We start from the raw sequence: 70,768 nt of genomic DNA, 5'->3' as shown, positions 1-70,768 counted from the left end.
CGGGCTAGCACCGAAGCCCGAGCCTCAGCTCCCAGCCCCCACCCGCCCCGGCAGCTGAGCAGACAAGCCTCTCGGGCTGGTGAGTGCTACTCAGCACCGATCCTCCGTGCGGGAATCTCTCCGCTTTGCCCTCCGCACCCCTGTGGCTGCGCTCTCCTCCGTGGCTCCGAATCTTCCCCCCTCTGCCACCCGCAGTCTCTGCCCACGAAGGGGCTCCTAGTGTGTGGACACCTTTCCTCCTTCACGGCTCCCTCCCACTGGTGCAGGTCCCGTCCCTATTCTTTTGTCTCTGTTATTTCTTTTTTCTTTTATCCTACCCAAGTACGTGGGGATTTTCTTGCCTTTTGGGAGGTCTGACGTCTTCTGCCAGCGTTCAGTGGGTGTTCTGTAGGAGCAGTTCCACGTGTAGATGTATTTCTACTGTATCTGTGGGAAGGAAGGTGATCTCCGCGTCTTACTCTTCCACCATCTTGCCCCTCTCTGCTCTGATCTTTATAATTTCTTTCCTTCTACTAACTGGGTTCTGTTTGTTCTTCTTTCTCTAGTTCCTTTAGGTGTAAGGTTAGATTGTTTATTTGAGATTTTTCTTGTTTCTTGAGGTAGGATTGTATTGCTATAAACTTCCCTCTTAGAACTGCTTTTGCTGCATCCCATAGGTTTTGGATCGTCGTGTTTTCATTGTCATTTGTCTCTAGGTATTTTTTGATTTCCTCTTTGATTTCTTCAGTGATCTCTTGGTTATTTAGTAACGTATTGTTTAGCCTCCATGTGTTTGTGTTTTTTACGTTTTTTTCCCTGTAATTGATTCTAGTCTCATAGCGCTGTGGTCAGAAAAGATGCTTGATATGATTTCAATTTTCTTAAATTTACTGAGGCTTGATTTGTGACCCAAGATGTGATCTATCCTGGAGAATGTTCTGTGCGCACTTGAGAAGAAAGTGTAATCTGCTGTTTTTGGATGGAATATCCTATAAATATCAATTAAATCTATCTGGTCTATCATGTCATTTAAAGCTTGTGTTTCCTTAGTAATTTTCTGTTTAGATGATCTTTCCATTGGTGTAAGTGAGGTGTTAAAGTCCCCCACTATTATTGTGTTACTGCCGATTTCCTATTTTATAGCTGTTAGCAGTTGCCTTATGTATTGAGGTGCTCCTATGTTGGGAGCATATATATTTATAATTGTTATATCTTCTTCTTGGATTGATCGTTTGATCATTATGTAGTGTCCTTCCTTGTCTCTTGTAACATTCTTTATTTTAAAGTCTATTTTATCTGATATGAGTACTGCTACTCCAGCTTTCTTTTGATTTCCATTTGCATGGAATATCTTTTTCCATCCCCTCACTTTCAGTCTGTATGTGTCCCTAGGTCTGAAGTGTGTCTCTTGTAGACAGCATATATATGGGTCTTGTTTTTGTATCCATTCAGCCAGCCTGTGTCTTTTGGTTGGAGCATTTAATCCATTCACGTTTAAGGTAATTATCCATATGTATGTTCCTGTTACCATTTTCTTAATTGTTTTGGGTTTGTTTTTGTAGGTCCTTTTCTTCTCTTCTGTTTCCCACTTAGAGAAGTTCCTTTAGCATTTGTTGTACAGCTGGTTTGGTGGCGCTGAATTTTCTTAGCTTTTGCTTGTCTGTAAAGCTTTTGATTTCTCCATCGAATCTGAATGAGATCCTTGCTGGGTAGAGTAATCTTGGTTGTAGGTTCTTCCCTTTCATCACTTTAAATATGTCATGCCACTCCCTTCTGGCTTGTAGAGTTTCTGCCGAGAAATCAGCTGTTAACCTTATGGGAGTTCCCTTGTATGTTATTTGTCATTTTTCCCTTGCTGCTTTCAATAATTTTTCTTTGCCTTTAATTTTTGCCAATTTAATTACTATGTGTCTTGGCATGTTTCTCCTTGGGTTTATCCTGTATGGGACTCTCTGCGCTTCCTGGAACTTGGGTGGCTATTTCCTTTCCCATATTAGGGAAGTTTTCGACTATAATCTCTCCAACTATTTTCTCGGGTCTTTCTCTCTCTCTTCTCCTTCTGGAACCCCTATAATGCAATTGTTGTTGCGTGTAATGTTGTCCCAGAGGTCTCTTAGGCTGTCGTCATTTCTTTTCATTCTTTTTTCTTTATTCTGTTCCACAGCAGTGAATTCCACCATTCTGTCTTCCAGGTCCCTTATCCATTCTTCTGCCTCAGTTATTCTGCTATTGATTCCTTCTAGTGTATTTTCCATTTCAGTTATTGTATTGTTTATCTCTGTTTGTTTGTTCTTTAATTCTCCTAGGTCTTCGTTAAACATTTCTTGCATCTTCTCGATCTTTGCCTCCATTCTTTTTCCGAGGTCCTGGATCATCTTCACTATCATTATTCTGGAATGTTGCCTATCTCCACCTCATTTAGTTGTTTTTCTGGGGTTTTATCTTGTTCCTTCATCTAGTACATAGCCCTCTGCCTTTTCATCTTGTCTATCTTTCTGTGAATGTGGTTTTTGTTCCACAGGCTGCAGGATTGTAGTTCTTCTTGCTTCTGCTGTCTGCCCTCTGGTGGATGAGGCTATCTAAGAGGCTTGAGCAAGTTTACTGATGGGCTCCTTGTTTTATTTTAATGTGCCTGACACAGGGTTTCATGTGTGGGTTAAACAGAGCCTGTCAGGTTAGTGGCCTGAGGTGGGAACCAGAGTTAGGAACCACGTACCATCCTCCCAGCATTGTGGGGTCTTGGGAAGGAACCTGTCCTGGTCCCAGCCCCAGTCCACCCTCACTGTGTCCCCCACCTCAGTGCCAGCCCGACCCCAGACTCGGATGCCACCTCAGCACAGCCTGTCACCCTAACATGCCCTCCTCAAGCTTACCCGGATCCGCAATGCCATTCGCAGGAGCCTGGCTTCTCGGGTCACCTGGTGACATCTGAGGATCTGCTGAGGGTGGGGTGTGGCGGGGCAGTAGATCCATCAGCACTTGGACCGTGACTATCTATCTGTCCAGTAGTTTTTCTGCTTTGGTTTTTGCCGCCTCTCACCAAAGCCACTAGAGGACCACAGTGCTCCATCTTCTAGAAAGAAACAGCCGATCTCTCCCAAGGAGGAGCCCAGAAGGCTACCTTCTCTGGACCTCAGGACTTCTAGGGTCACTGCCTCATGCTGGGAATGGGGAAAATGTGGTCCCAAGGGGATGGAGCCCTCACCCAGCATCACCTGGCTATCCTCTCTCCTGACCCCCTGCCCAGGCTACTCCACTGCCCTTGGCCCATTCTTCTGTCCCTTCTGGAGACTGGCCTGTGGGAGGAAGCCTGTCCAGGAGCCACCAGCCAGGGGAGCCGTGGGAACCTCTGGAGGAAGAGAGGCTGGTTGTAGCAGAAGGAAGATGTCTCTGGGGACCTTTGCCCCACCCATCATGCTGCCCACAGCCTCTGTGCTCACGCCGCACTCTGCTGCAGACCATGCTTGGGCTGATCCCCTCTGCCGGCCAACCGCTGTCCACCCTCCGAGGCCCAGCTCTTGGGTGACCTCCCCAGGGAAGCCTCCCCCAGGACTGGCGCCCCCGAGAACAACTCCGGTTGAAACAACCCCGGGGGCGGGGAGGGGGTTAGACAGCAAGGCCGGGCTGGGAGGGACGGCTCTAGACAGCCTTGGGACCACATGTTGGGGGACAGGGGCTTGAGGGAGACCTGAATTGCTCAGAATAATGGAGAAGATTCCTTTTTTTGTGGGGATGGGGATAACACTGGAAAAGGCAAATCAGCTAGCACTGGAAGCTGGGGTGTGGATGGGAAAAGCCAGAGACATCTCCCTGGGCACCTCCCTGCATTTCTTTCCTGTGGTGGCATTGGGCATCTTCTCCCAGACCCCCGTCCCTATCCCTCCCTGGTGGGGCAGGTTCCCCTAGGGGACGCCAAGGTGGGCGTGGTCCAGCGCCGAGGCTGCTGCGGGGATGAGCAGGCTGCAGGCAGCTCTCCGCTCAGCTCAGCCGGGGGAAGCCTGGCCCTTCCCACGCCCCTCCTGGAATGCAGGGCTGCTCCGGGAGTTGATCGAAAGTGTGACTTTCCCTCCGGAGTCTGAGGTCAGTCAGCCTCCCAGGCCCGGGCCAGCATTCTTGACAGGGAGCCAAGACAAGCAAGGGGCGAGGGGCCGGGGCCAGCTCAGAGGCCTGGGAGCCCCTGCCATCTGATTGCCCCTCGCTTTCATTCCTTGTGGGTAGGAGGTGTGCTAATGCCAGATATTCCACACTTGGGGAAGGGAGATGTTGAAATCAAGGTTCTACTATTTGGGAGACCTGTGCTGATCACCTGTAGATGCTGCTAGCCGTGTCACAGGCCCACTGCTTGAGGCAGTACAGGGCCTGGAGGGAGGCCCAGGGGACTGTGGGGCGACAGAGGTGGCCCCTGGCCCAGCTGGGACAGGGAGGAGTGGGATGAATGGGGGAGGTGGTGTAGCAGGCCTGCAGTACTGGTAAAAACCGTAACCACCTACTGAGCACTTCCTAAGCGCCAGCCATTTCCTGACACGGAGCGTCCTGAGCAGTCCACCATGGGGCTGACACCCTCTCGCCTCAAAGATACAGAAACCGAGGCTCAGAGCGGGTCAGTAACTTGCCCCACAGCAGAGGCAGGCCTGGATCCCAGGCTTGTCTGTCTCCTGAGCCCGTGCTCTCATCCCCCTATGCTAGACTCCATCACAGTGGATACCCTGCTGGGAACTGACAAGCCGGAATGCATCCTCCTCAGGACCTGGGGAGTGAGTGGTTCTACAGCCCCACCTAGAGGCAGGGAAGTGAGGTGCATCCACACAGACTTCTAGATGAACAGCACCCCCAGAAGGCACTTTGGGCAGACCAAGTGCCCCAGTTTGTTGGGGTTTGAGTGTGGATGTGAACTCTGGCCTGTCCGGCTGGCTCCTGAGCAGTTCCTCCAGAGTCCTCAGAGGATGGCTGAAGCCTTTCCCTGGCATCGGGGAGAGGCAGGAGGGGAGTCTGAGGCTCTCAATTGAGAGAGAAAGGTTTAGACCTGGGCAGGTCAGAGCCAGGAGGGGAGGGGGCTGAGGAAAGGGGACCAGCCTGCCCAAAGCACTCTGATGCAGCTGCCCCAGGGACTTCTGGAAGCTTCCCCTGGGTACATTTAACAGCCAAGTTTGGGGCTCTGTTCCCATAGCTGGATGCCTGGAAAGTTCGTGTTTTCCACATCCCTGTGTGGGAGCCAAAACCAGCTTGCAAGAGCCAGGAGACTTGAGCCTGAAGGGAGAAGCAAAGACTCTCTGTCCCTGGAATTGGGCTAATAGACGTTATATAAGTTGAGGACCTGGCTTGACAGCTTTTCTCTCCTTGCCCTTCTAGGTGCTGAGTCTGGTTCTCTCCCTTCCGCTTCTCTCCCCTTCCCTCCTCTCCCACCCTTCCTTTTCTTTCTTCTCTTTCCTCTTTCCCCTCCTCCTCCTCCTCCTCTTCCCCCTCCTCCTCCTCCTCCCCCTCCCTACAGTTTACTCACAGAGAAGCCACGATGCCATGGAAGGAGCCAGGCATGGTTCACAACCTGGGCTCCACAGCTCACAAGCTGTGTGATTCAGGCAGGTCATTGCCCTCTCTGAGCCTCTCTTCCCTTACCTGTAAAATGGGACAATAATACCTACCTGAATGGCTGTTTGTAGGGCCAATGAAAACACAAGTGAATATGTTCCATATTCAAGGGCCCATTTGCCCTTGAAAAATCACTGGGTTTAGATTCTGGGAAATAATTACAAAAAGAAAGAGAAGAAATCCTTTTGTATTTGAGAGGCCATGCACAGTGGGATAAAGTTACTTAATTTCTCTGAGTCTTGGTTTTCTCTCCATAAATGGGAGTAATGATGGGATCTACCTCAAAGAGCTGTCATGAGGATTCAGTGGATGTCCTTAGCACATAGTAAGTGGTCATTAAATGATTTGTTTATTATTATTATTACTATTAAGGATAGTTTGTCCTGCGGGAACCCAGGAAATGAGGGAAAGAGAAGTCTTTATATATATTTTTTGGCAAAACTCCTCTGAGGCTAGCTGCATCAGGGATGCTGAGGGTCAGGGCATGGGCTTTGTACACTGAAGCTTTAGACAAGAATATTATGTGCCTGGGAGTATGGCCCAGGCATTGGTAAAAGCCTGAACATCCAGGAGAAAGAAGGATGCTTAAATTACATCACTAAATGATCCAGAGCTTTTATGCCTTGGATTTGATCTGTCCCAGCAGCCTCAGAACTACACTAGTCTGAACATGTCTGTTTTGGGGTCCGCCTTCCCTTTCCAGATTGGTTGATTCTTGAGGGTAAAGGCCATGTCATACCTGATTTTGTATCAGGTGTGGGTGTGTGACAGAGATTGGTTCAGGGATTAAGCTTTTAGATTAAGTTCTGGGCAGACTCTGCCTCTGAGACCTAAGGGAAAGGGTGAAAATGTGCCTCTGAAAGATTTTGCCTCTTTACTCTGGAACAGGCACACCTGGGGTCTAATACTACTTCTACCTTGGAGGGAGCCTGGTCTCCTCCCTGTAAAATGAGGAGACAAATATTGTGGTGAAGTTTCATTGAGAGAATGTGTGAAAATCACGGTTTCTTCTGCTTGATAAATGCTGGTTCATTTCTCTTACCCTGTTGTTTCCAAAATTCAATGTCACCTAGCTGGGCTGTTCTAACAAGCCAGGAGGAACAGCCCTGGGCAGCAACTTCTCTTCTCCCTTCCCCCCAGTCCTGATACCACTGCAAGGCTCCACCCCAGAAATCTGGGCTCTAAAGCCTGGCCTGGAGGAAGCCCAACCAAACTGGTTAGCCTGGCCTGGTCTCCACTAGAAACTCACAAGCCCTTATCTCCACCGTGACTAAATTTGGATCTCAAACGCAGACAATCAGCCTGGGAATTCCTGATGAATTCTAGCAAGGGCCAGCTGTTCCTGTTGGTTTTTGCAGAGTAGGGAGATAATTTTTCCAAATAAGTTTAAATTAAAAGTAATAACTGGTCATTATAGAAAAATTGGAAAACATGGCAGAAAAAAAGTTACCAATAATGCCATCACCCAGACACAACCCCCATGGACATTTTGCTTCTTTTCTGTTGGTCATTCCAATGCATGGTCAGGTTTTAGGGCTATTGGTTGTTGTTGGTGGTTTGTTTTGTTTGTTTGTTTGTTTTACATCCATCCAATCAAAGTGTATGTGCAGGGTTGTTTTTGAGTTGTTTTTTTGTTTGTTTTTAATTTTTATTGGGGTATAGTTGATTTACAATGTTGTGTTAGTTTCAGGTATACAGGAAAGTGAGTCAGTTATACATATACATATATCTACTTTTTTTTTTCTTAAGATTCTTTTCCTATGTAGGCCATTACAGAGTATTGAGTAGAGTTCCTTGTGCTATACAGCAGGTTATTATTAGTTATCTATTTTATATATAGTAGTGTGTATATATGTCAGTCCCAATCTCCCAGTTTATCCCTCCCCCCACTCCCTTATCCCCTGGTAACCATAAGCTTGTTTTCTACATCTGTGACTCCACTTCTGTTTTGTAAATAAGTTCATTTGTAGCCCCGTTTTTTTAGATTCCACATGTAAGTGATATCATATGATACTTGTCTTTCTGTGTCTGACTTACTTCACTCAGTATGACAATCTCTGGGTCCATCCATGTTGCTGCAAATGGCATTATTTTGTTCTTTTTTATTGTTGAGTAATATTTCATTGTATAGATGTACCACATCTTCTTTATCCAATTCTCTGTTGATGGACATTTAGGTTGCTTCCATGTCCTGGCTATTATAAATAGTGCTGCAATGAACATTGGGGTGCATGTACTTTTTTTTTTTTTTTTTTTTTTTTAATTTTTATTTATTTATTTATTTATGGCTGTGTTGGGTCTTAGTTCCTGTGCGAGGGCTTTCTCCAGTTGTGGCAAGTGGGGGCCACTCTTCATCGCAGCGCGCGGGCCTCTCGCTATCGCGGCCTCTCTTGTTGCCGAGCACAGGCTCCAGACACGCAGGCTCAGTAATTGTGGCTCACGGGCCCAGCCGCTCCGCGGCATGTGGGATCCCCGGGACCAGGGCTCGAACCCGTGTTCCCTGCATTGGCAGGCGGACTCTTAACCACTGCGCCACCAGGGAAGCCCTGCATGTACTTTTTGAATTATGGTTTTCTCTGGGTATATGCCCAGGAGTGGGATTGCTGGGTCACATGGTAGTTCTATTTTTAATTTTTTAAGGAACCTCCATATTGTTCTCCTTAGTGGCTGTACCAATTTACATTCCCACCAACAGTGTGGGAGGGTTCCCTTTTCTCAACACCCTCTCCAGCATTTATTGTTTGTAGATTTTTTGATGATGGCCACTCTGACCGGTGTGGGGTGATACCTCATTGTAGTTTTGATTTGCATTTCTCTAATAATTACTGACGTTGAGTATCTTTTCATGTGCTTTTTGGCCACCTGTATGTCTTCTTTGTAGAAATGTCTATTTAGATCTTCCCCCATTTTTTGATTGGGTTATTTGTTTTTGTATGATTGGGTTATTGGGTTTTTTGTATGTGCAGTTTTATATCTTGATTTTCCCAGTATATTTTAATGTAAACATGTTCCTGTGTTATAAACTCTTTGCTGAGTACCAGATGCTGTGCCTAGCACATCACCCACATGATCTCAATAATGCTCACATCCATCCTAAAACCAGGAGCTCCTATTATTCTTACTTTGCAGATGAGGAAACTGAGGCACAAAGAGTTTAAGTGTCTGGCCCAATGTGGAGGTGAGGACCAGGCTGTCTGGTTTCACAGCCCATACTGTTTCCCAGGGATATATCTGTATCATGTTTTATTCAACCTTTCTTAGACATCTGTTGTTCCTCCCTGCCCAGCTTTCCTTCTACATTGCTCCAATTTTCCCGTGGGGTCTCTGATTCCCACCCCCCAACCCTTAATTCAACAAGTGCGGTTACTGGGTGGAGGTGAGCACAGGTCCTGGGTCTGACCAATCAGAGCCCCGGATCTCCCCAGCTTCCATGATTGGCTAAGGAAGGGGCACGTGATCCAGTTTGGTCCACGCAGGGATTGCTCAAAGGCAGGATGTAGCCTGGACCTGCTGCCAGCTGTCTTGAGAACTTGGGTGGGAAGGGGGGACAAAAGAGGGCAGAAGCAGAGGGGGAAAGACCACATCCTCTTGCAGCTTTTCAGATTCCGGATCGAAATGCACCCGAAGTGAGTTCTTGGGTTTTGATACTGGACTTCTCAGTTACCTGAGCCTTTTAATTCCCCAAAGCCTGCTCCAGTTGGGTTTCTGTCACTTGTAACCAAGAGCTCTTGGCAAGTACAGTTGGCCCTCCATATCCGCAGGTTCCACATCTGTGGATTCAACCAGACTCAGATGGAAAGTATTTGAAAAAAAATTCCAGAAAGTTCCAAAAAGCAAAACTTGAATTTGCTGTGCTGGCAACTATTTACATAACATTTGCATTGCATTAGGTATTATAAGTATTCTAGAGATGATTTAAAGTATATGGGAGGATGTGCGTATGTTATATGCAAATACAACACCATCTTATATAAGGGATTTGGGCATCCGTGGATACTCCAAGGCAGGGTGGTCCTGGAACCAATCCCCTGATGATAGAATGGTGAGGGACAACTATAAACCCTGGTTGTTGGTCATCAGGCTTGCTTCTAGTTTTTTATCATTATAAATAATGCTGCAATGAACATCTTTACATATAGAGCTTATCCTCAACAAGAATTATTTCCTGGGGATATTTTCTCAGGAGTTACTTGGCAAAAGGTTTGAATATTCTCAGGCTTCTATAGACATTTTTCAAATTGTCTCCTCAAGGCTGTCAATGATTTGTATCCCTCACCTCCACTCCCCAACTGTGTAGGCAACTGTGATTTTTAAAACTGAGTCCTGAAGAGACTTTCTTAACAAGCCAAAGTTGTATTTGTTTTTTTAAACAGGAAAATTATGTTAATATAAAACAGATAAAAACAGACAAAAATCAAAACACACAACACGCAAGAGCACAACACACAGGACCAGTGCAAACCCTTCCCCACCCATTCCCCCAGGTTTTGAAACCTTTATTACAGATCCCCAAAGATTAGACTGTATTGGAGAGGTCACAGTATTGAATCAGAAAGAGAGACGTTTTTAAAAAGGTCTGTACACAGGTAGCGGGGTGGGGCGGGGGACGTACACTTCCTCACTCCAACATCAAATACACATTGCAGAAGGGTTTCAGTGATGAGCACAGATTTCTAGAACACTACCACGTATGCTAGTCCCCGGCCCACTTTTTAAAGTTGCTTTCAAAAAGGATTAAAAGTGCACAGACACTTTCATAAGGCACAGACAAATTGTTGCACAAGTCATCTCACTAGGGACTTGAGAAAGACGGTGAGAAAATTAAATACCGAGAGATGCCGGGAGGCCACGTGTTCCTGAGCTGGAGTCCTTCTGCCAGAACCGGGGCAGAGACAGGATTGAGAAGCGGAAGGTGATTGCCTCTCATTCGCCAAGAGTTTGCACAACCCTATTCTGGAACTGACTGGGGGTTCTCTGTCGACTTGGGGATTGATTTCCAGCCACCAGTCCCAAGGCCTGAAAGCAGCAGGTAGCTATCTCCCTGTGTCTCCCTGGCAAGACCTGAAGGCGATTATCGGTTGGTGGGGCTCTTGAGGGTTCTGCCCAAGGCCATTTCGGCAGCAACTCAGTGACTACAAGATGCCCGGCATTCCTAATGCAGAGAAGGCTTTCTGAAGTGTGCAGGGGGCTCTGGGTCTGGAAAGCAGTTGTGTACTCACTAAGATAGACCCCCGAGGCAACAGAATGGCCAGGAAAGCCCATGGACTCTGCCCCAAATGTCTCATAATGTCAATCCCTCTGACATCAGAGCTGGGGTCCTGTCCTCTCAGCTCCGTCCTCCCAGCACCCCACACCTTGTGGGCACTCAGCAAATGTTTGTTGAATGACTTTGTGTGCATGTATACATGGTGTTTTACCAAACCCCTGGAGACTCATAACCTGATTTCTGATTTACTCAGTAAACCTTTAATGAGTACCTACTAAGTGCTACCACAGGACCCAGCACTGGATGGGTCAAATACAAGTTTACAAATCTGCCCACCTCCTGCTCTGGACTGCAAGCTCCCTACAGGCCTTGTCTTTAGACCCGGTTCCCATCCCTTTGTCCAGAACACAGGCCACACTGACCAGTGGTTGTCGGATGACTGAAAAAGCATTGCTGTAGTTAGGGGAACAGCTGCCCTGGGTAGCTAAATCCCAGAAGACTCCCAGTTCTGCGAATGGGCTAGAAAAAGGAGTTTGTCTTGACTTGGAAACAGCTCAGTTTCTCTGGTGGTTCAGGATGAACAGGCACCAGACCACAACAAAGGCGGCATCCTCTGGTCTTCCTGTCCTCGCGCTGGGGGCCCTAGTTAGGGGGGTGGTGGTCATGAGGCCCAGGAAGGTGGTGGGACAAGTGTCTCCCCAAAGTTGCCCCTGATGGGCACCCCCATGTAACAGGAGGAGGCCCTGGGGTTGGACCCAAGCTCACACGTGGCTCAGCTCTGCCGGGAGAAGGTGGGCAGTAGGCAGATAAGCCTGAAAGGAAGGACACTTGTGCTCCCAGGGTTCCGGGCGGCACAGGGGCCACAGTCTGGGGCTGGAACCCTCACACAGGGGCGGGTGCCCAGCTCTCTCCAGGCGCTGCCCAGGTGAGCTTCAAGGACGAAAACTCAAGCAGTCTCGAGCTTTCTGGGCTCGGGGCCAGGCAGCAGAGAGCGTGGGTTTTGGCATCAGGCACTCCTGGGTTTGAAGCCCAGTGCTGTCACCTCCTGCTTCACTTCCAGCACCTTAGTTCTCTTACCTGCCAACTGGGGATAATATCGTATTTCATTGATTCTAGGAGCACAGCTTTTCCACTTAACATGTCGGAGTAAAATGAATCGAATAGCTGTGGCATCTTACAGTTGAAATTGGCAGTGTTTTTCCCTTAGTGGTACATAGAATGGTGTGTTTTGTCATCAGCAGTGTCTTTGATACGACTCAATATGGTACTAAGACCTACCTCACAGGATTGACATGGGGATGCACCTCCCCAGCCCACTGCCGGGCACACAGTGATGCCAAATAAAGAAGAGTGGTTCCCTTCCCTCTTCCTCCTGCCCCCTCTCCAGACAGAACCTAGAGGGCGGTGTGGGCAGCTCCTCTGCAGCGCTGAATAAATCAGTTTAGAGCATCAGGAAATGTCTGGTTTTTAGAAGATAAACACTCCCTTAATTCCTCTTGGAAACAGGGAGGCTATTTATAGCAGCTGCAGAGCATGTTAAACAGGCCACCAGCTCCTTTCTTCCCAGGTAATAGGTCACCAGGCGCATGGCCTGGTCCACCCTGGGTCCAGGCCCTCGATCCCTGGATTCCTGGCAGTGGTTGCACTGACCCTGGCTGGAACCCGAGGGGACAAGAGAGAGGAGCTGGCTCCCCCAGGCCGCCGAGACCACCGGGGCTTGTGACTATGGCTCAATCCAGTCAGGGGAGCTGCTGCCTGGAGAACCACCGTCCTGGGGGTGACTAGCCCTCTCACATGGGGCCTGTGCGTGGCCTTGCCCACACCCAGCACGTGGGGGAAATGGAAGGCTCCAGCAGACCAAATTCAGCTGGGTGCCGAGCGCTGCCTAGGTATGCAAACTCTTATCTTGGCAAATGCTGGGGTGCCAGTCACTCCCATAAAGATTCTGCTGCAAAATTAAAACCTGGGCATGTTTCCCAAGTTCATAAGGGAAAAAGAACCAATCAGGGATCCTTGCAGGGGCAAGAGTAGGGTTTCTGAAGTTGAGATCAGGTCGGAATACCAGGCAGAGGAGAAGCAGATGGTCCAAGACCTGGAGCATCACAAGGGCACGGATTGACTGGCCTTGTGGGCCTTGATCTGACGAGGGGGACCCCAGACAGGTAACAGTTGCTATATGAACGCGAAAACTGAATGTCCTCCCTTCCCTGCCTCCCTCAACAGAAGAACAGATTAAGAATTGGACTAAAAACGATACCTGCTCTTTGCAAGGTGTCTTGGGCCTTTTAAAATGTGCCAGTCCTGCCAAGAGCTCTGGAGTGGGCAGGTACCAGGCTTCCTCTTGGACAGATTGGGAACTGAGAAACAGAGAGGCCCAGGGACCTCCCTAAAGGTACAGCACAAGACAGGGCAGAGGTGGGGCCCAGAAGGGAATTGCAGGCCTGCCAGCCCATCAGCCTAGGAGTGGTCTGGGAGTCTGCAGAGATGGGCCCAAGCAGGGGGGAGGGGGGAGGGGTTTGGGGCAGGGCCAGGGTCCCAGGAAATGCCCAGCAAATAACCCTGGGGAGGGGGAAAGTCCCAGTGTCAGCATTTTCAGCCAGTGTCTCAGTCCCTAGTTAACATCATCCTAATGGTAAGTTAACATCTTAGTAATCACCAGGGGGAGATAAGCTGAGAATCAGAACAAAGACGGGTTGCAAAGCCCTGCTTCCTTCCCCTACTTGGCCAGCAGGTCATCCTGGTGATGCCCACAGCTGCTGGCAAATGCCAGGCCCCATGTTTCAGCAGGAAATGTGGAGAGTTGCGGAGTGACCCTTTCCAACCCCAGGTGGCTCACCTGCATCTAGGATTCTTTCCCTCCCCCAGGAAAAGGGAACCTGTTGCTTGTCTTCTCCTTGGAGACGGTGGGGATGCTACAGACTAAAAGCATATAGGGATGGAGTCAAGGGGTGGTGTGCTTGTAATTAGGCTGTCCGGGGCTGAAGGGGTGACAAGGCTTCTGGAGAAGACACCACCCAGAGCTCTGGCCCCAGCACCCAGTCAAAACTCCTCTCCAAGACTGAGTTAGAAACTGAAAAAGCAAATTGTTCTCTTACGTTCTCCGCCCAACTACTCCCCAAGGAGTTGCCGCTTCGGAGCTGTAAACAATGAGCTATTTTTTCGTCGCCTTAGAAAATCTGAGTGTCCCTTTTCTATACCATCTGAGGGAGTTCCGTTTAGGTGCAGGCTTTGTACATTCAAAACCAGCTGACGTCACAGCCCCGTAAAGTGAACAACTTCTAGTCACGCTACCGTCTGGGCTCCGGATTGCACGTTCCTTAGTGTTAAATAACCTCCTAGAGCCAGGATCCCTGGATAAATACCTACACGTTCTCTCTAGGTCATTCTCACACACTCGCCCTCTCTGGACTGTCTCCCTCCCTCCCCTCCCCCTCTCTCACACACACTCAACCCAACCCCAGCAAAAGGCATTGCACAGAGGACGCCATTTCTCAGCTGAGAGGTCACCGGGGGACAGGGCAGTCTGCCAGGCAGTTCCTGAGCTTGCTCTTAGGACGGCCTTTTGGGGGCAAAGCACTTTCGAGCCAGAAGCAACCCTCGCTTGGACTGAGACGCCCGGGGGCCTCGTGTCCACGACTGTCACGCCTTGCCCACCACTGGAGAGCGGCAGGCAAGACAGCTGCTGCCCTTGGACTCCCCGGCAGCCATGGTGGTCGCCCGGCCCGGGGTGGGGGTGGGCTTCAGAAAGGTGACCTTGCTCTGGTCAAGGCCGTCGGCGGGCCAGGCTACGGCCTGTAGATCTTAATGACGTCCTTGATGGGCCGCCGGCAGATGGGGCAGCAGGCCCGGGCCTGCCTCTTGAGCCGCAGGCCGCAGCCGTGGCACAGGCACATGTGTCCACACGTGTAGATGACTGTGTCCACTTCGCCATCGAAGCACACCGCGCACTCGCTGTTCTTGCTGCCCGCCAGCTCCGGTGGGGAGAACACGGGGGACACTGGTGGGCTCAGTGGGGAGCTGGGGGCCGTCACTGCAGAAAGGGAGAACAGGCAGACCTTAATCCGTGGCTCTCAGGTGGGCTCTGCTGGGGCAATCCCAAGAAGGCAGGGCTTCTATGGCAGAATCCGTGGGGGGACAACTTTGGGAGACACCAGTTTTGGTTATTCTCCTGGGTTTTGCCCCCTTTCCTATGCTCCTACCCCTAAGCATCAAGCACCATTTTCACCCTCTGGGATGCCATATCCAGATGTTTCTCCTCCCTACAGCTGAAGAAGGAAAGGATGCGGGGGAAAGGCGGCCACCTTATTTAGCCCCAGGAAGGGCTGGTACAGCCACCAGGGAGAGCCCCTGTCTCCCTGCACCCTCCACTCCCCCATCCCTGAAGGTGTGCCCTTCCTTACCCAGGGATGATTCAGATGCCGAGGAGGACTGGTTGACACTGAAGGCCATATCGGAATCGCTATCGTCCTGGGAGCCGCTGAGGGATCCTGATGGGGATGTGGTCGCAGGGCTGGACTGCAGGGTGCCTGAGACCAAAGAGACTCCATCAGGGGCAGTGGGAGGTGGGCTCTGCTCTGCTACTCCCTGGCTCTCCACTGCTTTGCACCTTCACTTCCTCATGTATCTAATGGGAGGACAAGAACTGCCTCACAGGGTTCTGCTAAGAACTGATGGAATCGTATAAGTGTGATAGACATTTGGTCTTTGCCACCTAGCCTCCATTCTTGTTTATTTCAGAAACAGCACTGGAATTTTGTTTGAGGCACTACTTCACCCTCACACACACGATCCAGGCCAGGCCAATAAGAACTTCCACCCTTGGTCTCAGTGGTGGTTCAAGCAAGGCCTGCAAGGCCAAATTCTGTGACTGTCACTAGAACTACTAGGAAAGAAGGCACCCATTCCATTGGGAGATGAGCCTGGTGCTGTAGGGCCTGCCTGAGAGTCAAGCCAACACAGAGCAAAGTACAGCTTTCAGATGGAATCCTGATGACATCCTTTCAACACCTAGATCCAGCTGTTCCTGAATCCATCCAATATACTCCCAGACTTCTGAGGCATGTGTGTACCCCCCAAATTCCCTTTTTGCTTAGGGCACTGTGAGTGGGGTTTCGTTACTTGCAACTACAAGACTCCCAACTAGTGTTCAACATGGATGGGTCTTCTTCCCTGAACTCACTGTTGGTTCAGATAATGATGGGTTATCTCTGATGTGAAGAGACAGGCCCCTTCCTTTACCCTACTTGAGGATGGATGGACAGATTACAGAACCAGGGCTGCTGTCAGACGGGGATCAGGAGGGCAAGTCCCTGGCCTCCAAAAGCAGTCACTTCCTTTCTACCTTCTCCTGCCTTCTCTTCCTGACCACTCAAAGGCTCATCCTGGTTCTTCTGGAGGTGCTGGGGAGGGGGAGAGAATGACTCTAGGCTTAGTTCTTGCAAAGCCCCAGTGGGAACTAGGGCAACTCATCTCAGGCTGAAATGATGACTATTGTCTGATGGTCCCTTAAAAAAAAAACAACAAACCCAAACCAACCAAATTACAACCACCACTACCCTGTTCCTCCTCTGTCCTCAGTCAAACAGCAACAGTCACTGTCGTTACTATTGCTACTTATTAAACATGCTGCATGTGGCAGACACCTGCTTAAAAACATTATATGCACCTTTTCATTTCATCCTCACAATAACCCCACGATGCAGGTCATCACTCCCTTTCTACACTGAAGGAAACTGAGGCTCAGGGATTCTCTGATTTACCCAGCATCTTCATGGCTGACCAGCCACGTGACTGGGACATTTATTTAATCTCCCTGTGCTTCAATTTTCAGGAGGATAAAACTGAATGAGGTGACATATGAAATGTTCATCGTTTCTGTTATCGTTCGGACTTTACTTCTTGAAACAGAAAATGGAGCTGTGCTCTCTGGGAACCTTCCCTGATCACCAGCCCCGCTCCACCAAGTTGGCGAGAAGAGAAGCCCCTCTGCTGTAGCGAACACCACACCGCGCAAATCTCCATTTGGGTGTCTGTGAGGACGTGAGGGCGCTCCACGGTCTGTGTCCTCTCCTCTGCCGTGCCCCATCCCACGAGCTCAGGGCCTGGCCCACAGCTGGAGGAGGGTGCTGCGTGTCTATTTGTGGCAGAATGAAGGCAAGAAGCAATCTCAAAACGGGATGGTTCAAGCCTGCGTTCCACTTTCTGTGGACGGTGTTATTCTCATTTTCCTCTTTTAAATGTAGTTGTATTTTCTTTTTCTCCTACACTTAATATACATTACATGTGTAAAAAATATTTATAATAAATCATAATAATGGAAATAAAAATTGCACCGACAATTTACCTGCCAGGCCCTGACACCAGCGGGTACTTGGGTTGGTGTGGACAAAGTGTGGTCCAGGGAGCTGCGACAAAGGCATCCCCGGGGCACTGGTTAGAAACGCATCTTCTCAGGACCCACCCCCACTGAATGGGAAACTCTAGGTGGAGGCCAGGTGGTTCTGATGCGCGCTCAAGTTTGGGGGACCACCGGCTGGGCTTCAGCAGCGGCTCCGGCTACCTATCCAGTGGCGCCAGGATTCCCGGGGCGAGCCCCGCATACGCGCCGTCGGGGGACTCACCGAGGAGGCGCAGCTGGCCTGCGGCGCCGCCGCTAACGGCGAAGAAAGCCCAGAGCGCCTGCGTGGTGTCCACGCACAGCAGGCGGTCGCGCGGGCGCCCGTTGACGCCCAGGAGCACGTCGCCGCCGGGCCGCAGAGTGAAGCTGAGCGCGTCGCCCCCGCTCGGCACGGGCCCGGCGCGCGCCACCACCCAGTACTCTTTGCGGTCGAGCAGCGCGTAGGGGTCGGTGGGCAGCTCAGCGGCGCGGAGCCCGCCCGGGTCGCATGACGTGATGCCGAAGGCCAGCGCGCTGGGCGCCGCCAGCCCCGGGCGGCCCACCTCCACGAAGAGGCTCTCACCGGGCCGCAGCGGGCGCTCGGAGAAGACAAGCGTGCGACCGCCGTCGGGCCGCGGCGCGCAGGCCACCTTGCGGTCGAGCGACAGGCTCACGTCGGGCCCGCGCGTCGCGTGGAAGCGCAGGTCGGCTTCTAGCAGCGCCGGCGACGACGAGGGCCGCGGGCGCTCGCGGGGCCCGCACGGGATGGCTGCGGCCGCGTGGTCGGCGAGCGGCGGGCCCGGGGCGCGGCCCAGCGCCAGGTGGCCCAGCTTGGCCACCACCTGGTTGTTTTCGAGCTCGTTGTTGTCGAAGTTAGCCGCGTCGTGGCTGCTGGGCGGCAGGCAGGCGCTGAAGCGGGCCTGGCCGAGGCGCGCGGGCGTCAGCGTGTCGGCGAACCCGCTCTCTGCGCGGGGAGGGCAGAAGAAGGGCAGTGAGGGCGCAGCCGGCCAGGAGCCCCCGCCTTGCCCTCCCCGCGCCCCCACCCCCACCTGGGCCCTCCCTTTCTTTTTCTGATTCCTTCGTGACGTTATTTAAGATCCCCAGGTGCACAGAATTGGATCAAACATCGTCCCGAGAGCACTTGACTATTCTTATCTTTGGGACGGGCAGATGAGGCCCTTCCTCCCTTTTTCCTCCCTCCTTCTCTTACTCCCATCCCACCATCCTTTCCTCTCCCTCTTTTCTGTCTTCTCGTCTTCCTTTTTTTTCTTTCCCCCTTCTTCCTTCCTCCCGCCCCCCTCAGAGGTTTTCATACTTTTGAAGATTTTTTTTTTTTCTTTTAATTGGTGTGTTCGTTTCTGCTTCATAACAAAGTGAATCAGCTACACATACACATATTTAAAGGGCATTTAAAAATCATTATTGTCTGCTTCCCCAACTAGAACATAAGCTCCAAGGGAAAGAGCAAACCCTTGGGTTTGTGGCCTTAATGTGTGCCAGGTTATTATTTTAAGCTCCTTTTCACAGGTTCTCATTTAGTCCTCATACAACCTGTGAGGTGTGTTATCACCTGTTATCACCCACCATTTGGTAAAGAAGGGAGCTGAGGCACAAAGGGGCTAGGGAGCACGACCAAGGTTGCACGGCAACTAAGTGGCAAAGTCAGGACTCGAACCCAGGGCTGTCTGGTTCCATGCTGCCTCTGAAAGAAGGCGGGGCATGGGCCTGTCCTCCTCACTGCTGTGTCTGCAGCAGGGAGCACCGTACCTGGGTGCTACTCCACCTTTGAATGTGTAAGGTTTCTGCAAGAAATGGCCTCATTGTATAGGACAGGAAACTAAGGGGGCATTTTTAAAAAGTCACAGTCATGAAAATATTTTTGAATAATTTTTAGTAACATGAAAAAATGCTCTTGATCTATATTAAGTAAAAAAGCAAATAAAAATAGTGTTTGTCATCCAGGTAATACAGGCCTTCATACTTTGGTATCAACAGATTACTTGTGGACCGTCCCTAACTAGAATGTGAGTCCCTGGAGGGCAGTGTCTGTGACAGTCTGTTCACCACCAAGTTTCAGGGCTTAGCAGAGTGCTTGGCAGATAGCCTTCATTATTATGTAGTTTACTGGATGAATAAATGAATGAGGTCTCTAGCAGAGACTGACTGCTTCTCTGAATAACAAAGATATCAGGGAAAGAAAGTATTTTGAAGTTGTTTTTGTGATCAAAATATTCTTGTTAACCAAAGCAAGTAAAGGAAGCAAGAAAAAGTGTTACTCAGACTTTTTAAACCAAACCACTCTAGCTAAGATTTTGTTACCATTCTGTAATTTATATCATGGGGGAAAAATATGTCTTCCTCTTCAGTTTTCCAAATATAAAATTAAATCATAAAAACAAACATGGTTTTGCAAAAAAAAAATGCCCTAACCCCTGGTGAGAGGCTCATATGTTACTCCCCACCCCCGCTCCATACAGGGCAGAGTTTGCAAACTGGCCATCCAAGTTCTGATGCTGGCTTACAGACTTGTCTGGTTGGCCTACTAGTGTTTGGGTTTTTTTTCCTTTTTTTAACTTTTTATTTAAAAATAACCAAACATATACAAATAGTATAATGAATGCTGTTTACCCAGATTCAACAATTAACATTCATGGCCAATCTTGTTTCACTGACGCCCCCATCAGTTCTCCCTCCTATATTATTTTGAAGCAAATCCTAGACATGCCATTTTATCTCAAAAAATTTCAGTATGTCTCTCTAAAATTTAAAGACTTCTTGTCATATTGTGTGTGAGAATATGCTTTTTTCCCAGTTTGTTTGAATGAAGATCCAAATAAAGCCCACTCATTGTCATTGGCCTCTTTTAAGCTATGGTTGTCTCTTCTTTTTTCCCCTTCCATTGGTTTGTTGAATAAATCACCCCTTGGTCTTTCAAAATACTTTTTGAACTTGTGGCCAGTACTTAAGAGTCAGGAGATTCACTTTACACTGGATTTATAGCCTCTCTTGGAAAATCAGGTCTAGTGACACAGGACCTGAATTCTTGCCTGTCATCAATGGGTTACAGCTTGCCCTTTTGCTGAGGTTGTTTGCTTTCCTTCCCCATGGCCTTGAGCTGGCCCCTTCACCCATCTCAACTACTTGCTTGGGCTCTGTGGACATTTGAGTTTGTCTTGCATTAGAGGATGCTTCCCCACAACCTGAGGGAAGAAGTAGGATTTCGGTTTGGTCCTTTTAAAAAGTATATATGTGTGCATGTGTCTGTATCTGTCTATAATACTATATGTGCATAGGAAATCAAGTTCTAGAAAGACATACAACAAAATGTTAATGGTCATTATGTCTCAGGTAGGTGAGGTTATGAGGGATTTTCTTCAGATTTTTCTGTATTTTCCAACTTTTCTACAGTAAACATACACTGCAAAGTTTTATCATCAAAAACCCCAATATTTTGAAAAATCAAGTTTTCAATTAATATTTAACAATGGGGGGAAAATGCCCGTGATATAATATTAAATGAACAACAGAGGATACAAAACCGAATATACGATTTGATTCTAATTATGTGGGAAATGTATGCATGGGATACAGATGAAAGATATAGGAAGGAAATACATAGAAATTCGAGGGTGGTTATCTCTGGGTGAAAATCTGCTTCTTTATGGTTTTCAGATTTTCTCATTTTTCGCTAATGAACATGCATTGATTTTGTAATCAGAAAAAAAACATGAATAAAAGTAGACTAAAACAAGCACTTTTTTTGAAAAGGCATTTTAGACAAGTGGATGTTTCTGGGAGCCTCTTGGCGTAATGCATTTTCCCAGGGCTCGCTGCCTTACTACAGTCATCCTGTGAGGCCAAGCCTGAAGGCACTGGCCGTGGCTTGCCCTGGGCCTCTGCTCTTGCCAACACACTCTGCTTCTGTCCCCCACCCCCAAAGCTCTTCCTCCTGGCCCCTAACAGCTCCACATAAGAGCCTGTCCTTCAGTATAGCATCCTAATTGAGAGCATGGCTTGGAGATGGGTACTTAGGTTCAAGTCTTGGCTTCAGCCCTTCTTGGCTATGTGACTTTAGGTAAGTCACTTTACCTCTTGAAGTCTCAGCTTCCTCCGCTTAAATATCGTATATTAACGCATATATGTGGAACCTAGAAAAATGGTACACATGAACTGGTTTGCAGGGCAGAAATTGAGACACAGATGTAGAGAACAAACATATGGACACCAAGGGGGGGAAGTGGTGGAGGCGGTGGTGGTGGTGGGATGAACTGGGAGATTGGGATTGACATGTATACACTGATGTGTATAAAATGGATAACTAATAAGAACCTGCTGTATAAAAAAATAAAATGCAAAAATTTTTTAAATAATGGAATAATGATGATACCTGCCCCCCCCCCCACTCCCACCCATGTTGTTATAGAGATTAAATTAGATGCTTTTATAAAGAGTCTGGCACGGGGGTCCCAACCCCTGGGCCACGGACGCGCTATCAGTCCCCATGGCCTGTTAGGAACCAGGCAGCACAGCAGGAGGTGAGCGGCCGGCAAGCCAGCGAAGCTTCATCTGTATGTACAGCCGCTCCTCATCGCTCACATCGCTGATCTGACAGGAGCTCCGCCTCCTGTCAAATCAGCGGCAGCATTAGATTCTCATAGGAGCGTGAACCCTACTGTGAACTGCGCATGCGAGGGATCTAGGTTGTGCGCTCCTTATTGAGAATCTAATGTCTGAAGATCTGAGGTAGAGCCGAGGCAGTGATGTTAGCGCTGGGGAGCGGCTGCAAATACACATTATCATTAGCAGAGAGGTTTGACTGCACAGAGACCATAATCAATCAATGCACTTGAATCATCCGGAAACCATCCCCCCACCACCCAGTCCATGGAAAAACTGTCTTCCACGAAACCAGTCCCTGGTGCCAAAAAGGTTGGGGACCGATGGTCTAGCACAGAGCATGGTACAAAGTGCTCAAAACATGGTAATTATCATTATTCCTTAAACATCTATTAACAAAATGTATAGAGCACTTGCCATGTGCCAAGCACTGTGCTGGGCACTGGCTGAAGAGGAGAACAAGCAGGCATGGCCTCTGGGTCCATGGAGCTCTCATTCCAGTGGGAGAGACAGATTTTAATGAAGCAACTGACAGAAAACTAACTCTTCTTCCAAACTGTGATGAGTGCCACCAAGAGCTGCCATCTCACGATGCTCTGAAAGACGGGCACATTCCAGTGGGGAACTCAGACTCCGAGAGGCAAGGTGAGTTACTCCAAGTCACACAGCTAGGAAGTGATAGAACTGGGATTCTCTGTGTGTGTCAAAGGGGGACTTGGTCAGAAGTGGGGCCTGAGAGTGGGTCAGAACAGCCCAGTCTCTGATCACGGAGCTATGACACGAAGGCCGAGGGAGTGGTGGCTGGGAGGTGGAGTGTAAGCATTTCAGGCAGAGGGAACAGCATGTGTGAAGTCTCTGAGGCGGTGAAAGCTTGGTATGTTTTTGAGGCTGGTGTTACAGAGTATGTGACAGCACTTAACGTGGGACCTGGCACACAGTAGCCCCTTGGAGAAGCTTGGGTCTCCTTCCTTTATATAAGGAGTTCTGTCCCTATCAGGCATTGTCCCTGAGTGAGACAGGCCCAAGATAGCAGAGTGCTGACCTAGGCCCGACACTTCAGAATCCACCTCTCAAAGCTTCTCTATGGAGAATCAGCCAGCTGGCGACAGGCAGAAATCCAGCCACATCAAGAGGCCATCAAGGAAGCTTATCAAAACTTCCTGGCTCTAACCTGTGACTCGTCTCCAAATCCACTCCCTGGACCTGATGAAAGTATACACAACCATTTACTTGAGCACCTACCAGAAGCAACTCCATGCATTCATTACCCTTATCAATCCTTACCACTATCCCATGCGGCTCTGCAAAATGGGCACATTTCACAGTGGGAAAACACCGAGGCTTTGAGAGATGAAGTGAGTTATTCAAAGTCACACAGCCAGTGGTGACAGAAATGGGATTCCATCTCAGGCTATGCAACTCCAAGGCTGGGCTGCTTATGACAAGCAACGCTGCCTCCAAAATTCAGCTGTCCTTGTTTAGCTCTTACAGCTGCCCAGCATGGGGACTCAGCCTCAGGCCAAGTGGAGTTGTGGTCCCCAGGGACCTAATATCTCTGAGAGGAAGGGTCCAACAAGTGCCCCCCCCCCCACCCATGATCATCCACCAAGCACCATCACGCAGCAGCAGTCCGAGGCCAGGCGCACGGAGGCTGGAATGGCTGGGATGGGTGCCCTGACCTCCCACTCTCCCTGGGCCACCTCTAGGGCCTGCCTCTGGCCTGGGATGGAGCTCAGTTCTTCCCTTTCTTTCTCTTCCCTGGCTCTCTCAGGTCAACTGTGTCTGGGCCTGGAAGTAAAGCAGAATTTATGCCCCAAGAGAAACCATCTGTGTGTGAAGATGAAGATGAAGACTGGACGAACTGGAGACAGAGGGGACCATCCATCAGTCACTTCAGTGTCTCAGAAGGACTGCTTTGGGCCGTGTCCTGGAGGCAGAAGTGACAGGACACGCTGACAGAATGATTGCCGGGGGAGGAAAAGAGGAGTCCAGCATGACCCCGGAGGTTTTGGCTGAGGCACCACGTGGGTGGGGCCATCCACGGACAACAGGGATGGCTGTGTGAACGTGTTCCATGTGGGAAGCCTCTCGGACACCAGAAGGAGGTGTGAGTAGGCGGAGGGAACTCTGGAGTTCAGGGGAGGTGTCAGGGCTGGGAATATGGATTTGGGAGCCAACAGCTTAGAGATGGGACTCAAGGCCCAGCGACAGGCTCCTATCATCTGGAGAAAGAGGGTAGATGAGAGAAATGGCCTTGCCTCATTTGTTTGTTAAATTCTACAGTTGTTTAGGCACTTTTCTACATGCATGTTGTATTATATGATTTAAAGGTAAGAAGGAGGGCTTCCCTGGTGGCACAGTGGTTAAGAATCCGCCTGCCAATGCAGGGAACACGGGTTCGAGCCCTGGTCCGGGAGGATCCCACATGCCCCGGAGCAACTAGGCCCGTGCGCCACAACTACTGAGCCTGCGCTCTAGAGCCCGTGAGCCACAACTACTGAGCTCACATGCCACAACTACTGAAGCCCACGCGCCTGGAGCCCGTGCTCTGCAACAAGAGAAGCCACAACAATGGGAGGTCTGCGCACCACAATGAAGAGTAGCCCCCGCTCGCAACAGCTAGAGAAAGCCCACGCGCAGCAACGAAGACCCAACACAGGCAAATATAAAAACACATAAATAAATAAATTTATTAAAAAAAAATAAAAGTAAGAAGGAAAGAGAATGAAGAGGGCCTAGGATAGAATCCTGGGGCTCTCAGCATATGGAGACAGGCAGGGGAGAAGCCAGCAAGCGGGCCAAGGAGGAGAGGCTCAGGAGGTGGGAGGAAAAGCAGGAGCTTTGGAGGCCCGGAGCCACGAGCAGGTCAGAGAAGCGGGGAGAGGTGTCCTGTGGCAGCAGGGAGAGGCCTGGTGAGAGGATGGAGACGACAGCTCTGGATTTGGCAGCACGAGGCTGAAGGGTGGGCTTGCAGGCTGAAGTCCAGCGAAGCGGTGCGGACGGCTCTATTGCAGCCAGGTTTTAGCACATTAGGGAGGAGTTGGATAAAATTGGAGTGAGAAAGGTTTCTGATGGTCCACGAGCACTGGCCACCCCGTGTATTACTGCCACAGCTGGGAACAACTTTCTTCAAGGCACCTGGTGGTGCCCTAAGCCAGGAGAAGATGAAGTTGAAGGGCTAAAACTCTCACTGGCCGAGATACTGGGGCATCAAGGTGAGTCCTGCCAGACTGAGTCACCGATGACTACATGGGTAACTAGTAGCGACCAAATGTTGAACCTCCTCAGTATCCATATATTCCTGCACATATTACAAAGCCTAAGGAATATAAGCAGTTGTTTTTGGTTTAACTTCAAGAGAAAGCCTTGTTTGCAGAACCTAAAAATTACAAGCTGGTAGCTGCCCCATTGTTTGAATTGATGATTCACCAGGCTACGGACCCACCATTTCTTGTCTCCCTCAGCTTCTGAGCAGGTTCTATTTTACCTACAACTGCAATCCTGTGCCAGTGCAGAGGTAGAAGAAGCTGTCTCTGGGAGCACAGCTATATGCAGTGTAGAATAAACATGGTAGAAAATGTGCTTTGGGTATATCTCTTCCCCAGTCCTTAAATTGCCAACTATACTTTCTGTTGTTTGAATAGTAAATAATATGAAGAACCAGAGGGTGGTGTAAACAAATGTGATAATGTTTCATTTCCTTTGGGGCCTACTCATACTTTTTTGTATAATGTTAAAGAGAATTGATTTCTTTCTATTTGTGTTTTCTTTTTAATTTCATATTAAACATTTTTTTTAATCAGAAAAAAATTTCACGGTGGCACAGTGGTTAAGAATCCACCTGCCAATGCAGGGGACATGGGTTCGAGCCCTGGTCTGGGAAGATCCCACATGCCGCAGAGCAACTAAGCCCGTGTGCCACAACTACTGAGCCTGTGCTCTAGAGCCCGTGAGCCACAACTACTGAGCCCATGTGCCACAACTACTGAAGCCCACGTGCCTAGAGCCTGTGCTCTGCCACAAGAGAAGCCACCCAGTGAGAAGCCCACGCACCGCAACAAAGAGTAGCCCCCGCTTGCCGCAACTAGAGAAAGCTGGTGCGCAGCAACGAAGACCCAACGCAGCCAAAAATAAATAAATAAAATAAATAAATAAATATATATATATATATATTAAAAAAATTTTCACTGGGATGAGCTGAAGAAGGAAATGGGAGGGGGTGGTATAGACAACACCTTTGAGAAAGTTTCTCTCTGAAGGAGAGCAGAGAAATGGTAGTAGCCTGTGGAAGAGATTGTCAAGGGCAGTTTCTTTTAAAGATGGGAGCTACCAGAACCCTTGTGTGTGCTCATGGGGATGATTCTGTGGAGAGGGAAAGAGAGGCTAGAGAGAGGGACAAATGACAGGAGAATGTCCCTGAACAGGCAGAGGGGACAGGAGCAGAGCTCCTTCTACCATGGCCACAAGAGGGCAGGCAGAAAGGCAGGGGTGTTGGGGATGGAGAAGAGAAGGTGAGGATGTTGGGCACTGAGCCCGGGCTTTTCCAGATGCCTCCCTGCTGCCAACCAGAGAAGACTGGACCAGGGCAGACAGACCTCGGCTGGTCCCTGGCCAGTGCTGTTTGTGACCTCAGCTTCCTTCTGCAATTTGGGGAGCTTCACACCTGCCTCACAGGCCCATGGGGAGGACTAATGGCAGGGCTGTGGAAGGAATAACCACGTGCCGGGTGCCACGCCCGGCACAGAGTGGGCCTTTAGGGGCCCCTCGTAGGACGTGGCCACAGAGTGGAGCTCTCACTCCTGACTGGGAAAGGATAAGCCTTCGGGGTACCCTACCAGGCAAATGCCTTACTGTGGGGCTGGGAGCTGGGCACTGATCTGGGCTGTTTGTAAAGAAAACATTAACTGCAAAAGCCGATTACCCTCTGCTGCTCCCCACTGGGGCTCCGGATGAAGCCAGCTGAAGCCGCTCCTCCCTGCCTGATGTGGTGCTCACAGGTCCCACGCCAAGGCACCTCTCGGGTCCTGGACCAAAGCCCCTTGCCCACCACAGCCACTGATCAGCTGGGTGACCTCAGGCAAATCCCTGCCCCTCTCTGGGCCTCTGTTTCCTTATCTGCAGCATGGAGAGGTGCACTCAGACCTGCAGGCTCTGATTTCAATCTACAACTTCAAGTCTTTATCAAACAGTTTGTTCATAATACTAGTGAACAAATACTGAACCACCAACTGTTAGGTGACCTTGGCCAAGTTATCCATCCATGCTGGGCCTGCCGATGGGGATGATACTATTTCCTATCTCACAGGGTTCTTGTGAGGACTAGAAGACATCACCCAGGTAAAGCCCTCAGCGTGGTGCCTGGCACAGAGTAGGTCCAATAAATTAACGAAAGGGCTCAAGTCTTTCAAGGGGGGTTAATGACTCCCTTATGAGGCCTTTGGAGAGCCACTGTTGCTGGCTATCTGGCACCCAATCCCCGCTTCTTCTGGTCTCAGCACCCAACTATTCTTTTGAGGGAACTCCCCCTGCCCCATTTCCACTCATTGCCTTGAGGAGGGAGTCTTAACTTGGCCAGTCACTCTATCCCATCCCTCTGGCCATGGAGATCAACGAGGTTAGATCTTGAGATTTTAGCTAGACCTTGTGGGAAAGCAGCTCTCCTGCTAGATTTGTTAAGTTCGTGGGACATGGGACTGGAGCTGCTGGTGGCCTTGCCCCCAACCCAAAGGGAGAGCCTGATTGAGGATGACACCAACAAAGACTACAGCTGAGCAAGAAATAAAGGCAGGCCAATATTCTGGGTGCTATTTCTTGGGTCTCTGCATCAAGCCAGTCTAACAGGGAGCTGTTCCCTGGAATTTTCAGTCACAGGAGACATTAATTCCACCCCCCCCCTTTTTTTTTTTTTTGCTTGAGTGAGATTGAACTGGTTTCTGTCACTTGCAACCGAAGGTTTCTGACAGCATAGCCTGCAATGCCATGGCCTTGGGCTGGCGTTCCATGTTCAGTCTGACCAGCCTTCTACCGCTTGGCAGAGGAAGGATAATGAGGCCATGACACTGACCACTCCTGAGCTGCCTGGAAGTGGGACAGGGCTGCCTCAGGACAGCATGGGGCCTGCATTCCAGAGCTCTGGAAAAGGGCTTCCTTGGAGAAAAAGGAGCCGGGAGAGGTGTGCATGACCTGGCTGAACCTTCCTCTCCTGGGTCCAAGAACTACTAAAATCAGCAGAAAGTAACTTGTCTTTGGCCCAGAGGAGCATCCAGAGAAATCAAGGCTCTCAGGATGGACCACTCCAGGCCCCAGTAAGCCCATCCTGGTTGATGCCCCTGAGAACAGTAAACTAGCAGCCACAGGGCAGCCCTGTGGGAGAATGTATCCAGCAATGCAGTTTGCATGGGGGCAACCCAGGTGTCCATCAAAGCGGGAGGCCATTAGAGAACAAGGAAGCAGAGAGACAGATACAGATAAATCTTAAAATGGGGCAAGTGAACAAAGAAAAATAGAATAAGATCCTTAGCACAATACCATCTACCTATGCATACAAAACAGCTCTACACATTTTTAAAAGATACACACGCCCAAGGGCTGCCAAACATCAGACTGATGCTTATCTGGGCAGGGGAAGGCGTGAATGGGAGTGGGGATTGGAGATGAAGCAGAAAAGTCAAAACGAGAAGGGGCTTGTGTGATGATACCATGCCCTGAACTGAGAGGTCTGAAGAGCTCAGCTTGGTACCAGGCAGGGCGGAGGGACAGGCACCCATGCAAAGAGGACCACTGTGATCACAATCCTGGCCGCACCCTGGGATCACCCGAGGAGCCTTTAAGAAATCTGAATGCCTGGGAGCCAACCCCGCCCCACCCCCCCCACCTCCCTGAGGTTCTGATCTAATTGGTCTGGGTATAACCTGGGAAGTGGGGTTTTCAGAGCCCCCCAGGTGACCTCAATGTGCAGCCAAGGCTGAGAACCACTGAACTAAAGCGTTCTAATCCTGGCTCTGCCACTCACAAGCAAGTCACTTCCCTTCTCCAAGCCCTGGATTCTTTATCTAAAAGGGGCTAAGTTGCCCTATCTTGAGGAAAGACTGAATGTCACAAGAGGGGGCACCTCAGGGTCTGGCCACAGAGAAGCAGCGCTCTCTGCTGCAGCTGGACCCCCCTGCAGGAGGAATGCTGGGCTGAAAGCACAATTTCATCAGGTGAGAGAAATAGGCAAGGCCTATGAATCTCTTTTTGTTTCTGAGACTTAATTTTGGCTCAAGTTCCAGGGCAAATACAGTGCACCCCTGTCCCACCAGATGGGGAGGACACTTCCCAGATGAGGGTTGCCAGATAAAATATAGGATGCCATGTTACATTTGAATTTCAGATAAACGACAAATTCTTCTCTACCCAATATTCTGTAATAACTTATATGGGAAAATAATCTGAAAAAGAATGGATATATGTATAAATGAATCACTTTGCCTTACACCTGAACCTAACACAACATTGTAAATCAACTATACTCCAATATAAAATAAAAATTAAAAAAAGAAAACAAATTCTTTTATAACTATGTCACAAATATTGCATGGGGTATACTTGTACTAAAGAAATTATTCATCATTTTTCTGAAATTCAAATGTAACTGGGCATCCTAAACTTGACAACCTTACCCAGATGCTGCTTTAGCTTGGTGTTGAGGGTCTATCCAGTGTGGTCTGAGAGAGGTGAGGGAGGGATAAGGGGTCTCTATTCTGGAGTTTCACAGCTGAGACTCTCTAAGGGTACTATGTTACCCCCTTGTTCCTAGTGAGGAAAAGGAGGCCAGAGGAATTTGCATGACACTAACATCAGTTGCCTTTTATTTATCTACTTGGTACTGTGGACACCACCCTCAGAAGCCCAGTTCTTCCAGGAACTGGGAGGGAGGGACCCCCTTTATGGTGGGATTTCTGTGGTTCTCATGTTGTGCCAGCAACAGCAGAGTATCTATTACCCAGGCTCAAACCGTACAAAATCGTGACTGTTTCGCTTTCTTCTTATTTGTATTATAACTTTTTTTTTCTGATTATAAATCATTGTTGATAACTTGGGGGGAAAAAAGAAAAAAAACACCCATAACCCCTTTACCCCGATGCAACCAATGTCAATCTCCTCTTTCCCTGGGAAGGAAACATTTATTGAGCCTTGATCACATGTCAGTAACCTCTCCATTATCTCATATAACCTTTAGAAAGAAAAATAACTTTATTGCCCTTTCTGATTATAAAAGGTTTTTTACATATATATTAAAAAAGATAACTCATAGAGGTATGAAGAAAGAAGTGAAATTCACCTATGATCCCATCACCGAGAGATAGCATTCCTTCTAATCTCATTTCCCCATCTGTATGTAATTGTGAACATCGTCCCGTGGCACCTGTGCTAGGTGCTCCCTGTCAACCAGCTCATTGCAGGCACTATGGGCAGATAAGGAAACTGAGGCTCATGCCTGCCACCTGACACTGATGTTCCAGTGGGCCCTATCCTTCCCTCCAAGGGGCGTGGGATGCTGGAGGGGCTCAATAAAGGCTTGTTAAGTGAACAAATGAACAAGGGCAAGAGTCCGTGACTCCTCACAGGCTTGTTCAGTCTCATTAAGTCATCAGAGGCTGCTTCCAATTTGTATTTTTTAAAAATCCTAATCCACTTGCACTGATTATGGAGTGGCTGTGATTTCTCGGCTGTGACCCTGAGACATGGGCTATCTGAGGGAGCAGGTGAATGAGGCCTGATTGTTTTCCTGCTCTATAGGAATAAAGAGCTCCAAAAAAGAGTGACAGGAGATCCAGAGGAGGTTTTAGAAACCTACATTTCCTGGAGGTGAAATACCAAAATCTTCCATGGAGAAGAGTGTGGGGGGCAACACAGTTAAAATGCCCAAGTAAGGCCCCGGCTTGGAGGGTGGGTAGCTCTTCATAATTTGGTCTTCCTAAGCCTGGATTTCAGGCATGTGCTTCAGCCCCCATGCAAACGGGCAGAGATTCTTACTTCTTAGCTGTTATTTCTTGAGCGCCTTCTATGTGCCAGGTGCTGTGCTGCATCCCTTTCATACACCATCTCATGTTCCCCTGCCCAACAATCCCACGAGGTGGGTGCTATCATGAACTCACTTTACAGATGAAGAAACTGAGGCACAGAGAGGGTTCGGTCACCTGGCCAAGGCCACATAGCTGGCAAGTGGAGAGCCAGGTGTGGAGTAGAGATCCGTGTGACTCCCAATCCTCTGCTCCTAACTGCTCAGAAATTCTGCTGCCTTTCTTCTCCTGGAGAGTTGGGGAGCCTGAACGCATGCATCTCCCCTCCCTGCCCAATGGTGGTGTGGGTGGTGGTAGGCAAGGAGCCCGGGGCCAGAGTTTTCCCTCAAGATGCAGGGTTGAAAGACCAGAAACAGCCCAAACATTCAGATATACAAACTGTGGTGCATCCGTATCACAGAATACTACTGGACAATAAAAAAGGAACAAACTTCTGATACACCATCAACATGGATGAATCTCAAGGACCTCGTGCAGAGATTAAGAAGCCAGACACAAATGCATATACTGTATGATTCCATTCATGTAAAGTTCAAGAAGAGGCACAGTGATCTATAGTGAAAAATCGGAAGAGTGGCTGCCCCGGGAGAGAGGGGGGCTGCCTCAGAAGGGGCAGGCAGGAACTTTCTTGGCTTATGGACAGGTGTATAAATCTGTCAAAACTCAAACTTAAGATCTGTGCGTTCACTGCAGGTAAATGACATATAGGGCTGTGTCCCCTGAGAAACCTGCTCTCCTTTTGCTCCCCCAGAAATGGAGGCTGGGCTGGCTCAGGTGCAACCTGTGACTTCAAGAGCTAAGGTCGCAAACAGAAAGCAGGTCAATGGTTGCCAGGCGCTGGGGGGAGGGGAGGATGGGGAGTGACAGCCCAATGGGTATGGATTTCCCTTTGGAGTGATGAAAATGTCTTGGAACTAAATACAGGTGATGGTTGCCAACTGAATGCCACCGAACTGTACCCTTTAAAATGGTACTTTTGTGTCATGTGACTTTTACCTCAATTTTTAAAAAAGTTTAAAGAGAGAGAGAGAGAAATAAGGTCTTAAGAGCAGCAGACTTGTAGCCCCATGAGTTCTCACCACCTCCTCTGTTAGAGCCAGACCCACACTTATCTGCCTGCTTCCCCAGTGGACCCTGAGCCCCTTAACCGTGGGCCTTGATTCGATACATATTGCCGACTGCCTGGGCAGTGTAAATACTAGAAGACTAGGTCCTATGTTTGACTGCTGTACGAGTAAATGGATTGTGAGTGAATGAATGAGCAAATGAATAAACACGTGTGAGTGAGTGAATATATGAATGAGTGAATGAATGAGCGAGCAAAAGAACAAATACTTGCATGAATGAGTGTGTGAGCAAGTGAACAAGGGAGTGAAGGAATGAGCACAGGAATGGATGAAAGAATGAGTGAGTGAATGAGCACGGAACTGAATGAAGGAGCAAGTGAATGAACCTGGGCCAGACCATGGACTCTGGACCACACCGTGTGGGTTCCAATCCTGGCTTTGCAATGCAAGTCATTTAACCACTGCGTGCCTCAGTTTTCTCATCGGGAAAATGGGGGTGGTAGGTTTTCGCCAGAAAGAAATGAGTTGAAATGTGTCAACTGCTTAGAAGACTCCTGGCAAAGTGAGCCCTCGGTATTCGTGAATGTTACAGAAATACACATTCATGCGCGCCGGGACCCGCTGCCTGGTCCAGGCGGCGCCGCCCCATCCCCCTGCCAGCGGGAGCCGCGACCTACCGAGGAGCTGCACCTCATCGGTGATGCCGTAGACGTCGATGAGCGCCCAGAGAGGGCCGCTCACGGCCACACCGCAGTGGAAGAGCACGGGCTCGCCGTCGTTGACGCTGTAGAAGACACGGCCGTGGCGGTCCGCCCAGTAGGCCAGCACAGTGTCGCGCAGCGCCAGGTTCTCGGGCAGCGCCTTGGCCCAGTAGCCGGGCCGCGTGACCAGGTCGGGACAGGCGTACTTGGGGATGTCCTGGGCGCTCATGAGCGATGGGTCGTGCGCCGTGAAGCCGAAGCGCAGCGCCCCGCTCCAGCCCGGGCGCACGGCCACCAGGCGCAGGCGCACCTGCTCGTATAGCCGGATGGGCCGCTGCGTGAACGTGACCCCGTTGCAGAAGCTGTTGCGCCGCGTGGCCCGGCGCGAGTGGCCGTCCAGCCGCACGTTCTTGCCCTTGGCCTGTGCATGGAAACGCGGCGCTTCGCCCAGGACCGGGCGCCGCTCCGGGCCGGGGCCGCAGCAAGGCCGGGTGGCCAGGAGGCGCGCCGGCGGGCTCGAGTCTGCGGGAAGAGACAGGCAGGAGGGTTAGGCGCCCTCGCAAACTGTTAGGCCCCTCTGAAACTGTTCAGAGCTGTTTCACTCCCAGACAGGCCAACACCAATGAGCTGGTCACAACAGCCAGGCTGGGGTCAACTGACTTCGCCATCCCCATCATATACCTCCACATCTAGAGGCTTCCTCCCAAAAGCCGCTTCAGGGCTGCAAAGTCCCTCTAAAGGGAACAGCGGCCTTGGATTCTTGGGGAGTAGTGGGGAGTCTTTGGTTGCTTTTCTCTGTGTAATTTTTATTAAAAAGCAAGGCAATTTGGGCGCACTCTTGGGATCTCCAGTGCATCCTGGAATCTCAGCTCTCTGGCACTTCCTGGCTGTGTGATATGCAGGAGATCCTATCACTTCTCTAGCCTGTTTCCCTGCTTGTAAAATGGGGACATTGCTTAACTCACACAGCTGCTAAATGAACATGTGGATGAAGTTCCTAGAATACTGCCTGGCACAGAGCATGTGGTTAATAAGCGACTAATAACATGATCATAATACTGAGGTTCCAAAGGACACCCAAGCCAGGATTCTGACTTCCCTTCCCCTTTACCCACAGAAGAGGAAGGCATTCTTTATAAGCAAGGCTGGCTTTTCTACAACATACACCTTTCATAATTCATTTCTATGGGAATTTTGCCCCAAAGGACCTGGAGAATCTTGGGATAGTCTCCTTTCAAAGGATCTGGACACTGGCCACAAACCCAGGTGGCCCCGTCTGGAGGTGGGGGCATCATCCTTCCCACCTTTTCCTCCTCCATCCCTGGTTACTTACCATGCATTTCCTCATTTAATCCTTATAATAACCATATGAGGTAAGAACTACCATTATCCCCTTCATGCAGATGAAGACATGGTGTTTCAGAGAGGTTGATTTATTTGCCTGAAGTCACACAGCTGGCTTCACTAAAGGCAGAGCTTCCATTGAAGCCATGTTTGTGTGACCTCCATCCTGCCTTTTTAGCCATTTTTCCTTATTCTCTCTGCTGTTTAGGAATCAACACAGGATGGACAGAAGGGCTGGGCTGTAGACCCCTGACGTAGGAGAGGGATGCAGAGGCCACCTGTTGATTCCTTGTACCCCTAGGCAGGCCTGCTAGGCATTGAACTGGTGGAGGAGGGCAGCAGGCAGAATGCTCACTCCACTATTCATCCATCCATCCATCCATCTATCCATCCATCCATCCATCCATGCATCCATCTATCCATTCATCCATCCATCTGTCCATTCATCCATACATCCATCTGTCCATCATCCACCCATGCATCCACCCATCCATCCATCTTTTCTGCAGATGCATCTGCTGGTGTGAAGCACTGAGGGAGCACAGGTGATGATACAAATCCTGCCCTTGTGGAGATCTGAGTCTCTCCGTGGAAGAGAAGACACACATATGAATAGACATGAACATTAGGGACCAATAATAACAATAGAGACCACATTAGGCATTGGCACTGGGGGGCTATTAGGCCCAGAGGAGACCCCGGACTCAGCCAGGGGCCGGAGGGCAGGGGGTGATGTCCACAGAACCAGGTCTTAAGGGAGTCTACATTCCAGGCAGAGGGAACACTAGGGGCAGAGGTGGAGGCAGCTGGACTTGGAGGGGAGGGTAAGTACTATGGTAGGTGTGACAGAGGGCATCTGAGGTTGGACAGCCACTGCTTTGCAGGGGTGAGGGGTGAGGGTGCCATCGCATCATAGGGACCAGACAGGAAGGCCCTGAACGCCGGCCTGGGAGGCTCAGAGTGCACAGCATGGGGAGAGGGAGCCACGAGGGGCTTCCAGTGGAGCAGGCCGGCACTGCCTGTTAGGGAGGACCCCTAAGGCAGAGAGGAGGGTGGACACAGAGCCAGGCTGTGGGCCATCTCCGGAACCACAAGGATAAGAGTGAGGGCCCACTGGACAGCAATACCAGCAGGACAAAAATCAGACGAGTGGGGGAAATACTGCCCGGGTGTAAATCATCAGGGGAGGCCACCCAGTACAGCAGAGCCTGCGTTCTCCACGCACGCTGTGGCCTTGTACCAGCCACCCAACCCTGGGCGGCAGTTTCCTCCTGTGTCTAACAGGCCGGATTCTCTCCAAGGTCCCTGCCACTGGCAAACTCTCCAGGAAACATTAAATAGGACCAGGGATCAAAAGCACCAAAGACCGCAAGCCACCCTTATTTGATTATTTTTATCTCAGCTCCCATCACTGTTGTTTTTCCAACCTTATCTCTCAATCAGAGACTTTCTTTACAAAACTGGCTTGGGAATCCTAAGCAGATGTTCCTTCAGAGTGGCCTGGCAATTTCAATGGATGCCGGGGTGTGGAGAGACACTGCTTTGTTACTACAAGGGGATGTTTCCTGCTAAACCAGCTATATGTTAGGATAAAACGCAGCCAAGTAACCAGTGAAGTTTACATATTTGTTTAATTTTGATTATATGATCCAACTTCCTTCAGGGAATGAGGGATAAACACTACTTTTCCCTCCTCTGAGGCCAGAGTCCCAATGTGAGATAAAGAAAACCAGAGTGAAAAAGTCTCTAAGAGGATGTGTTATTTACACAAATTGAAAATGCTTAAAATGAAAGAACAAAAAGCAATCTCCAAATTGTACACCAGCGTCTGCTTTTAGCTTAGCTCAGGGAAAACAGCTTCTACATGAAACAGAAAACTGTGGCCATGGACCCCACGGGCCTCGGAGAACATCCTAGTTCAGGGATGTCAATGGAAAACCTGAACTTTGTCATTTAAATTACAGCAATAAACACTACAGCCATATTAGAGAAAGTTTGGGAAGAAGGAGAAAATTTCCCCTCTTCTCCCTACATTCACACCTTAACTCACATTGCATTTTTCATCTTCCCTGCCTGGCCCTTATCCACGGAAGAACCACTGGCTGTGCCCTCACTAGGCGCCATGTCTTGGGCCGGATGTTTTGATACAAGGTTGTAGATAATTCTCAATACAAATTCCCACCCACAGGATTATTGTCTTTATTTTCCAGGAAAAAAAACTTCCTGCGGCTACAAGGAGATGTGAACCCAGCTCTGTCTGACCCCAAACCAGTGCTCCTTCCTCCTGTCCTGACTTTCCTCCATAAGTAGCACAGAAGTACTAAGCCCCAAGTAGTACTGAGTACCTTTTCTAACTTCCTTGCAACCAGAGCACACATTTAATTTTGCCTCCTGCCTTTTCTTTCCTAACTCAACATTACATAAAAAGCATTTTTTCCCACATGGCTCCCAAGCATTCACTGTTCTGTTTCACGACTGCAGAATATTCTACTGAGAGCCAAAATGTCCCCTGCCGTTCCCCTCCTGGTGATCACTTCAGCTGTTCCCCCACATGGCTGAGTCCATGGGCACAGAGGTTCCTGGCTGCTGGTGCCAGGACCAGATTTAAATGGATACCCTGTCACTGGTGAGAAGGTGTCACCTTCTGCCAGGGAGGGGCCCCCAGCCCACGCCAGGGACCAGACCCTTTCCTCCCATGCAAGGCCGAGTCCCCACTGGCCTCGTGCGGGTGTGCCTCCCTCTCTCTGGCCAGGAACTGGGTCTAGAGACTCTAAGAACAAGGCAGGGGGAAGGAGTTTCTATGCGGTGGGAACCGAGGGGAGACCTCTGTAGTCTCTTCCTGTGTGTAGGAAGGAGGGGACAGTCCTGGCCCACCCCTCATGGTTAACCAAAGGCTGCTCCAGCCCCTCCAAGACCAGAGGGGAGGGTCTTTCCAGCGTTTAGTCAAGGAAGCAATGCCCCACTCGAAAACGTACGAGTACAGATTTTGGAGGGTGGGTGATGAGTGGCTGTGGGGATTTAGGGAGGAGGGAGCTCTGTTCTGGCTAAACAAATGTTGCCACTGCCAGCCTTGGGCTAGTCCTTCGGGAAGGCAAGGGGACATCAGAACCGCTCCGCAGGCTGCTGTTCTGTGGTTTACTCACATCAGTGCTTTAGAACGGCCCTCACGAGCTCTGGGTTCGAGCCCGTGCTTTGCAGCTAATTTGTCTGAGGGGCCTTTGGACAAGTCACCATCTGTGAATAGTGTGTGAATGCAGAGCCTCGTCTCAGGCTACTGGGAGGGGCGATGAGAGCACAGAAAGCTCCCAGCAGGAGTCCCAGCACACGATGGATGTGCACTGAACGTTCATTCCCTCCCCTGCAGGGAACATCAGGTCCAAGCCCTGGGTAAGCCCCTCACTCCATCTCTCCCACAGTTTTATTTTCTAAATCTCAATGTGAGAGGCAGTTAAAAAGAGCACAGGCTTGGAGTCAGACAGATGGGGGTTTAAATTCTGGTTTTGTCGTTTCGTAGCTGTGTGATCTTGAGGTACGTGCTTAACTTCTCTGCCCCGCCCCCCAACCAGACCTAGGAAACTGGTAAGAGTCATCTCCACCCTGCACGATTGCTGTGAGGACGAATGAGGCCAGCTGGTCAGACTCGGTGCGTGGCACGTAGTAGGTGTTCACTTAACACTGGGTTTCCCCCCCCCACCCCCTTTAGTTACCTTATTTAGTTTCTTTGCCGAGAAAAGGTTTACTCCTGGGTCGAAGATGGCTACTTGTAGGGTCAGGGGAATATATCCTGCAACGTTTCTCCCATGGAGGGTTGGTAACCTTGGCCAGGAAAGGCCTCTTGAAAACCCCAGGGTCACTTTCCCTGGGTGTCCAAGGACAGAGGCCTATTTTTAAGCCATCCCAGCAGCGTCCCAAATGTGCACTGTGCCACCCCTGAATGATGCCTGCTCATCGCCCCAACCCAGCCTTTCCTTTGATCTAAAAAGAGCCCAAGGAAATGGCATTTACTGCCAGGAGGGTGGCAGGAAGCAACAGCTCCAGCTTCTCTGGCTGCCGAGATGACGGCCTCCAGCTTGCTGGCATTCAGCAGATGGCATTCTGGCTGAAATTTTCAGCAGATTCCGCTCCACCGGGAAAGGCAATTGCCAACTGCGAGGACAGTCTATTCTGCCCCCTCCCTCTCACCAGAGGATTTAACTAGCCTTTTACTGAGCCTTCGTTATGTGCCGGCATGGGCCTTTGTGTATTGAGTTTACATTCTTACAACCCTGCAGGGTAGGTTTTACCACCTTCATTTTCCAGAGGAGGAAACCAAGGCAGCAAAGCTGGGCAGTGGCAGGAGAGGGCCAGGCTCTGGCCCTTCCTCCCATCCCTGCCCCCTCTCCAAGGCGGCCGCCTGTGGCCTTTGGGGGCGGGGGTCGTGTGCCTTGCTAAGCGCGATGACAGCTGTACTGGCCCCTCTCCCACCGAAACACACCCACACTCCACTCACGCAATTTAATGTACAACTTCAGGGGCTTTCTGAACCCGCACAACATCCAACCTCAGACTGTGGACCTTCAGTAACAAGTCTCTGGTTCAAGTGACAGAGGTAGGAAGCAACAGGGTGCACGTGTGTGCGTGCGCGCGCGCGCGGGCTTTAGAGAGGAAAAGGCAAGGCTGGTATTTGGCAAGGCTTCCCGTCACCCAAAGCAGGGCAGGGATATCAGTCTCCTCTGGCAACAGAAAGCAACTTTTCTATTGGTAGGTTTGAAAGTGGATTAGAAAAATATAACCAGGCCTCCTTCACCTCTGCCAAAAAGGGCAGTGACATGCACCCAGCAGACAGACGCCAGCCTAACGGGACTTTGTTCTCTGTTTCAGAGGCCTGGTCGGCCAGCACCCAGGGTGGAAAGGGGCCAGCCCACACTTGGAAACCACCACCCGCCTCCTCCCCGCTCCTATTCTCTGCAAACAGAACCCGGTCAGCGCAGTGCAGCCGGAAAGGCACAACACTCCTGTCAACAGCTGCAAGGAGGCCCAGGAGGGAGGCCGGAGGTCACACGACACTGCTCGTTGGGAGAAAAGCCCTCTCCTTCCAGGTCTAAGTGGCAGCCCTCTTGGCTCAAGTGGGCTCAGATGCACTGAGTTCCCAGGGGGTGAGGTCATCCCGACGCCCCCTCCAAGCGTGTTCAGCAGAGTTGGGATTCCCAAGCCGGCTCCGACCCTCTGCTGGGCCCCTCGGTCGAGGTCTCTTCTTGATAAAGGGACCCAGGAAGCTCCAACTTCAGAAGCGCCGGCTCCCAGGGTTAGGACCCCACTGCTGCAGAGGGTGGGGGGAAACGTGCCCTCATTCTTTTTCAAGTACATCACTTCCTCCTTCATCTGACATTTAAGGAGCATCTGCTCCATGCCAGGGCCGCGCTGGCTGCAGGGACGCACGCGCTGACGAGTCACACACAGTCCCTGACCCCAGAGCTGAGAGACCAGCAGGGGGGATGGACACAGACACCAGGACTGCACAGAGTGGTCAGCACGGAGGGCTGGGGCCATGGGGACGCTTCTCAGAGGGGCCACTCTGCAGTCTGAGGAAGAAGTGGCTGGGGGTGCGGCATGATAAAGGATGGGGAACTGTGTTTCGGGCAGAGGGAACAGCACAGGCAAAGGCCTGGAGGTGAGAACAGGCTGAGCGCACTTGGGGAACTGCAGGGAATAGAGTGTAGAAGGGAAAGGGGAGGGTGGAGAGGGAGTCAGGAGCTACATCACAAAGGGTCTTAAAGGCCTAGCAGAGGAGGTTAAGGTCCTCAAGAGGGCTCCGGGGGCCACTGAAGGGTTTGGAGAAGGGAAAGAGCCTCTGAGGATCCATCTCTCTGAAAAATGAGATTCAAGTCCTGGGTCTTCCCATAGAAACTGCCCGTTCCTTTCTTCCCTGCCTATCAGAATGATCCGGCACAGCAGGAGCGGGAAAACCAGTCCAGGTTTCAAACGTAGCTTCCAACCGCTGGCACAGTCTTGTCCCTTGGCTTCTCCTCCAGGCAGCTTCTGGCAGCTGCCTGCTAAGCCAGCTGATGGGCCAGCTCTCTCCTTCTCTTTGCCCTGATGGCAGCCACTCCCCCAGCCTGGGTGGTGCCCAGAAGCCTGGCTGTTCACTATCCTCAGCCCTAGATGGGCACCTGCAGGGCCCCTGTCCCAACTTTGAAACAATAGGTCTACTGGCCCTGCTTTTCAGGCTCAAAAGCCGCTGGAAACTCTCCTAGAACACCAACTGTTCTCGCCTCTGGAGCTGAGGAAATGCTCTTCACAAACCCCATGGCTGGGTGGTGTTTGCTGGCCCCGAGGGGTGGGAGCCCACCTCTGTGGCACTCCCAGTGTGTGCCAGGGGCTCACCACATGGCCCATTCACTCATGGCCACACCCTGCCAGGTGGCTTCCAAGTGAAGAAACTGAGGCCCAGAGAGGCGGACGTCCTGGCCAGAGACCACCCAGCCTGTGAGGCTAGTGCCTGTTTTTGAATCTGGTCCTGTCTGACCCTGAAGGTTGCATCCTTCCTGTTTTATGCCTCATTCCTCCCCAGGTCTCTCGCTTACCCCCTGACCTACAAGGAAAAAGTAGGCTATGTACAAGAGGCGTAAGCCACCTTCTGGGACAGAGGTGGAGTGAGGCCCTGGCTTGGTCTCAGAGAGGGGCAGGTGTGGTGGTGGATGTCATCAATCAGACTGTTTTGAGCAACTCAAAGGCCACAGGTTGGCAGAACTTGGGATGAACAACAAGCAGCATCTTAAAAAGGAAAGCGGTGGCAGATTATAGCAGGGGGATGGAGGGGGGACTATTTGGTCCTATTGCTCCTCTCCTTTTCATCAATTTCAGGAGCACAGATTCCTTGCCTTCAAGGAATCCAAAGTCACCTCGGGCAAAGAGGGTGAGACATGCCCATTTACAGAGTCCCCATCTTATGTTGGCTCAGACTTCTCATGGAGTCTCCTATTTATTCCTCATCACAATCCCATGAGGGGGTCACCATCATTCTCCCCATCCTAAAGATGGGACATGAAGGTTCAGAGAGGGGAAGTGACTTGCCCAGGGTCACTTGGCTTACATATAGAAGAACTGAGGTTTGAACATGAGACTGCCTCCAAAACCAGTGCTCTTTCCACCATCTCTCTTGGGATTCCAGCCAAAGACCCCATCTGTAATCTCTGTGTGACCCTTGGCAAGGCTCTTGTCCTCAGTGTCCTGATCTGCCAAATGGGAGGTGGGACATGGTGATTCTGAGCATTCTCGGAATTTATGCGATGGGTGGGCATCTCCTTGGGGAAAAGGAAAGAAAACACGCGCCTGAGGGATATAATTACGATGTAAACAATGTGTAATGTTGAGGATGTAAACAGAACACACTTGTTTAATAGCTGTGGACCTTGTGCCAACTGCCAGTACTGCCCCAGACACCACCACCCCACCCATATCCCCAGATGGTTTACTCATTAAAGAACTCTCTCCCCTCTGCCCAGAGGTGAGACAAGAGGCCAGCTCTGAGCTGCCCTGAGTCCTGGTAATAAGGAGAATGAAGGGGAAGGGATGAGAGCGAGCTGGCACTGATATCCAAGAATGGCTGCTGCTCAGAAGTACCTGCTGTTAAGTGTGGAAAAGTGCTGAGGCTGGGAGGTCACAGGGGAGGAAACAGACCCAGAAGGGGGCAGGTGGCTTCATCTTTCTGTGCCTCAGTTTCCTGATCTATAAAATGGGGCTAAAGCCTCCCAACATGCAGAACTGGCAGGGGGATTAGAAAAGTCAGAGATTAGGAAGGGCCCTCCGTGCGTTCAGCAGATGAGCACTGGCTAGCACTTCCTATAAGACCCCGGGGTCAAAAGACACCTTAATGGACAATTCATCCCCGATCCATCTGATGCTCTAGTTGCCTCTACAATGTCCATGTCAAGTCCCAATTGGGCTAAACACCAATGCCACTCTGGCAAAGGGTACTTTCTCCCCCACTGCCCTCATTCCACTTCCAGATAGCTTCCACAGTTAGAAAGTTCTTCCTTTGACTTAGCTGAAATCTCATGTGATGTCCACACACGTCTGGTCATGTCTGTGTTTAGTCCACAGTACCCTTCCCTATCAAGTCTGCTCCCCTGCCTCATGGATCTGCAGGCAGCTCTCAGGTTCCAGGGGTCCCCAGGCTATGTTGCTGGGGATCCTTTGCCCCTCTGGGGCTGACATGGCCCTTGCTTTGCTCTCGAGAAAACTCCCAGGACATCAGTCGTCCCCTGGCCTGCCTTGAAAGGGGGTTGGAGAGCTACACATCAGACTTTGGGAATATCAGCTGGGGTCCCCATAAGCTACCGGGAGAGTGGCCCCACCCTGCCATGCCTAAAGGTGGGATGTGAGATAAACAACCTCAGAAGTAGGTGAGCAACTGAAAAGAAATCTGCCAGACAAATCTAAATGCTCACAAGTTTCTGCTCAATACTATGAAGGCTTCCAGGGCAAATGTGAAATGCCCCCCACCTGACCCCCTGTCTCGACCTGGCAGTCATCCATCCCACCTCAACATTGCTTCCTTCTAGTGGGAATCATGTTGGACTACCCAAGCTGTGTGCCCTTAGGCAAGCTACTTTCCCTCTCTGTTCTCTCAATAGTTATATGGGACTAAAAATAGTAGCTCTCTCACAGGGCTTGTCCTGAGGGCTAAATGCAGGTACCTGCTGAGAACAGTGTCTGGCACAGCCTGGCTGAGTGATACAAGCTAGTGGTTATTATTATTCTTTTGTGTCTGTCTCCCTTGGGAGTACCAGGCCCAGCAGGAAGCAGGGGCTTGTTTGTCTAGTGAATACATAATCATAACAGGTGCCCCCTGTGAACACTCACTATCTGTCAGAAGCTTTGCAGGCCTGAGACGTAACATCATTATCTCCTTTCTGCAGAAAAGGGAATCAAAGCTTAGAGAGGTCAAGTCGTTCGTCTGGATAATAAGGGGCAGAGCCAAGACTCAGACCCAGGGATGGAGGCCCCCAGCCTGTGCCATTACCAACTCTGTTAATAATGACAGCACACCAGGGAGACAGGATGCTCCTGGCCTGCAGGAAAGCCTGGCTGCAGGGCGACAAAGGGCGCTCACCCTGGCCCCAGGCCCTTGCTCACCGACTGGTAGGGGCTGCCTGGAGCTCTGGGTAGCAGCCGGGCTCGGGGGAAAGGATGTGGGTGCATGGTGACACCTGCCAATGGGGGGTGGGGATGGCCGAGCACGGGCCAGCTTTTACCAGGCAGACACATCAGGAGCCTGAGCCCTAGTCAGGCAGGAGGAAGGGGTGCAGAGCTCCCGTTCACCCCTTCTCCTCCAGGGCAGGATTCCCAGAGGCCACCTCCACCTTTTTAGTTAGAGTCTCCAGGCCTGGGGTGAGGTGAGCGGGGTTGGTGGATGGACCTTTTCTATGGGCAGCTTCATTCTGGCTGCTGGGGACAGAGGCGATTCACCTTCCCAGGACAAAGAAGGTAAGAAGGTGTGCCTGCAGGAAGGACAGCTTGTGGGGAGGGGGGGGCTCAGGAGCTCAGGATGAGGCCAAGGGGCAGCAGCCCCAAGAAGCCCCAGTGGGCAGCGCCCCATAGTGATGGGGGAAGGGGCTTTGGGGTCAGGTAGGCTTGGGATCAAATTCTGTTCTGCCACTTCCTAGCTGCCCGACCCAAGGCAGGTCTCATGACCCTTCTGAGCTCAGTTTCCTCATCTGTGAAGTGGGAGACTACTTCTGGAAGGCTCGTCCTGATGGTTTAAAGGGGATGAAACAGAAAAAGGGCCTGGCATGGGGCGGGCATGCTGCAGCTCTGACCACTTGGCTACATCCCCCAGGTGGGCGCTCACAACCTACCGCACGCTGGGCCCCTTCCTCTTCCCTCTCTGCTTTAAGCTCTCACCACACACCTGGCTTCTGGGCTTCTATTTTAAGCCCTCATAGAGCACCACCAAGTACAGAAAGCCCTTTGGTCCAAAAGAGGACAGAGCTGACTCTTCTTGCCCATGGGGAAGATTAAACAGCCTGTTCTGAGCAGCCTTTGCGGCCCAGACCAGCAAACACAGCACATCATCCTGGCGGGGAGTGTGGCATCTGAGAAAGCTAAGTCTTCTGACTGCAGGCCGGCCTGCAAGAAACCCCTCTTCCTCTGACCTGACCTCTACCCACCGCTCTGACCTCATATTGCCACCCCCACTTGCACTGGGACCCCTGAACTCTGCAGCTCCCCCTTCACATGCCCCGTTCTCCCTCCCCTCAGGCCTTTGCACATCTAACCCTCTGCCTTGAACAGCCTTTCCCATTCCCTTGTGGCTAACTTCTCTGCTTTCTGGTCTCAGCTGGACAGCACCTCCTCCAGGAAGCCTTCCCTGCATCCTCCTCTAGGCTCTCACAGCCCCCTGGGCTTCCCCTCCCCCACTTACCAAACTGCCCTGTCCTTGTTAGTCTCTCCCACTAGACCTGGAAGTTTGGTGAGCCAATGCAAACTGCAAAATGCAACCTGCCAGGCAGATTCTTCTCCTCAGAAATGAGGTGTCTTGGACAGGGCTCAAGGAACCCTTGGAAACTGCTGTCAGTGCTATGAAAGGGATGCCTCCCAATCCAGCCCCTCAGCTCGGGGCTCGTGGTCACCTGGGGCAGAGCTTCCAAGGCAGGAAGTGAAGAGCACTTGTCAGCCAGCCCCGTCTAGCAACCCCAGGGGCAGGCCTGAGGCTTCTCCTGTCCATGGTGGCAACAATAACCATGACAGCGACTGCCCTGGGCATTGTGCTAAAGCCTCCGCCCACTCTGTTCCGTTTAATGTTCACTCCCACCAACTGCGAGGGAGCTACACATCCTCCCCATTTGCAGGGAGGAAACCGAGGCACAGAGAGGGGAGTCCTTGCCCAACATCACTCCCCTGGGAAATGGCCACGCTGAGATTTGAACCCAGGTAGCCTGACTCCAAGACGCATGTCTAGACCCGGACACCAGACCTCCTGCTGCTGTAGACCAGTGAGTGGGCTCACCATAGCCCTTAACCACTGTGACCCACGGAGAGAAATGCATTTGACATTGTGACACGCAACACGCACAGGTGCACGCACACATGCACAACTGAAGCCAAAGTTTCTGAGGCAAAAATACTCTTCCTATGTGAATGCACTCGATATTTTATTTTTTATCTTATTCTATGTCATTCAGATTTTTTTTAAAAGGTGGTCGTGCACGACCCACAGTAGACAGACAACAAGGCCAGGCCTTGTTCGGGGTGTGGGGCATCGGCCCCTCCTTCTTTGAGGCACAGGGTAGCAGCACCTTATGCTCTGCAGTGATATAACCAGTCACATGACCTGCTCTACTAGAGCATTCTATCCCTCTCCCACCAGTGGCCAGCTCCACGGGGCCCACCTGTGGCTGTCCATCCCATTCAGGGCTGAACCCCAGGGCTGGCACACGACATGTGCCCAACAGATGTCAGATAAGTGAACGAAGGTGCACAGTCAGGAAAAAGCAGAGCAGAGCACACCCCAGGGTCACCCAGTCTGGGCGCACGGCACTTAAGCGGAGATCAGGATGGCTTTGGTGCAACTGAGCTACAGAAGACCCTAAAGGCAGGCAGAAAAAGATGACATTCGAATGGGGGAGGCAGACATTCAGTTGGACTTTCCTTCAGATGTCGCCTCCTCCAGGAAGCCTTCCCTACCCCCCTTTCCTGCCTGGGGAGAGAGAGAGGGAAGGGAGAAGAGGTGGGATCAGGAAGAGGGTAAAAACAGAGGGAGGCCCTAGTTCCTTCTGGCTCCAGATTCTCCACAGGCAACTTCTCCATGTTTCCTATACATTGGACAGACCCATTCCTCTTCCTCACTTCCACTGATGGATAAGACTGCTCCACCCTTTCCCCCAACGCCCACCCCAGCCCCCAGCATCCTCGTAGTCTATCACCAAGGAACCTTGACGAGTCAGGGGCCCTGACCATGTGTTGACAGCCTGGTAGGTTTCAGGGCTGTTGGACGAACCACTATCACTTTGAGAGGCTCAGGCTCAGGGGTCTTGCTCAACGGGGAGACTATAAAAGTGATTCTTCATGACCCGGTGGGAGAGAGGCAGCTGGGGCCAGATAAGGCGGGCAAGCCCAACCTAACTTTACGTTGTGACTGGGTAAAGGAGGAAGAGCGGTGCAGAGAGAGGGGAATGTCACTGGTTGGGTCATCCATGCAGCCGCTGTGATGGCTGTGAGAGTGACAAAGGCTGCTGTCCTCCCTAGAGCTGAGACAGTCCAGATCCAGGGAAAAGAGTGGCTGCCGGGCCCTCGGAGCATTACCGCCCACTGCCAGAGGGCAGCAGATCTGACCCATGTAGGCCCAGTAGCCACACGGTTCCGTATTCAGGTCAAATAAAGAAAGAGGCTCTATAGGGAAGGCATCTGAGTGGCCCAGTAGGAGCAGGTGCTTCTGGTCTGGACGTAGCATTTGCAGACTGACCATCTAGGTTAGGAAGATCGGTCCTCCCCCTTATACCGGTGAGCCTTTGTCCTTTACCTCTCCAAGCCTCCATCTGCCTCCCTGTAAGATGGGGATAAATATAGCCCCTCTAAAGCGTTGTTATGAGGATCTGGAACAGGTAATGTGGGTAAAGCCCTTGACTCAGGGCTTGGCACAGAGCAGGGTCAACACGCTTCCCTCATTCCAGAGCTCCAGGATACCACTCACTGAACTAACACTAGAAAGGGCCGTTGACTTGGTCAAGCATGGACAGACTTAATGATTAAACCCAACCAACAGTTTGAATTCAGCCTCTTCTCCAACCAGAACTACGGGTGAGCCCCAGAGGCGTGTGGAGGGAAGGGATTGAAACGTGCTGGTGGGAGAAGGGGGAGAGTTCCTCCTCCCCATCCCCCTCCCTGCTGGAATTGTGCCCTCCTCTCCCCCCCACCCCACGCATGTTTACACTCTTCTTTTTTTGCTTTGCAAAACCCAGATTAAGGCTAAAGGAGCGCAGAAAAAAGGACCATGTAGTATTACGAACAAGACAGACCTGGGTCTGCTAAGCCCAGCTTTACCACTGCCTTACTGTGTGAGTTGGGGCAGGTGTCTCAACCTCTCTGTGCCTCAGTCTCCTCATCTGTAAAATGGAGGAGAATGGCACCTTATTTTGCAGGTCTGAACTGCAACTAGAAAGGGAACGGGTAACGCACACAGTAAGAGCATAGCAAATGCGAATTCCCGTGCTGACCCCTGCACACTTGTTTACAGGGCATTGATCTGAATTGCTGATGCCCTTTGCAAGGGCCACCAAGGGGCTTCCCCTCAATCGATCATAAAAGACATTCCTTTTTGGGGGCATTTCCTTATTGTATACAATAGCATGCCAGGTGTACTCTGGGGCACCCAATAAATGGTATCTGAACCATGGATGTCAGGGAAAGACTGCAGGACTTTGGAGCTAAATAAACCTGGATTCAATCCTGGTTCTGCCAACCAGATGACCCATGTGAAATGGGATGAGTCAGTTTACCTCTCCGAGACTTGGTTTCCTTATCTGTAAAATGGAGATGATAATCCCTACCTTGCAGGGCTGTTGCAAGAACTAAATTCATTCATTCAGCAAATATTTACTGAACATCTACTATGTCCCAGCCACTGCTCCAGATGCTGAATATACCACAGTGAATAAAACAGGCAAAATCCTCCCTGGGGAGACAGACGATAAAGAGCTAACTACATGTACAGCCTGGCACATGGTGAGCCATGCTAAGAAAAAACACAAAGCAGGGGAGAGGGAGTGGGAGACGCTGGGGGGGCAGGGGCCATGGCAGGAGCTGCGTGGAGCAGAGACCTGAAGGAAGCAGGGGGAAACTATGTGGAGATCTGGGGTAAGGATGTTCCAGACAGAGGGATCGGCAAGTGCGGAAGCCTTAAGGAGAAGCATGCTTGGCATGTAAATGAAGCTACATATGCAGGAAGCCTGGCATGGAATCCAGGTGCTCAGCAAATGCCAGCTCTCTATTTCAAGTCCCATAGAAGGAACCCCACGCATGTGTCCTTTTCCTGAGAACGAAAGCACAAGGATTTCTACAGGGCAACACTGAGCCAAGTGTTCTTTCAGCCTAAGATGCAGGCAACATGTGAGCTCCACCACCAGTTTTTGGGCTCCTGCCAGGCACCAGGCTCTGGGCTGGGTAATCAGGGATACAAGACGATCAAGACGTGGGCTCTGTCCTCAGGCAGCCCCAAGGCGAGTCGTAGAGACGGGTGATGACAATGCAAAGTGGTCTGATGAACAAGCAGAGACAAGAAGGTATTTAGGTGGCAGAGCAAAGGTGTGGGTGGTCAGGGAAAGCTTCCTGGAGGAGGTGACAACTGAGCTGGGTTTTGAAAGATGGACTAGACAGTGAAAGGATATTCCAGGTGTGGGGAGCATCACGTACTGAGCACAGAGGTGCAAAAAACGGCACAATGTGTGTGAGAAACTAATTACAGGCAGGTCAGAAAACAATAAATGGTTCTTTGTGGTTTTGACACCTACAGCCTGATGTGGCACAGGAATGCCAGTTCCATCTCCTTCCTCAAACTCAATGCAAGCTTCAGCACCAGTGGAGTTTGAATTTTCCACGATTAGCTACTGCCATGAGTAACCGACCTTAACCCCAAGCTCCCAGCCCGGGGTGGCCCTGTCCACAGAGAGAGGGCCGAGTGGGATGGAGAGTACATAAATATCCAGCTATATTTAGCCCGCCTGGCGTGCCTCTGTCCCTTCATCTACCCCAAGGCTGACCCACAGGTGGCAGAATGGCTTTTCTACTAGAACAGCATAAACATTTCTTAATTAAGAAATCCCACAAAGGGGCTCATGTCTTTGTGGCTGGGAGGACATCTGCTGCTCTATTTGCCAATACCCCTGGACACCTCCAGACTAGGTGGCGGGTTCTCCCCATCCCCATCCCCATCCCGTCAATAGCCCTGGCCATAGGAGGCGTGGCCACTCTCAGGTAAGAGGACCTGGATTCGAATCCCACCTCTGCCACTGATTAACTGGTGAGCTCTGCTGGTGACTCCGCCTCTCAGAGGATTTGTGCAGTGGCCTGAAAGCTGCCCAGGGGCTTATAAAGTAGAAGGAGGGGCTCCTCTCCTATAAGCGGGCCTTGGGAATGTGGGGCTCAGCACCATCCATTTCAATCCCTTCCAGGGGAAGAAATAATTATATTTTGATTATAATTATGAAGGAGAGAGCTATATGGGACTGTTAGAGCATAGAGGAGGTGATACCTCCCTCTCCTCCTAAAACCTCACATACGTGTCTCTCACCTTCTGCCTAAAGGATGCTACAAATGCCCAGCCTTAAGGCAAAATAAAGATCTATTCTAAAGACTTGGCAGGGAGGAGGGTGGGCAGGCAGACATGGGTCCCAATCCAGACCCCCTCCCCACTAGCAACATGGCCTTGGGTGTGTCATTTCGCCTCCAGTGAAACTCAATTTCTTCATTATAAAATTGGAATACACACCTTTACCGTGAAGCTTCTTTGCATACCGCGCTGGGGTATGCAAAGTGCCAGACACTGAGCCTCCAAGCCTTTGAGCAGCGCTGATCTATTCCCACAATTACCAGGTATTTTCTAGCAAGGCCTCCTCTGTCTTCACACCCCCACCTCCTCCCAGCTCTGGATCCCCTTACTCTGGCTCCGGAAATTCTGGGGCGGTGTTAACTAGGGGGCGATGCGCTCGACAGCGGCGACTGCAAGGGGCTAGAGAGCTCCCAACTGAGCCGACACCAGAGGGGGGCGCAGCCAGGGTGCGCGTGGGAACGTGGCCAAACCAAGGCAGCATGTACCGCGGGGGCGCTGAGCGGCTGGTAACTGAGGTACCCCTGCGAGCAGCCCCCCCCACTCTCAGCCGCTGCAGTCTCGGCACAACGGGCGGCTTTTGGCCGTCGGAAGCCCTGCGGAGCCTGGTTCCATTCACCCGCCCGGAGCGCCCCGGGCTCCTTCGTCAGCGCCCTTGGGCTGGAACAAAGGCAAGGGGTCGCGCAGCATCGCCCCAACAGCCCCTTCGCGCATCTGGCCAAAGCCGGGAGAAAGAGCACCGGGGTCCCCAAGGTAACCAGGACGCGGTACCCGCCCTCCCAGAGCGCAAAGCTCAGCCGCTCCGCGCGCGCTGAGCCGGGAGTCGGGAAGCACCGGAGGTTCCAGCCCGCCGCGCCCGCCGAGGGCTCCAAGGGTAGGTGGGGTGGCTCTCCGGAAGTCACCCAGAGGGTCCCCCAAGGAGAGAAGAACCCCAGCGCCCGCCTCCCGGGTGGGGCTCCCCGGCGTACCTGGCAGGGTCCTGTGCACAGTGTTGCCCATAGCTGCGTCGGGGCGCGGCGTTGAGGTGGCGCGCTCGGGACGCACGAGGCTAAATACGCGGTGGGCCGGGGACCCGGGCCGGGGTCGGGCTCGGGCTCCGGGGCATCGCGGCTGCACTGGCGAGCCGGCGGGCTGCAGCTGGGGAGGGTGCGGTGAGGGAAGCAGCGGCGGGAGGAGGAGGCGGAGCCACCGGCCGGGGCCTGCCGGCTCCGCCCCCGCCTCCCGCCGCCTCCAACCAGGCGGAGAGGGGCGGGGCCGCGGCCGCAGCATCTTTTGAAAGTTTGCACCGGGAGGCGGGAGGGGAACGGCCGAGCCTCCCGCCCTCGCGGCTCCCGCGCCCGGGGCAGGAAGGCGCGCTGGGCAGCTGGGTGCCTTCAGGGTGCCAGGTTCGTTAGCCTGCTGGCCTTTCTGTCATTAATTGCAACATTTTAAGAAGGCCTACTGTGTGCCAGGCGCTGGGCCACAGGGGGCCAAGACCTCACCCTGCGGAGCTTCTATGCGGGGTGTTGAAGCTGCGGGGGTAGGGGTGGGGGATGAGGAGGTCCGGGACGGAAACACAAGCACAAGGTCACCTCGGACAGTGTAAAGGGCTTGAAAACAGTTCAACCAGGGTGATGGGTTGGGGTGGGATCTCGTGCCTACAAGTAGGAGAAACCTAGGCAGTGTCCAAAGGTTGGGAGGAAGGGAGCCTATATTCATTAATTCACTCACTCGCTCATTCATTAAAATATTTATTGAGCACATCCTATGTGCCACAGGCTGTGCCGGGCACTGTAGATAACAGACAAGCCATGCTAGTCTAGTGATGAAGACAGAAATAGCAAGCAATTAAGATCACATAATATAATGATCAAAGCCAGCAAGAAAATAAAACAAGATAAGACTGATGGGGTGACTCTGCGGGGCTCAGGGAGAATCTGGGGGCGTGTCAGCTCCATCTGATGCACAGCAAAGAATCGGCATGGGAAGAGCTGGGGACAGTGTCTCTGGCAGAGGGAGTAACAGGCATTCCTTATTCATTCATTCACCCCACAGATCTCAGTACCTTTCCTGTGCAGGAACCCAGACCACACTCAGTGGGGCATGAAGCCTGCTGACCCCTGCCTTCATTGGGCTCCATTTTTCAGATCAGAACACTGAGGCTTAGGAGGTGAAATGACTTGCCCAAGAAGACCCAATTCCAAACCAGTTTTTTTTTTCCAGCTTTACTTTCCATGCTCTTGTATCCTTTATGACCTTATGAAATGTGTTATTACCCCCACTTCACAGATAGGCAGACTGAGGCTCAGAGAGTGGAAAACAGGTGCTCCAAATTTCCCAGTAAGGGGCAAAGCTGGCCTGGAGATATGTGATTGAAAGGTGGGTATCTGGGAGAACAAACCCCCGCCCGCGCCACCCCCCCAACCCCAGCTCAGTTTCTCTGGTGCCTCGAGTGCCTCGAGTGCCTGACCCATCCCAAAAGGGTTCTTGTCCTTCAAGGTCAGCTCAAAGCCTCCACCTCTGGGAAGCCTTCTCTATTCCCCACCACACCCTGATTTATCATATACGTCTGAACATAATGTTGGCTTGTGTTTGAGTCACTAATTTCTCATATTACGGGTACTCTCTCAGTCACTTATTTTTTAAACACAAAGTCCTGTTTGGGAAAGGTACATTCGTTCCATATACCCTCAATCCATGTGAGTTTGGGATGCATATAGAGGTCAGTATTATTATAAAAGGAGTCTAGGAAATTTTACTCATATAAAGCAGTGCAGTGCAAATGGGATTTTGTAACTGCAAGTGTCACAAAGGGAGGGTCATAAAGGGTGATGGCAAGGGAGGTTGTCGTAAACAGGCCTTTTAAAGGTCACTTTCAGAGCACCCAAATAAGTGGCAGGGTTGTGCAGATCACAAATGCACACCTGCAAATGAAGCCCCAACTGTCCTAATGCAATGCAGATGGTACCTGCAGAGGGAACACAGTGTCCAGTGGTCACCTGACACTTGGATCCAAAAGGGCTGTGTTTTAGCATCTTTGTCCCTGTGATTAAGATGTGCTCTGGAAAACCAAAAATTCTTTCCCCCCACCCTCCCACCAGCTGATGGTGACACTAGTGTCAAAGCCACGTGTAAAGAATTTGAACCAAGTAATTTCTTGAAATTTTAGATTGGACAAAAGCAGTCTTTCCAAATTAATATTTTATTAAATAAATGAAATATTAAAAATTTAAATATATAATAGTGATTTAACATATATCTCTCTCAGTAAAGAAATAAATATTACAATAGCCGTTTGACTATTTCGTCTCCACACCTTAAAGCTTATATTATTCAACTTTACTATGCATCTTCTAATTGGGAGACTAGGGATTGCCCTTAACCTTTACTTGGGTGGCCTAATATTTGGGCATATATGGTAGTTGCTCACCCCTCTGAGGTCCCTCTGCACTTTGTCTTTTCCATCAATTACACCCTCAGGGCAGGTGCTTTAGCTGTTACCCTTCCGTCCTCTCCATTGGCAGATGGGAAGCCTCCTGTGGGCAGGCTCCAGGACATATTCACTTATGAATCCCCGGTACCCAGAGTAGGAGTAGCATGCACAAATGCTCAATACACATTTGAAAAAACTGACTGCAGAGACGCATTGCTCTAAAATGGGAGAAGAAAGGAAAGAAGGATGGAAGAAGGGAGGGAGGAAGGGACGGAAGAAGGAAGGGGTAAAAAAGAGTTGTGAAGGAATGAGTTTTAGTTGATAGCAGCCCTGGACTTGGGTGCCATCAATAGTGAAATGTGTGGGGAGAGACAAACAAAATAGGGATGCATTAACAGAAGTATAGTCTGTAGAGCAAAGGAGGAGCTTGCCGCTCCAGTGCATGATTAGACCATTCTGGGAGAAGTTGCTTTGGTTCTGGGCTCCACACTTGAGAAGGAAGACAAAGCTGCAGGTGGCTTTGGGAGAGAGGGAGATTCCAGTCACAGGAGGTGTGCAAACAGAAGCAGAGGATGCGGGGCATCCTTGGGCCAGGACAGCAGCCTCTAGTCATAACCTCTCCTAGCCTTGACTTCCACACTGCCCCCCACCCTTAGCCACATCTAAAATTGTGGAGACAATGCTACCCTCCCTTGGCACCAGGGCCCGTGCTTGGGTTGCAGGGACCCCTGGGTGGGGCTGCCTCTCTTGATTGTGCAGTGTTGGCACAGTCTCCCATGGCAGTGGGTAGAGGGAGGGCCCAGGCTCTGCTCCCTGGCATTGCTCCCTCTGGGCATGCCCTAGCAGATCATGCCCCATGCATGGCAGGCCGTCAAGTGTACCTCGTAAAAAGGTCACGCACTGAGCTGGCGGGGGTTATGACCACGGCAGACTCCTGGGTAGAAGACCCCTTCCTCCAGGGAATCCAAGGGCCTTTGCACAGACTTGTCCTTGCAACTCAAGAACTGAGAATCCAGGCTACAGTCAAACCACAAAGCTTGGTTTTAAAATTGCTACAGGAGGCCTCTACTTTTCAGCAAACTCTGCCCGTCAAACCCTCGATTTCCAAACCCAGCGGTCTTCACCCACAAAAGCAGTATAGTTTCAGTTCCTGGCTACAAAGTGCCAATCATGCAGTGGGCACCAGGCTTCGCCCTTTGAGTGATCCTCCTCACATCCTCGTCGCGTGCTCATTAACATAATTCCCGTTTGACAGGAGAGGAAACTGAAGCGAAGGGCGAGGAGGCAACTGCCAAGGTCACACATCCAGGAGGAAGCAGAACTCAGAGACTTCTAGCTCTCTCTCTCTTTTTACAGAGGAGGAAACAGGCTCAGAACCACAAAGCCACTCATCCAGTGCGGCACAGTGGTGAACTGAGGAGCCAGGTGTCTTGAGTTTTTCTGGCTCCCATACCTATGTTCATGCGGGGCCGCCCTCAATGAGCAAATCACGTTTGTGTGGTACTAAATCTGGCCACAGTTTACCTGGCAGCCAAGGCAAAAAGGGAAAGAAGCCCGGGCACATGGCTTTCCTTGTCCTGTTCCCTTGCAGATACATACTTGGTGCTGGCATCAGTTCCAAAGGGGAGCTCATCACTGGTGCACAGGGAGGCTGAATGGACAGAATCTTCCTCTAGAGTCTACCCAAAGCCACATCAACAACATTCAGATGGATGGGTCCCATGCTGGCCATCCGAAAACGCCAAGCACTGGCATTTTCCCGAAATCCAGTGGAGGCATCTCTGCCACAGGCTGGGGTCATGGGTGTCCTGGACTCAGCTTTCTCGTAACACAAGGACAGAGCTTAGATGCTCTGGGACACATGGTCATGATGGCCATGCGGTGGAAGCCTGAGGCAGGGGGTGAATTGAAATCAATTTATGATCCCAATAACTTGCATTTACTGTGCAGTTACAGTGATAATTATGACACAGTAATAGCTAACATTTATTGAGTGTTGGATGCTGTTTTGAGTCCTTTAGATGTATTAAGCTAACAACAACCCTAGGAGGTAGTATTATTAATATGCGCGTTTTATAGATGGGGAAACCAAAGCCCAGAGAGTGTAGGTAGCAGGGCCCTGGTCACATAGGCAGAGAGCAGTATGACTGAACATGTTAGCTTCTGATTTATTTAATCCTCATAAAAACCCTATGAGTGAGAAAAGGAGTTAAGTGTTGTTAGGGAGTTACTTGTATTTGTTGCCTTTTAAAACCTTCATCCCCTCCAGCAGAGGTACGGGCCATTATCATCTCCATCTTATATGACATGCTGGGAGGCTCAGAGAGGTACAGCAACTTGCCCAGGTCTACGCAGCCAAGAGGGCAGGACTCAAACAGGAACCCAGCCTGCTCTGACCCCAGAGTCTGTGCGTTCCTCCTGTTGGCTCCTCAGGTGGCTGAGAGTTTGCAAAGAGCCCAGCCCATCCTACCTAGAGCAACCTGAGGGCAGGCCTGTGCTGATCCATCCCAGGGTCCAGTGCACAGCTTGTCCTGGCCCTGGGAGAGCCCACTCTTCCCTGCTGCCTTCCTAGAGCTGTGGAGAACCCACCAGGGGGACATGGACTTGTAAAGAAAAACTGGAATAATGAATGTGGAAAGGGCCAAATCCTAGCTAGGCTACTTACTTAATTACCTTGAATCTTGTTGGCTACGTGTCTCTGCTCTGCATAGTTACTTAACCTCTCTGGACATCAGTTGCCTCATTTGTAAGATGGGGACGATGATAACACCTACCTGATAGGCGCTATAAACTTTCAATGAGATTATGATTGCAAAGTGCTTGGCACAGAATAGGTGATCAGTAAGTGTTTAATTAATGAATGAATTGATGAGTCAATAGATAAACCCCAGGGACAGGGGTTGGATCTCATCCACAGATGATGTGCTGGCTAAGGGCTCAGTCTCCGGAACCAGACTATCTGGGTTCATAGTCTGGCTTCCCTCCTATCTAGATGTGTGACCTTGAGCATGTTACTCAAATCCTCTGTGCCTCACTCCCCTCGTGTAAAATGGGCTAATAAGAGTACTAGCCTCATAGGATTGTTTTGAGGATTAAATGAGATAATACATGTCAAGTGCTTAGAACAGTGCCTGGCACATGGTAAATGCACAATAAAACTAAGCCACCATTATTATTAACAATTGTTATTCCTGGGGTCAGTTGCTTGGGGAAGAGGACATTTCTTCTAGAGGAAGGGAACAGAGTGGGGACATGGGGTGGGACCTGTAGAAGAAGCTGCTTCTCTTGGTCTTGAACACTGCGGTGTCTCATGTCCTGGGGGAGCTCCTCAGAGCTGGGTCAGGAGCTGCCAGGTCAGGGGAGCCTGAGCAGGGCACCAGAGGGGTTATGCCAGCCTGGGGCCCACTGGTGCCACTGCAGGCCATGTGAAGCGTGGGTTATGCCTGGCAAGCCTGGGACGCTTGGCTTCCTGTGACCCTGGGATCTTTCAGGCAATCTTCACCTCCCTCAGCTGACCCTGCACTGGCCAGAGCATCAAGGGAGTCACAGAGGCTCTGGGGCCATGTGGGCTGCAGCAGGAACCTGAGTGGGGGACCCCAGGTTGGCGGGGATTTGAGGCAGATTGGGATCTGGGACAGCTGGGATGTGTGTATCTTAATGTGCAGGGCCTTGTTGGTCCAGGAGGCCAGGCCACTTGCACCACCAGTGGGTTCGGTGGGCTCCAGGATTTGGGGGCAGACCCAGGTCTTCCTCCAGCTCTGATGGGAGATGGTGCAGAGGGAGAGAGTCCAGCTCCGGGCCCCTGGCTTGGGTGCACACCCAGCCCGCTACTGCCTAGCTGAGGGTCCTTGAGCATGTCACGTGCCTGCTCTGAGCCTCAAGTTCCTTATCTGTAGAATGAGGACAGTAGTTCCCAGTGTGGGAATGAAATGAGAAGCAGCCTGGGAAGGGGTCGGCGCAGAGTGGAGGCTCAGTCCAAATGGCCTGAGGTTAGAATTACCGCGAGTTTGGAATAAGATCCAGCGTGGAGCACATTTTTTTCTCCAAAACACATCTGTAGTGTAAAACGCGATTAGGCTGCATTTCTTGAGGCGTTGCCAGGAGCCTGGTGAGGCTGGTAAAGTCCAGAGAACAGAGGCAGACCTTGGTGGGACAAGTTGGGGGTGAGGTGGTGGAAGGATGCCACCAGGGGCCACAGCAGGTGCAGCAGGGTACGGTTTGGACCCTGAGGCCAGGCTGACTTGTTCAAAACCCCTGGCTTGACCTTTCTTTGCCATGTGGCCTCTGACAGGCAACTTCCTTCACTAAGCCTCAGTTTCTCCCCCTGAAAAATGAGGATGGGGGACAGGGTCTGTCTCTCTGACTATTGGGAAGGGTAAATGAGGCCAGTGGCCCTTCCCTTGCCCCAGAGCCTGGCACGGAGACTGGCTCAGACCAGGCTGTTCATCTCAGCAACCACTGTTACTGTCTCAGGAAGAGAAAGGCTGGGGCCTCTGTCTGCTCTCTATGCTGAGGGACGCTACTCCTTGTTTATTTAGGGAATCTATAAAGCCACCCCAGTCCGTGCTGGAGGCTTCTCACCATGGTCTGGTTCACGCTCAGAGGTCTCTTCATCATCGTCTGCCCAGCTTGAGGGAAGGTGTCTGTGCCGTGTGGCTGGGGGAGCTCGGGTACCAATCGGGACTTGGAAAGCCCAGGATCAACTCGAGGCTGCAGCACTTACCCAACTGAGGCCTCAGGCCGGCCTCAGTGTCCTCATCTGTAAAATGGCCAGGAAAAATCAGTTTCTGGGTTTACTGGGGATCAGATGGGATTCGACTTGGACTGTGATATTCAGGCTGTGCGTATTGCAACACTGCAGTCGGATGCACAGGACCAGGTTGGCAGTCCAGGATTTGGTCCCGTAGACCAGGGTTCAAATTAGTGATTCGCCTTCTTACTTGCCCTGTGACTTGCCCTAATGTCTCAGAGCGATGGGGACTCAGTGACAGGCTAAACTCTCGTGAAACAAGGACCATTAATTCTATCAGCGGTATAGATATAGAAAGATAAATACCCTCTTTTCTCTCGCACTCCTCCCCCCAACAATTTCTGGTCCCTGCTTGCTCTGCCCCCAATTGTCCCATAACTGGGTGAAATCTCACGAGGGCTCTTTAAAACTCAGTCCCACAACCATTGCAGGAGCACCCGTTCTGCGCCAGGCCTAGGGTCGCACCCTTGCTGGCTGGAGAGAATCAGGCAGTACAGGTGAGAGGGGAGGAGCTGGGACCCGAGCCAGCAGAGGTGGGTGACTGGGAGGTGGTGGCCCTGAGAGCTGGTGCCGCTGGACTGGCCGTGGAAGCCCAGCACCCGGGAGCGCTGGCCAGTTCACCGAGCCATTTCCCTTCATGGCCTCTTCGCCGTTTTCACTGATGGAGAAACTGAAGCTCAGAGAGGGGAAGGATTTGCCCGTGTCACACAGCTGGACTCAGGGGACTCGTGCCTGTTGTGGGACCCCTACAGTCGGGTCCTCCATCTCACTGACCCCTCACCTGCAGAAGGAAGAGGCTCCTTAGACCAAGAGAAAGGAGACCGTGAGAGGAGGCGAGCATGTGGAGAAAGCCCACATTATCCTCCATCCTCCCAGAGTGGTTAAGGGTGGGAGCCCTGGGGGCAGAGTGCCTGGGTTCGAATCCCAGCTCGGGTACTCACTGCCTGTGACCTTGGGCTAGCCACTCCACCTCTCTGTGCCTCAGGTTCTATTTCTGTGAAATGAGGCAAATGATAGGAACTCCCTGAGAGGTCTGTGAGGAAGGAATGAGCTGATAGGCCTGAAGCATTTACAGGGGTGTCTGGCAATAGTTAGTTCTCAAGAAACACATGCCCCACGGGCAGCCACGGTTACAGGTTCTAACTCCTGCTTTGAAATGCCTCATAAGCTTCTGTTTGCATTCTTTGAGTCTGAAATACACTTCGAAGCATCTATCCTGAGGATGTAATCCCAGACGGATAGGGACTAAGCTAAGAAATGCCCAGAGTTCTTCAGTACACACTGCGTACACCAGCATGAATTCACAAACATCTCCTACTGCAGGTAATGTTTAGTAAACAGGTGTCACTCACAGAACCTTACAGAGCTCCTGGCCATGATGCTTCTGAAGAGTTTGGAGTCACAGGAGAGAAAGCTTACATCATAATGTTAAATGAGAAAGGCTGAACAATGTGTATAAAAACAAGGTGAAAGGAAATGCATCAAAACATGACAAGTCATTTTCTCTGAGTAATAAGGAATATGGGTGGTTTTTTCCCCTTCTATCTGTGGGCAATTTTTAAATGTTCTGTAATGAGCATGTACAAAACTTTTCTAATGGTAAAGAACTCAATAGACTACTTTTCAAAGATAGAGTTTTATCTAGTAGCTGAACCACTGCCTGACAGGTCCTTAGCATTTTGGCATGGATTGGATTGTCAGTTTTCAAGCAATGAGTTGAACACTGTGGGAGGGGAGCGTGACAGGTAGTGCTTAGTTCATGCATATTTACTAAGTCCCAGCCCTGGGTCAGCTTCAGAGTGTGCAAAGTGTGCAAGGGAAGTGGGCCTTGGGGGAGGGCCCAGGCACAGCTTGAAGTCCCCTTGATACCAAGCTGGCAGGAGGTACCAAAAAATATTCTGGGAACATTGCTGTCTTCATGATTTTGCCATATCCAAATGTTGCCTGTACTATCACTCACTTCAGAGTTTTAAAAAAATTGGTTCACCTAAAAAATACTCAGAAAACTGTAAAACATTATTGAGAGGAATCCAAAAACTAAATGGAATGATATATCACATTCATGAATTGAAGATCCCGTATTTTAAAGAAGTCAATTCACCGCAAACCAATTTATAGATTCAATGCATACAGCCCTAATCAAAATCCTAACAGGCGTGTGCGTGTGTGTGTGTGTGTGTGTGTATGTAGTATGTATTATAACTTGGAAAACAGTTTGTAAAACCTGTGTGGAAACACAAAGGGTGAAGGATAGCCATTTTTTGAAAAAGACATTTTTTGATAAAAAGGAACAAAGTAGAAGGATTTGCTCTACTGGATGCCAATACCTATTATATAGCTAAGTAACTAAGATAGTGTGGTATTGGTACAGGATAGACAAATAGACCAACGGAAGAGAGACAGATGCCAGACATAAATGGACTCATGTTTTTTGACAAATGTGACATTACCAAGTAGTGGGGGAAAAGGAACATCTTTTCAATGACTAGTGCTGTGCCAATTGGATACCTATATAGGAAAAAAAAGAAACTTGATCCCTACTTCACACCACTCACAACATCAATTTCAGGGGAATTATAGATCTACATGTTACAGGCAAAACAGTAAAACTTCTAGACAGTAACGTAAGAGAATGTCTCGATGACCTCAAAGTGATAGAAAAATTCTTTAACAAGACACAGAAAGTACTGACCATAAAAATGGATTGATAAAATTGACTACACTAGAAGTTAACATTCTTTTTGTCAGAAGATATTAATGAGAAAATTAAAAGGCAAGTTACAGAGTGGGAAAAATATATCATACACATATAACCAACAAAGGACTTATTTGTTTCCAGAATAAATACAACTACAAATTGATATGAAAAAGACTAACAACTCAATACAGGAATACTTCACTTTATTGAGTTTTGTTTACTGTGCTTGACAGATACTGAATGTTTTACAAATTGAAGTTTTGTGGCAACGCTGTGTCGAGCAAATCTATCGGCACCATTTTTCCAACAGCGCTTTTTCTCACTTTGTGTCTCTGTGTCACATTTTGGTAATTCTTGCAATATTTCAAACTTTTCATTATTATTATATATATATTATATGTATTATTATATTATAGTGATCTGTGATCAAGGGTCTTTCTTGTTACTCTTATAACTGTTTGGGAGTGCCATGAACTGCTAACACTATAAGACAGAGAACTTAATTGATAAATGTCATGTGTGTTCTTACTCCTCCACTGACCAGCTGGTCCCCTGTCTCTCTCCCTCTCCTCAGACCTCCCTATTCCCTGAGACACAATAATATTGAAATTAGGCCAATTAATGACCCTACAATGGCCTCTGAGTGTTCAAGTGAAAGGAAGAGTCGTACATCTCTCACTTTAAATCAAAAGCTTGAAATGATTAAGATTAGTGAGGAAGGCATGTCAAAAGCTAAGATAGACTGAAAGCTAAGCCTCTTGGGCCAAACAGTCAGCCAAGTTGTGAATGCAAAGGAAAAGTTCTTGAAGGAAATTAAAAGTGCTAACTTCAGTGAACACATGAATGATTAGAAAGCAGAATAGCCTTCTTGCCGATATGGAGAAAGTTTTAGAGGTCTAGATAGAAGATCCGACTAGCCACAACATACCCTTAAGGCAAAGCCTAACCCAGAGCAAGGCCCTAACTCTCTTCAATTCTATGAAAGCTGAGAGAGGTGAGGAAGCTGCAGGAAAATGTTTGAAGCTAGCAGAGGTTGGTTCATTAAGTTTAAGGAAAGAAACTGTCTCTATACCATGAAAGTGCAAGGTGAAGCAACAAGTGCTGATGTAGAAGCTGCAGCAAGTTATCCAGAAGATCTAGCTAAGAGAATTCATGAAGGTGGCTACACCAAACAACAGATTTTCATGTGGACAAAACAGCCTTATATTGGAAGAAGATTCCATCTAAGACTTTCATAGCTACAGAGGAGAAGTCAATACCTGGCTTTGAAGCTTCAAAGGACAGGCTGACTTTCTTCTTAGGGGGCTAATGCAGCTGGTGACTTTAAGTTGAAGCCAATGCTAATTTACTATTCTGAAAATCCTATGGCCCTTAAGAACTATGTTCAATCTACTCTGCCTGTGCTCTATGAATGTAACAACAAAGCCTGGATGACAGCACATCTGTTTACAACATGGTTTACTGAATATTTTAAGCCCACTGCTGAGATCTGCTGCTCAGAAAAAAAGATTTGTTTAAAAATATTACTGTGCATTGACAATGCACCTGGTCACCCAAGATCTCTGATGGAGATGAACAGCGAGATTAATGTTGTTTTCATGCCTGCTAACACAATATCCATTCTGCAGCCCATGGATCAAGGAGTAATTTCGATTTTCAGGTCTTCTCATTTAAGAAATACATTTCATAAGGCTATAGCTGCCATAGATAGTGATTCTTTTGATGGATCTGGGCAAGGTCAATTGAAAACATTCTGGAAAGTGTTCACCATTCTAGATACCATTAAGAACAGTCATGATTCATGGGAAGAGGTCAAAATGTCATCATTAATAGGAGGTTGGAAGAAGTTGATTCCAACCCTCATGGATGACTTTGAGAGGTTCAAGACTTCAGTGGGGAAAGTAACTGCAGATGTGGTGGAAATAGCAAGAGAACTAGAATTAGAAGTGGAGCCTGAAGATGGGACCGAATTGCTGCAATCTCATGCTAAAATTTGAACGGATGAGGAGTTGCTTCTTCTGGATGAAGAAAGAAAGTGGTTTCCTGACATGGACTTACTCCTGGTGAAGATGCTGTGAAGATTGTTGAAATGACAGCAAAGGATTTAGAATATGACATGAACTTAGTTGATAAAGCAGTGGCAGGGCTTGAGAGGATCGATTCCAGTTTTGAAAGGAGTTCTACAGTGGGTAAAATGCCATCAAACAGCATCGCATGCTACAGAGAAGTCATTCGTGAAAGGAAGAGTCAATTGATGTGGCAAACTTCATTGTTGTCTTATTTTAAGAAATTTCCACAGCCATCCCAGCCTTCAGCAACCACCATGCTGATCAGTCAGCAGCCATCAACATGGAAGCAAGACCCTCCACCAGCAAAAGGATTACGACTCCCTGAAGGCTCAGATGATGGTTAGCATTTTTTAGCAATAAAGTATTTTTTTCATTAAGGTTTACCGTTTTTAGACCTAATCCTATTGCACACTTAATAGACTACAGTACAGTGTAAATATAAAATTGTATGCACTGGGAAACCAAAAAGTTCACGTGACTTGCTTTATTGCAATATTCTCTTTATTGAGATGGTCTGGAACCAAATCCTCAATATCTCCGAGATATGCCTGTATAAAAATGGGGGGCTTCCCTGGTGGCGCAGTGGTTGAGAGTCTGCCTGCTAATGCAGGGGACACGGGTTCGAGCCCTGGTCTGGGAAGATCCCACATGCCGCGGAGCAACTGGGCCCGTGAGCCACAACTACTGAGCCTGCGCGTCTGGAGCCTGTGCTCCGCAACAAGAGAGGCCGCGATAGTGAGAGGCCCGCGCACCGCGATGAAGAGTGGCCCCCGCTCGCCGCAACTAGAGAAAGCCCTCGCGCAGAAGCGAGGACCCAGCACAGCCAAAAATAAATATAAATAAATAAATAAATAAATAAATAAATAAATAAATAAGATTACTATTAAAAAAAAATGGGGAAAAAACCAGGCATTTCAAAATAAGAACATTCCAATGGCCAATAAATATACAAAACAGTACTGAATCTCATCGATAATCAGGGAAATGAAAAATCAAATTCACAATGAGATAACCATGGCACCCCAGCCGGATTGGCTAAAATTTAAACTTTTGACAATACCAAGAACTGGCAAGGATGTGGAGCAACAGGAACTCTCATACACTGTTGATGGGAGTGTAAAGTCATACAATCACTTTGGAAAATTATTTGATGGTATCTGTTAGAGTTAAACATACATGTACCCCTGTGATCCAGCAAAACCCTCCTAGATATAGTCCCAACAGAGACCTGTTTATGAATGTTCCTAGCAGTTTTATTCAAATAGCCCCAAACGGAGAACAACCCAAATGTCCATCAACAGTAGAATGATCAATAAATTGGGATATACTCATACAATGGAATATCATTCAGTAATGAGAATGAAGTACAGTCCACATACCAACCTGGATGATTCAGCAACATAATGTCCTGTGAAAGAAGCCAGGCACCAGAGAGTACGTACCACATGACTTTATTTATGTGATGTCGAAAAACAGGTATGTGTAGGTTATAGAAGTGTACAGAAAAGCAAGACGTGACTATCATAAAACTCAGAGTAGTGGTCAACTTTGAACAGGAGGGAGGAGTACCGTTTGGGAGCGGCCCAAAGAAGGGGCTTCTGGGGAGCGAGAAATGTCCTATTTCTTGACCTGGATGTTTGCCTTTTGATAAATTATTGAGCTGCACATTTTGGTTTTGTTGCAAGCTTTAGCCCCACACAATGTGGCTTCTCTGTGCATGTTACATTTCACAACAAAAAGTTTAAAAGAAAACAAAAACTTCCAGGGCACCAGAGGGAAGGCAATTTGAAAGAGTCCGGCTCCTGAGGGAGCATCCCTGGGGCAGGAGAGCAAGATAGTGTCAGTAAGAAACACAGAAGACATCGAAGTCTTATTTTATCTAGGCGTCAAATGCCTTACCCATCTTAGAATTAGAAATAGAATTCAAGGGAGAGAGGGGCAATGCAGAGATGTGCATTAGCATGTTTATACACTGGAAAATAAATGCATATAGTTTTCTGACTGAAAGTCAGGTGGACCTGGCTGCACTGTTCGGCAGAGATGGTCAGCTGTTCAGTTTGCTAGGTGGAGTTTTTGGGAAAATGTATGAGTGGAATCTACACATCCAAAGGTGTGATGAGATTTTATTTAAAGCACGTGTTGGGTATACAACATGCTGGAAGTTACATCCTTTGCAACTATTTACTTCTATGATGAAAACATTTAGGTGCCAGCTGAAAATGTTTGTGTGCTGTAGGTAGTTTTCAAAATTCTTTTAGGGGCTATGTGAGCCTCCAGTGTGAAGACCCCTGTATGAACAGACAAGTGGAAAGAGGCAAGCCGGGGCCTTCTAGGGGTGGTAGAGAATGGGCAGAGGCCTGGAAGGCCAGCTGCGCTGGGAAGGGGCTGGGGGAAGAAGAAGAATGGTTGTCTGGTCTGTAGGGGAGCCCTGAAGAGTCACCCCTGAGGGCCTGCAGGAGGGGGAGCAGGAAGAGGCCTAGGGACTGGGGAAGCAGAGCCCAGGAGAGCCAGCAGGAAGAAAAGGCCAGGGGCTGGGAGCCTTCCGGTGAACAGGTGGTCAAGCAGATGTAGGAGAAGAAAGCAAAGAAAGGGGGCATCCCTGGCCCCTCGTTGTGTGCGGCCACAGCTCTTGAAAAGACCCAACAAAGCAGGCCCCCTACTCTGGCAGCTGCCTTGAAAAGGCCTTGTGCCCACCCATCTGCCACCAGCTCCCATCCCCCACTAGCGCCAGGGTCTCCCAGCAACACTGGCCTTTCCTGGCCAGGGCTGGGGCAGAGGAAGGAGGTGGAAGGCCACCCAGCCACCTAGCCCTGTGCCTGGGGACAGAGACCACTGGGGGCAACTCTGTCCTTCACATCTCTCTTCGGAAAATTGTCAGTACAAAAGATAGTGGCTATAATAAAAATTGAAATTTCGAATAGTGCCAACATTGGCAGAAAGATCAAAGTGAAACTGTGCTCTCTGTAAATCTCCACTGCAGCCAGTTTGTTATGTATTCTTATTACCTCTGGTCAAATTCTCCCCAAAAGAAAATAGCTGGGTCTTTAGAGTCAGCCAGTTAGGATGTGCATCACAACTCTGCCACTGCTGTGTGATCTTGAACAAGTTCTTTACCTCTCTGAGCCTTATTTCCTCATCTGCTAAATGGAGCTAGGTTTAGTACCAGTCTCAGAATATTGATGCAATATTCTGGGTCCTCCACGGCATGAATCCCCACCCCCATCCCTCCTCCTCCAAAGTTGAAAGGGGTGGGTGTGTCCCTTGGGGAGGAGAGTGGAACACTCTGAGTACTGTCCGCAGCCCACCCACACACTCAGAGGGAGCTGAGGCCCCTGAACTAAGGAAAGTCCATTCTAGTGGATGAGACAGACAAGAAACCAGGGTGATACGTGGAATGAGGGAAAACAGATCAGTGGGATGGGTGGGTGGCAGTGGCCTTTCCAGCCAGGCAGTCAGGGAAGGCCTCTCTGAGGAGGGGACCTTTGAGGGAAGCAGGAAGGAAGCCAGGTGGACGTCTGAGGAAGGGTGCACCAGGCAGAGGGGCCTGCAAGGGCATGAGCTGGGAGGCAGCCCGGTGTGCTTGCACATGACATAGGTGCCACCTGAGGAAAGGGGGGGCTCAGAAGGACAAAGAATCTCGCTCAAGGCCACCTAGGAGCTGAGTGGCTGAGCTAAGAGATTTCAGTCCACATCTTTCTGACCCCAGAGTCTCTGACCCTGAAGCCTCCCCCAGCTGAATGCTGGCTGCCTAGCATCTCTCACTTTATCAAAAGGTCAAAGTCCTCTCTTCCCTGGAAGAGCAGGGGTGGGAGTGGGCGGGGCTTAGCGCAGGATGGTTCCCCCTCAGCCAGCCCTGGTCACAGCCCAGTGGAGCGCTCCCCACCGATCCCTCCAGGTTTCTGTCCGTCCGGTCTCTACTGCCCCTGAGCTGGACCCTGCGGGAGGAGTTCCAGGATCAGGCATCCCTCTGAACTGTCCAGCCGCTCTCGGCCACCTTGTCAGAGACTGGGATTCCTGCATAGCCCAGCTGGGGTCCTTTGGGGTCCTTGCGACCTCCTAGGACTCAGACAGCTGAGGGCACAAAGCCATCTCCGGCCTGGGCTTCCTGCCAGCGCAGGCCACTCTCTGGCCTCAGGTGCCCCAGTTGAGGACCAGGGCAATTGCTGAATATTAATGAGGAAATGAATGAATGAAGAGGGAGTGACAATGAATGAAAGGGATGCGCAAGCAGCCGGGTGGCCTGGAGAGTGCTGAGAGGCAGGAGGCTCCAGAGAGGTCAGAGAGGGGAGGAGGTCAGAGGGGGATGCCAGGAAAGGTTAGACTCAGCTGGGCCTCCTTTAACCCCAACCCCGAGGCTCATGTGCCCATCTCTGAAATGGACCCATTATGGACTCTGCGACCAGTGAGGGCCTCTCCCTCCCACTGACCCAGTTCTGGCCACTGGCCAGAGGCCATCAGATTCTGAAGGCCCCTGGCCACACTTGAACCCCACAGCACTCACGATTGCACGAGGGGAGCCTCTGGGATAAGCAGCTCTTGTTTGCGGTGCACATCCCAGCCCTGAGGGTTGGCACTTCCAGTCTCTGAGCAGCCCTCACAGTGGGCGCTACTGTCCCTGTAGTCTAGGGGCAGAAGCAGCCACTTGGACCTGGCATCCCAGCACAAGATTACACGGGGGAGTGAGAGCCAGAGTCACTCCTGGGAGTTGGACTCTGGAGGCCCTGGGTGCGCACTTGCCCCCGGGGGGGGGGCAGGCCCTCTGTGGCCGCAGATCCTTTCCCAGGCAAAGCTCATCCTGGGCAGGTCTCTGTGAATCTGTTCTGACCTTCAGCTTGACGTGGGGGTGGGAAAGGCGGGGGCTATATTTCAGGACCCATCACATGAAAACAGACTGAGGATCCCCCTATTTTTAGCAACCAAGCTGCACGTACCTGTTCCCTGCCCCCCCGCCCCACCCCACCCCACACCAGGAGCAAAAGCTCGGATAAACATTCATTCACACCAAATAATTCCTTAAATAAAGACAGCTACATTTTGGCATCCCCTGTGCTCGAAATATATGCTCCTTAGATTTTTAATATCACATGCAATCTGCATCATTTTAACCCAAGCGCATCAGCTGTTGACTGTCTTATTATGTGAGTTCCCGTTTGGGGTCTTAAGATAACAGGAACAGACTGGCGGGCTCAGTGGGTGTGGGGATCCTGGTGCTCGATCCTGGTGGTCTGTGTGAGAGGTCTGGGTTCTCCTCATCCCCCAGGGAAGGGGCTGTAATCATAGTGAGGCCTACCACCTACTGAGCTGGGCTTCCTGTATCCATTCTGCTCACAGCCGGCAGAGTTCTCACCCCGCGGCATGCCCTGGCTGAATCCCTCCTGTGGTGTCCCCTCCAGTGCATAAAAGCTCACCTCCTGACCTGCCCACAAGGCCCTCTCTGCTCTGGCTCCTGAGGACCTTTCCAGCCCATCTCCCACTAGGCTGGCCTGTGCTCGCAGTGTTCTTTAAGTACTCCGAGCTTCAGCTGGCCTCAGGGCCTTTGCACCTGCTCTTCACCCTGCCTGGAATGTTTTTTCCCCAGATCTCCTAAGTGGCTTCATCTCATCACTCAGGTCTCAGCTCAAGTGTCGTGTCCTCAGAAAAGCCCCCTAGACATTGACCATCCTGACTAGCTGGACTTAACCTTCCTGCCCCTCTTCCCTCAGGCACAAGTTATCTCAGCCTTCTATTTTACTGTCTTCAAAGACTTTCTGTAACACAGATAAGGCTACTCGTTTATCGTCTTCCTAGGAGGCCAGCAACATGAGAGCAGGAATCTCAACTGCCTTGTTCACCGCTCTATCTTCAGAGCCTATGTGACACACAGCGGGTGTTCAATAAATATCTGTTAAACCAATGAATGAACCCTCAGCAATGCTTTTGCTATTTCTCCCGTGTTACAGAAGAAGAAACTGAGACCCAGAGAGGTTAAGTGACTTGTCTAAGGTCACACAGCCTGTACACAGGGATCCCCCTGGTCCCACGAGCCCCACAGTAGGTCTGGGGTTGAGAATCCAACCTGGAGCACAAACCCTCCTTCTCTCCTCAGGGAATAAACCTTGAGGGGCATGCAGTGAAAGGCTGAGCAAAGTCTGCCTAATTAACCAGTGCAGGGGCCGCCATGCAGAGAGGATGGGCCCTTGATCACAGCCCACGGGTGACAGGACAGGAACTCCACCCATAAAGACGATTGTGTCATTCAGGCCAGCGACACTGACAAGCAGCTCACCAGAGCTTGCTCTCATCAAGTCAGGTTATTACAGGGCGTTAATGTCACCATAAAGGGCCTTGGAATGAAGGTGACTGGGGAGAGGCCTTTTTAGAAATTTCTGAGCCAACTCCCAAAACCTTTCACCAGCTTAGGGGGATGGGAGCTCATGCTTACTGGGTTCCTACTGTGTGTCAAATGTCACGCTAGGTGCTTTCCTTACATTTTCCCATCAAATCCTCCCCTCAACCGTGGGAAGCAGGCACTTTTGCCATGGTGAGCCGAAATTAAGATGCCATCCATCGTAAGATGCATTTTGATTTCCGACACACAAAAAATGTGAACAAACATGCCTTGTAGAATCGATGAAACCTGGAATTATCCTCATCTCACAAACAAAGATGCGCAGGCTCAGAGAGGACAAACGATGCTCAGTTGTGGGCGGGGGAGGTCCTCCAAACTGCTTGGTCTGGTTCCCCACCCTCTCCACTGTGTGCCCAGCCACCAAGCCTTTCTGCTGGTCCTTCTGCCTGGAACATCCTTCCCAGTCATCTGCCCCACTTCAGCCCGGTGAGCTGCCTGGCCCAGACATGACCCCCTCTTCGGCCCTCCCTGGCCTCTGCGCTCTGTGGATGAGTCTCTATTGGCAGCTTGACCTGGAAAGCGGTTCATCAGTTCTTCCAGGGCTGTGACAGTCCAGTTCCCCATCACCTGTCAGCAGTGACATAGATAGGGTCACCTGAGGGGCTTTGTTCCTCCTTGTCATGGACTCTCACACCTCAATGAACATAAGAATCAGAAGGGGGAGTGTGTCTGAAATGCAGAGTCCTGGGCCCTCCCCTTAGAATTCCTGATTGGCTAGGTCTGGGTGAGGCTCCGGAATCTGCACTTCTACAATCCTGCCCTGTGATTCTATTGTGGGAGACTTTGCAAACCACTGCTCTAAGCTTTAGAGTCTAAGGTCGTCTTGACTGGCAGGATGGCCCCCAGGGAGTTTGCCCCTGTGAACTGAGCAATCAGGGCCCTTCTAGTTGTAAAGTGGGAAAGCAATACAATAACAAACATACCTGCCCCAAACGTTTATTAGTATATTACACCATCCCACCCAGGCTGACCTACCTGTTTATCCCTACTGGAGTCAAAACTTACCCCTCCTAAATCAACTATACTTCAATAAAAAAAATAAAATAAAATAAAAAATAAGTCATGGGGATGTAACGTTCAACATAAAGAATGTAGTCAATAATACTGTAATAACTTTATATGGTGACAGATGGTTACTAGACTTATTGTGGTAATGATTTTGTAAAGTATTTGAACATCAAATCACTATGTTGTACACCTAAAACTAACATAATATTGTATGTCAACTAAAATTAAAAAAAAAAAACAGAAAAAAAAACTTACCTCTCCTATCCATGTATCCCTTAGAGTTCTGGTATTGCTGGTAGAGCTCCAGCACCCTGATACCCCAGCCTTTTTGGGGTGCCAAGGTAAAGGTGTACAGTGTAGGTGTGAGTGTTCACTGCTCTGTGTTCACAAGGGCTGTCGGGAGATAACACCTTCATGCAAAGGAGCAACGCCAATGGTGGAAATCTAGGTCCAGTTGCAAGCCGCTGGTAATAGGTGCGGGACTGACGATGCTTCTGTGTATGTTCCTGGCACTTGGTACGTGGTCTAGCAATAGTTAATAGCAAAACCGAAGGGCCCGGACCTTACTCCTGAGCTCTCCTATTTACAGCCTTGCTTCATGTTCTTATGGCTCCTCAGACACCACTTACCAAAACGCAAGGCTGGAGAGGTGAGTGCGAGCCTGGATGGTGAGAGCCCTAGACCTGAGAGTTTGCCTGCTACTCTAGGATAATGGGGATTTTGAGCAGGTGGCAAAGGGATTGGAGGGCAGAGAGAGCGGAGACATGTACCCCAGTGAGGAGGCAGTTGCAGTATTTTCTCCAGCCATTTATGGAGTGTATTCTGGTGGATAAGGAAGGTCCCTGCCTCAGAAAGCCCACAGCCTGGACACTCAGCAGTAGCCAGAGGGCATCAGGCTGTGGACAGGTGGGCACGTGGTTCCGTCATGCTCTTCCAGGAAGCACAAGTTTATTTTACAATTGATGACAAGGCTGAAAGAATCTGCCCACTAGAACTCTCCTCTATTCTCGTTCTATTTCTTAGAGGCCAATGACCTGGGGACTTTGATTCTCCTCTCTTCTGCTTCAAACCTCAATTTCCACCTCTTTAAAATGGGTATCAAATAAAACCTGCCTCACAGACTTGTTGGAAGATTCAAAGAAGGAAACAGATATGTAACCACGCCTGGAGTGTAAGTGGCCTGTAAGGGTTAGGGGTG

General features: G+C 50.2%; 1 protein-coding gene and 1 pseudogene across 3 annotated transcripts; one reads left to right on the top strand and one right to left on the bottom strand.

Moving 5' to 3' along the window:
- Positions 1-14,227: 14,227 nt before the first annotated feature.
- Positions 14,228-50,353, bottom strand: NEURL1B (neuralized E3 ubiquitin protein ligase 1B). Of its 3 annotated transcripts, none has more exons than XM_068534623.1 (5): positions 50,214-50,353; positions 32,574-33,119; positions 17,392-18,111; positions 15,172-15,297; positions 14,228-14,801 (listed from the first exon to the last, which is right to left on the bottom strand). In XM_068534623.1, the coding sequence occupies exons 1-5, from the start codon at positions 50,242-50,244 to the stop codon at positions 14,557-14,559; spliced, it is 1,668 nt and encodes a 555-aa protein (XP_068390724.1). In that variant the 5' UTR covers positions 50,245-50,353; the 3' UTR covers positions 14,228-14,556. The 3 variants fall into 3 exon arrangements, with proteins under 3 accessions (XP_068390724.1, XP_068390725.1, XP_068390726.1); XM_068534624.1 differs by lacking the exon at positions 50,214-50,353 and adding an exon at positions 38,431-38,476; XM_068534625.1 differs by lacking the exon at positions 17,392-18,111.
- On the top strand, positions 20,487-25,285 carry LOC137755394 (cleavage and polyadenylation specificity factor subunit 5 pseudogene; annotated as a pseudogene).
- Positions 50,354-70,768: the final 20,415 nt, after the last annotated feature.

Source organism: Eschrichtius robustus, chromosome 2 (assembly GCF_028021215.1).
Source record: "Eschrichtius robustus isolate mEscRob2 chromosome 2, mEscRob2.pri, whole genome shotgun sequence".
NCBI classification, from domain to species: domain Eukaryota; kingdom Metazoa; phylum Chordata; class Mammalia; order Artiodactyla; family Eschrichtiidae; genus Eschrichtius; species Eschrichtius robustus.
This window is presented reverse-complemented; position numbering and strand designations above follow the sequence as displayed.

What these genes read in the sequence shown, in the direction of transcription:
- NEURL1B (XM_068534624.1), bottom strand. Translation starts at nt 38,476, where the DNA reads ATGTTGTGCGGGTTCAGAAAGCCCCTGAAGTTGTACATTAAATTGC. An exon ending in GAAGTTGTACATTAAATTGC is followed by an intron (nt 33,120 to 38,430) that starts GTGAGTGGAGTG and finishes CTCTTCCCGCAG; the next exon opens with ACTCGAGCCCGCCGGCGCGC. An exon ending in CGATGAGGTGCAGCTCCTCG is followed by an intron (nt 18,112 to 32,573) that starts GTAGGTCGCGGC and finishes CTCCCCGCGCAG; the next exon opens with AGAGCGGGTTCGCCGACACG.